Source organism: Mesoplodon bidens (assembly GCF_964165515.1).
Source record: "Mesoplodon bidens genome assembly, chromosome: 4".
Taxonomy (NCBI): Eukaryota; Metazoa; Chordata; class Mammalia; order Artiodactyla; family Ziphiidae; genus Mesoplodon; species Mesoplodon bidens.
Window position 1 is genome coordinate 1,728,651 of NC_138160.1, and position 70,275 is coordinate 1,798,925.

Sequence of the window (70,275 nt, forward strand, 5' to 3'; positions counted from 1 at the left end):
CGCTCGCTTGCCGCGCTCGAGGGGCGTTTGCGGGGGCTGGGGGGGGAGGGGCTGGAGGGAGCAGAAGCCTGTGGGGGTCGGGGAACTGCGCAGAATCCACCGAGGGGAGGAAGCCAGCGATTTTCCTCCAGATCCGAGCTTCTGGCTGCCAGCGAGCTGGGCTCTGCCGGGGTTTGGGTGGGGGAACCGGGTTTCTGGGCGAAGCCAGGGGTCCGCAGGACCCTACGGGAGGCCGGGGAGGCTCACGTCCTCCCGCACCACCCCTAGGCCCTTCCTTACAGCCCCGCCTGGGGTCTTCGGCCTGCTAAGCACTTCCCTCTCACTGAGCAGCACTCGCAGGCTTTCCCAACGGTGGAGGCTGAGAGCATCCTGGCAAGTTCCCGCCCCTCCCCCCCCCCCCGGAGGCGGAGTTAGGAGTCCGCAGCGTCAAGGAGGGCACCTCACTCCCGCCCAGGAGAGGCTGAGGGCAGTGACGGCCCCGCATCCCTTCCCCACCAGGGCACAGTTCCAGGGAACTTAGAAGTTTAAAGGTTATTCGTATCTAGCCAAAGAAACTTTTACTTTCTCAGAATTCTGGGGTCTGTCAATGGGAGAGAGTTGAATAAGTTTGGGGTCTCTCATCGCCTTCTATTTGGGAATTCAACAGAATCCTGTAAGTTTACTGTGACTATCTTTTTAAAACAATGGCTTTAAGTCTTGGGCTCTGCAAGCAACTCCAGTGAGGATTCTGGGTCAGCGGCCCTCCCCACTCCTGCCCTCGGGGGTGGGCAGCTTTCCTCTTCCAAGTTTCCAATTCCCTAGGTTTCAAATGCGTTCATTTTGCAATGCAAACACCATCACTCGGTTTTATTGGTTTTGTTATATTAGCCTGTGAAGCAGGCAATTATTGGTGTGAACATACATTAAAAAAACATAATTGTATCGAGTTAAGAGTGTGCAATAGTGTAAACTCGGTGGAAGTGTCGTTGGTGAAAAGTATGTGCTGAAGATGGAATCGGAAGGCCAGCAGCTGAGGCGTCTTCACAAGCAACGGCGGCAAAGCGTCAACCCAAAGCAGACAGGTACACAGACAGGCCTCGGAACGGAAACGTCTTGTGTGTGTAAACTTCTGCACGTAAACTTTTTGCTTCAGGGTGTTTCCCCGCTGCTCTGACAACAGCTCTATCCTGCCTGGTCCCCGAGTTTGGCACGGCCGGGCGGACTCCTGTCCGGGCGCTCCGGGGGCTTGTCCATGGCCCCGGGAGCCCGAGTTCAGATCCTCCCTCCAGGGTGGGCTGGCGGCCTGAGCTTTGCCGAGCTCTTGCCTCACTTTGGAAACTCGGTAGAAAAAGAGTTGGAGCCTGCAGCCCGAGTGCCGGCTGCCTCCTCGCCCAGGCACAGGGCCAGCTAGGCGCAGAAGGGCTTGCCGCCGGCCTTGGGCGTGGCCAGCAGCTCCTTGGCTGCGCCGGAGGCGGGGGCGTCTTGGGGCACGGCGGGCGGGAAGGAGCGCGCCAAGGGCGTCGTCAGCACGTTGGCGCCCCCCACCAGCGAGCGGCCCAGCGGCCCCGGGTCCAGGAGGGCGCCCTTGGCGGTGGCCCAGGCCTGGTTCAAAGTGCTGTGTCTGAGGATGGGGTCGTGGAAGACCCCGTCCACCCAGTTTCTGAGACTGGTTACCGGGGAGTCCTGGTGCCTGTCCAGGGCACCGGCGGGAGCCGGGGCCGCAGGCGAGGAGGAGGCGGGCGCCGAGGAGGGGGCCGCAGGGCCAGCGGGGCCTTGGCGCTTGAGCATGCACGAGGGAAACTCAGTCTGGCCGAGGGCGGTGGCGGCGGCCGCGGTGGCCGTGTGTGCCAGGGACCAGATGCGCGGCTTGGCCTCGAGGCCCGCCGACGCCCCAGCTGGAGCAAAGCCCAGCTTGGGCTCGCAGGCCTGCGGGCCAACCCCCGCGCCCGCGCCCGCCTGGTGCTCCGGCCCAGCCGCCGTGCTCCGGAGGCAGCTCCGGGCCCTCTCCAGGTCCTGGTCCAGAGTGGCCCCACCCCCGGCGGCCAGGGGCATCCGGAGGGCGCCAGGAGCCTCCTTCCCTGGGGCGCTGGGGCTGTCTGGCACGGTGGGGACTCGATCCAGGCCTCCATCCAGGGGTTGGAAGGGCGGCTTCAGCTCGCACTCTGGGGGCTCCCCCTCCAGGGGGTCGAAGTCCTCCAGGTCGCTGAGCTCCAGATCCTTCTCTTTGCCTATCGGCTCTGCCAGGAGATAAAGAATGACCAGTGGAGGGAGATGGGATGGCAGGTTAACGGAATCCCCTTCGTCACTCCAAGGACATGGTTACGGGCCCACCTGGGAGCTAGAAAAGCACCTGCGCCTTTATGCTACCTCCCATCTCCTCAGAGGCTCCCTGTCCCCCAAACGCCCACACGGACCCCGCTGATTTCGGCCTCCTATCGAAGGCAGTAGGGTCCGGTGTTTCGAACGTGATCGTGGATCTCTGAGCGAGCTGCCAGCTCAATGCCACAGGCCCCCCCGTGCACAGGGCCTCGCAGACTCGGGCCTGGGCATTAGTTTGCCGCCTAGGCCCAGGAGTTTGCCCCGTTCCACGTCTTTAGAAGTCCTAGAACCAGCGAGAAGTCACAGGGAGGCCACGCCCCCGCACCGCCAACCGCCCACGCACCTGCACCTTTGGTGCTCTTGAGGGGCTGCTCCCTGGCTTCCTCCTCACCCCCCTCTTCCTCCTCGCCCTCCGCGTAGGGCCGCTTCTCATCCGCACACTTGTTCCTCGGCGGCCACGTCATCTTGTTCTCCTTCTTGAGGCGCCGGCGCGCGTTGGCGAACCAGGTGGAGACCTGCGTGAGGGTCATCTTGGTGATGATGGCCAGCATGATCTTCTCGCCCTTGGTGGGGTAGGGGTTCTTGCGGTGCTCCTGCAGCCAGGCCTTGAGCGTGCTGGTGGTCTCGCGCGTGGCGTTCTTCCGCCGCGTGCCGCTGTCCATGGTCCCGTACCTGGAGACAGGCTGGGCAATGGGGCGCCGGCAGCGGCCCCGGCACCGCGGGCAGGCGGCCAGCGCCAGGCCCACGCGGCTTCAGTCCCGGTCGTGCGGGTGTGTTTATGGTGGCAAGACCTGGGTTTTACCCAGGCAGGCACTGCCTTTTAATGTTTATATTTGATTAAACTTAGATGGAGCCAGAGAGGTCTCTGTGGGTGGGGAGGAGCGCGGGCGCAAGGCCCGGCCAGGTCTCTGTCTCTCTACGTACACCTGTGTCTCCTTGAGTTCCTTTATCAGGCCCCTTTGATCCTGAAACCAGGAAAGCATGGCGCAGGGACGCACCACCCGTGGGCAGAAGTTGTCGTGAGCGCCCGTGGGGAAAAAGTGCCCAGAGGGCCTACGTGCACTTTCTGCGGTTAAGTTTTTCGGTCGCCCCACGAAAGGCATGCTGTCTGCTGGGGGGCAGGGACTCCCCTCTCTGGTTCCAGGACACACCATACAGGCTGCACTTCTTGGGGTTCGGGGAGGCGTCTCAAGGCTGGGCAGCAAGATGAGAATCCCCCGGAAACCACACTGCAGCGAGGGCTTTGGGAGTCCGGACAGACGGTGTGGGGGCGGGGAAGGGGAGATGGGATGCCTTTATACCCAGGCGGCTCGGCTTGCTAGGAGGCGGGGATGGTCCTAACCCAAGGTCAGCAGGACGTGAACCGAGGAATGCCCCTCCTTTCGCCGCCCAAACTTTCAGTGGGGGCGTGGTGCTAGTAGGGGCGGGGCTTGGTGCTCCGTGGGGGTGGGGGCAGTGAGGAGGGGTGAGATCCCTCACCTGTCGTAGGGGTACTGGCCCAACGCGGGCTCGTAGGGGTAGTAGGCTGTGGCTGCAGCCGGAGCGAGGCCCGCATGCGCAGATCCTGGTGCGTCCTTGGAGTCGAAGCTGTTCTGTAGGAGCCAGTGAGCCTGGGGTCGCAGCTTCCTGGATGTGACCCAGCTCGAGCCCCTCCCCTAGGACCACTGGCTCCTGCCTGCCTCCCACAGACCACTGGGCAGCCCCCCATCCTCCCCACCCCCATCCACATCACCCATTCCCAATCTCTGCCTCAGGCCCAGGCAGTGAAGGAGCCCCAAGACGTGGAGTGAGGAGCAGAGTTGGGGGGTGTTGGGGGAATAAGGGACAGGAGAGGGAGGATGGGGGGAGGGTGGGGGAGGGAAGGGGGAGGATGGGGGAGGATGGGGAGGATGGGGGAGGATGGGGAGGATGGGGGAGGATGGGGAGGATGGGGAGGATGGGGGAGGGAAGGGGAGGATGGGGAGGGAAGGGGGAGGATGGGGGAGGGAAGGATGGGGGAGGGAAGGATGGGGGAAGGAAGGGGGAGGGTGGAGGAGGATGGGGGAGGATGGGGGAGGGAAGGGGAGGATGGGGGAGGGAAGGGGAGGATGGGGGAGGGAAGGATGGGGAGGGAAGGGGGAGGGTGGAGGAGGATGGGGGAGGATGGGGGAGGGAAGGGGAGGATGGGGGAGGGAAGGGGAGGATGGGGGAGGGAAGGATGGGGAGGGAAGGGGGAGGGTGGAGGAGGATGGGGGAGGATGGGGGAGGGAAGGGGAGGATGGGGGAGGATGGCGGAGGGAAGGATGGGGGAGGGAAGGGGGAGAATGGGGGAGGGAAGGGGAGGATGGGGGAGGATAGGGGGAGGGAAGGATGGGGGAGGATCGGGGAGGGAAGGGGGATGGGGCAGGGAAGGGGGGATGGGGAGGGACGGGGAGGATGGGGGAGGGAAGAATGGGGGAGGATGGGGGAGGGAAGGGGAGGCAAGGAGGTAGCGGGGAGAGATGGGGGAGCAACCTGGGGACAGCAGAGGAGGAGGGTGAAGGGGGGACGGAGATGGTGACAGGAGGGTAGGAGAGAAGTGGGGGGAGGGAGGAAGAGGGCGACCGGGAGGAGTGAGGGACAGGGGACCCAGGGGACCCAGCAGGCTGGAGCGAGCTCCGACAGAACCAGACATCTGACCCCAACTTAATAGCAAGCAGAAAACAATAAATACATTAAATACAATGGCCCACCTGCCAGGACACCCCAACCCTGGGGATGATGGGGCTCCGAAGGACCAGGCTACGTGGCTCAAAGTCGAAGGTGTGCTCTCCCACCCCCCTTGCCTCCAGAGTGCGGGGAAAGTGAGTTTGGCAGATCGAGGGGTAGGGGCATGCGTGGCAGGGATTAGGTTTGACATACACACCCTCCCCTTACCAGCGAGTAAAAGGCAGACGCCTCAGAACCGTAGGTCACGTAGTTGCCGTAGCCCTGCGAGCCGCCGTAGGGGCCCCCATAGACGCCAAGCGCCGCCGCTGAGTTCAGCTCGTGGCGCGCGGTGGCCAGCAGCCGGCTCTCGTAGACCGGGCAGTAGACGGGCGCCTGGGCTGAGGCAGCCGGCCTGGAGTCGGCCAGCGTGCGGCCACCGGATTCGCAGCACGTGCTCAGGGAGTTGGTGGTCATTAGGAACTGTGGAGAGAGGGGCCGCGAGGAAGGGCGGGGCCCCCGGGCACAAGGCCGGGGCTCTGGGTCTCAGTCCGCCCCACGCGCAGCCCAGGAGCGCGCACCCCGTGTCCGCGGTGCTCCCACCACCCACACGGGGCCGCGCGTTCCTTCCCGTGGCGAGCTTGTGCTCCTGGCCTCCTCCAGCCACATGGGGCCCAGCCCCTCCAGGCCCGGAATGTTCACACCCTCCCCGGGGTGGGGGTGTGTTGGTTTCCAAGGCCGCAGGGCTCACACCCTCTTGTACACGTCTATCCCGGGTCGCTGGGCTCCCCGGGGCGTAGCCTCAGAGCCCGGCACGGGGTGGAGGACAAACGAAGCGGGATATGGGGCCCTGCCGGTCGGATTTCCTCAGTGCCTCTGCCCTCCCCCGGGTCGGGCTGCTCACTGCGAGGCGACAGCGAGTTGCTGGCCTAGCGGGGCCCCCTTACCTGGGGTGCCGAGGAGTAGGGGTACCCAAACTGCGGGTAGGACATGGCGGGCGCGGCCCGGGGTCGGCGGGCGGGGCCGGCGGGGTCCTGCGCGAGGGGGACGGCGTGGCGCGCCCACTGCTCCGGGGCCGCCGGCTTCTAGGCGCTGGGCGGGCAAAGCAGAAGAGCGGGTTAATTCAGACACGCGCTCCGCAAACTTTTCTAACTGGGTAGGAAAGTGAGCCGCGACGGCCGCGGCGATCCTTTTAGCTTCACAGTCCGGAGCCTCGAGGGGGCTCTGGGACCGACCGGCTTCGCAGCGGCGACACAAATACATATTTTGCAAAAAAGGTAAAAAAAAATGAGTCGTGCGAATCCGTCAAGTCAGCGGTGCGCGGCTTTAAGCGGCGGAGGCTCTGACGTCAGCCCCACTCCGCGCAGCCCGGCCGGGCGGCAGACGCGTGGGTCGCTCGGCCGCGCCGCCCCGGGCGGAGGGCGCACGGCTGTAACAAATGAATTTCATCCGCGGAGTCAATAGCGCCCCGACGAACCGTGTTTCTCCTTAGTCACCGAGGAGGGGAGGCACTTTTAATTAGAAATTAATTAATGAGCAGCTGCTCCTTCCCACCCCACTGTAATCATTAGTCTCAATTACAAATGAGACATATGAGGGGTCTACGGGGGAGTCTTCACCGGAGATGTAATCAACAGTTAAGATTAGCCGCGCTGGCGCAGCCGGCCGTTCGGCCGGGCCTCCGCTCTCCGCGCGCCCCTCCAAGCGGAAGGAAGGCAGCTCCGCGGGCCGGCGCGCGGCGGAGGAAGGCGGCGCGGGCCCCACTATTGTTTACCCGGGACTCAGCAAAGCCTCCCATCAGTTCGAACCCTGCACCGGGCCGCAATTCCAGAACCAGCGCGTCTGCATCTGGAGGTCAGAATGCCCTCAGTGTGTGGGTCTGGGCCTTCCCCAGAGCCCGCCGCCCCAGGGCTCGGTGGGCCAAGAGGGCTTGCCACTCTCGGCCGCCGTGTCCCCGGGGAACAACCCCCTCCTCATCCAGCAAGTTCCAGCTCGGCGCACGGGCCCTCCCTTTGCTCCCCCACCCGCTCCCGCGGGCCGCCCTCCCTCAGCCTCCCCCTGCCCCGCGCGGCTCAACCCGGGACTGCCAGACAGCCCAGCGCGGTCGGACGAGCAGCTTTCCCGACGCGGCTCCGGGGCCCCTCCTGCTGCGCTCCCTCCTCCCGGCGACCTTCGGGCCTAGGTACAGGGGAGGGGGCGCCCTTCCCTGCCCAGGGCACAGGGAGCGGTGAGGGGAGCAGTCGAGCGCCCACCCCAGCACTTCCCCAGCCAGACCCGGCCCTGGGCCCTTGCCCGAGTCCAGAGTGGCGGCCAGCGCACAGGCGGTAAGGGGACGCCCGGGCCACCCGGAACCCCGGCCCGCCTCTTGCGCCGCCACCCTCCGGGGGCCGGGCTCGCCCCTGCCGCTCCCGCCCGGCCTGGCCTCCCGCGGTCGCCGGGAGGGAGCCGTGCACGGCTGCGCTGTGCAGACTTGCTGGGAAAGATTCCTGGGTTCAGACCTGTGAATCGCCCCGGGGTCACCCTCTAATTAATGACGACGTTCTCGCCCTCTCCCCAGCTGCAAGCCTGCCTCCCAGAAACGAAATCTGCCCACTCTGACAGCTCGGTTGAAGGTGATTGATGAGTATCTGGAGACCACAGTGCGCATCATATAATATCTGCTGCGTAATTGCTTTAATTTACAGATGAAAGTGCGAGTTCTCCGATCCTGTTGGACCGCAGCCGGCCACGTCCGAGCTGCTTGCAAGGAAAAGCATCGGAAATAATGAATAGACGCTCCATGCAAATTATTCAGACAGCTTAGCGTCTGTAGCCGGGAGAGATATATAAAGAACACGAGTCAAATGACATTAATAATTGTTTTGGAGTTCCGTATTGATTTCGTGGCGGCGGTGTTTCTTTCTTTCTCACCTGAATTGCTAATATCACCTTCCTGTAAATAATAAGAAACTAGCCACCGGGGCTTCTGGGCAGAAACGAATCTCTCAGTCTCTCTCCCTCTTCCGCCTCTGCTCCTCCCTCCCCCACTCTCCCTCCTCCCATCTCCTTCCAGTTTTCTGGCTTCTGCTGAGGCTTTTACGGAACATCCTCCTACTTTCCATTATTTGTTTACAAACAACTCACTCTCCTCCAGTGATGAGGCCGGGGGCAGGAAGGCGCAGGAGCCCAGGGTGGCTGTGGGGCTCAGGGAGCAGCAATCGCCATAGGAGGACAGCATTCAGCATCCTTTCCTCACTCCATTCCCGTGGCCGTGGCCCCGACCCCGGCGATTGTGAGCGCTCAGCGCCGGGGAGGAAGCCACCGCCCAGGTCCCAGCGGCCAGCGCCTCGGGGCTACCGCTCGCCGCGCGGGCCTCGCCCAGGCCTGCATTCCCTTCCGTTTCCTTCCCCGGAGACTCGGGCCGCAGCTCGCGGGGAACAGCACCCCCTGAACACGCCACCATTCACCTGAGTAGACGTGCTCACCCTCAGAGCCGGGTGGGCACAGCCGGTCCGTGGGGACCTCTGGGGGAGAGGTTTCAGGGGCTGCCTTGACCATCGCTGCTACGTTCTCTGGTTTTCCTTTCCAGCCTGAGTGCGTAAATAGACACTCCCAGTTCCCGCCCGCCCGGTTCTCCCGGGCCACCTTCTTTCCCTGATCTTGAAATCCTGCGCACCGGCGGCACTTTCTCAGGCCCCTGCGCCCTGATCCTCCGCTTCCTGCCCCAGGCCCAGCCCAGGCTGCTGCGCGAGGGGCCGCCCCGCCCCCGTTTGGGGTAGCTTGGGGCTGCCGGAGGAATCTCGCGACCTTGCGGGCCGCTCACGCAGTCCCATGGAGGCCACGTTAAGCCGTCTGTCTCCAGCTGCGGGCACACCCCTGACACCCCGTTGACAACCTGTCTGCCGGAACCCGGGTACTTTCTGGGCCATCTTTGTGCCCTAGGCAATACAGGAATAAGGATCCCGTGCTCTTTCCAAAAAGGCCCAGCCTTGAGCTGAGGAACCCCGTTTCCTTCCCAGAGCAGACAGACTGGAGTGTCAGAATCTCAGGCACCAGCAGCTCCACGTACCTGCATAGACGCGGCTTACTGAGCCCACGTCCCTCGAGGGACCCCCGGCTCTAAATACACCCGTGGGCAGGACCTGCCAGAAACCACGAGGTTCCCCACGGGCAGGGCGGCGGCTAGGATTTAGTCAGGTGCCCCCACTGTCTGCTGAGCTCGAGAGGAGCCCAGGGCGAAGGGGTCTGAGGACGATTAGCCCCAAATGTTAGGGGTCCGCAGGTCCCCCTTTTTGCCCGGGGATGATGTCGGCCGTCGGAACCACGGAGAGGCTCTGGGGACAGAGGCCGCGTCCAGACCTTCCTCCGCTCCCGGCGGGGCTTCACCCCTGAGACCAGCTGAGCCCCCGCGGTTTGGCCGGTTCCCAGAGTCGGCCCCGGGGGCCACCGCGGTCCCCCGCATCGAGAACCGCGGGGGGTGGGGAGAGGGTCTCTCTCCAGCCCAGAGAAGTTGACCCGAGCCAGAGGGCAGGGGCGGGAGCTCACAGCCCCGGGCAGGGGCCTTCTTATCTCAGGCGCAGGGCCGAGCCCTGGAGGCGCGCGGGCCGCCCACTGCTCGTGGGCACCCGTGCGGGGTGTGGGGCTCAGGGCGTTCCAGGTGTCCGTGCGCCGCACACGCGAACCCCGAGGGTGGCAGGTCGCTCCTTCGAAGCCTCTCCTCTGGGGTCCACCGCGAAGCCAGGGGCCGAGCTGCAGGCGCGCGGGGTGAATCCTCCTCCCGAAACGCCCCGCATTCCGGCCCGCTCCCTCCGGCTCTCCCACCGCGGCCCCGCCGCTGGCTCGCAGGGCGCCGCCCGAGCCGGGAAGGCGGGCAGCCGGGTGTCCCAGCGCAGGCGCCCGGCTCGGCGCGGCCTCCGCGTCCCGCGCCGCCCCCCGCCCCCCGCTTTCCGCCACTTGCGGCCGACGCGCTGGCCTCCAGAGACCCCACCAGCGGGCAGCAAACTTTGCGCCCCCAGCGCAGGAGCGATCCTAGCAAAGTTTGCGCGGCTGAGCCCACTCCCTACCTGCGCCGGGGACGCGCCCGCCCGCGCCGCTCGGGCGCCGGGGCCGCGGGGACCAGCGCGCAGCCCGGGACTCACCGGGGAGTCGCCGCTGTCGCCGCCGCCCGCGCCCCTCGGCGGCCGCGCGGAGCCTCCGCCTCCCCCGCAGAGGGGAGGGGTCTCGGAACCCCGGGGCGGGGGCGGCGCGGGGACCTCGCCTACCTGCGGTGGCGCTGGGCCGCTGACGGCCGCCCGCGAGGGCTCTGCGCGGCCGCTCGGCGCGCGCGCTCCGGCGGGGAGCGGGCGACAACTAATGGAGACATCTCCAGACGGAGCACCTGGCGAGCGAGCGGAGCGCGCCGGCGTCCCCAGGCGCCGCGGTCGTCAGCCGAGCCCGCACCGGCGTGACGTGGGCGAGCGAGCGCGCGGCTCCCACCCGGCCGCCCATTAACGCTTTCCCCCGCGGACGCCGCGCGCTCGCCAACTTTCCCCTCCGCCCGGCCGGCGCGGGGTGCGCGGGGCGCGGGAGCCCGGATGAGGGGCGCCGGGGGGCGGAGGCGAGGTGGGGGCGGGGACGCCTGGGTCGAGAGGACACCCCAGCCGGAGCAGGGTAGCCTCGATTTGGCCAAACGCTCGAGGTGGCCTGGGGCTCCTCAGGAGCCCTCGGGGGCCCTCCCCGTGCCCCGGCTGCGCTGCCTGGGGCCTCCAGAACCCGGAGCCGCGCCCGGAGACAGCGCCCCCTAGTCCCGCCTCCTCCCGCCTCCTCCCTCCCCATTCCCTCTTGGCCGTAGTCTCCCGGCGCTGGGGATCCACCTGAGAGCCTGGCCGCTGAAGGCCTTCGAGCTACCCCTCCGAGTAGGCTGGGATCCTGGCTCCCGGGCCTACCCTACATGTGCCCCTTCACCCCAGTGGAGCCCACTTTTCCCACTGGGTCCACACTGATTCCCACCTGGTCAGGCTCTCAGGGCACTGCTGCCCTGGGCGGGGCGGGAGTCTTGGTATGGGCACGAGGCTTGGGCAGGTGGAGGTGAGTGTATCAAGGTGACAGAAACTGCTTGGGGACCAGCAAGCTTGTGACCTGCGCAGGACCGGACCACCTGCCAGGGGAGCTTTTTCAGGCCTGTCCAGAGCCCTACTGGGCTGGGCCTCTGGCCTGGGAGCACATGTCCACGTGGACAGCCTGAGTGCTTCTGCAGCCTGAGGCTGGTGGGGAAGGCCCCGTGGTGGGCCCAGGTCTGGGCCTCCCTGACCCCTGACCCTCACTCAGTCAGCTTGGAACCCCTCGCCCTGGTGTCCTCCCCTACCCTCATCATTTCCACTTCAAAGAACCACGAACTTGTTTGTCCTGTGATTCGTGGCCAGGCAATGATGTTTAAGGTTTGTCGACTTGGGTGATGTCTGAAAAAGTTACTTGCTGTCCCCCTCACCGCCCACGCCTTGTTTTCCAAAGCTCTGCAGGGGCGGGAAAGGCGGTGCTTTCTGCTTGCTTCACCGCTGGTGTGCAGGGCTGGTGCTGGCTTTGTCTCCAGGCATTGCCATCTTTTCGTTTTCCCCATGGAACAGGGCTTCCACTGAGAAAGAAGGGGGGCACCAGCCCCTGGCTTCCTGCCCTGGTGCTGGGTCCAGAGCTTCCAGTGGCTTCTGTGGGAAGGACCCAGCTTTGGCCTCTGGGCCTGCTCTGTAACAGGAGGGTGGGCCCTGTTCAGGCTGCAGACCTGTAGGCATCCGCCCAGAGGTGCGTGTCACTGTAGCCCACTCCCTGGGCTGAGGAAGGGTGGTTGGGGGGGGTGTCCTCTTGGTAAGGATGGGGTGGGGGGAGCCATTTGATTCCAGCAGAAAGGGAGGGAAGGCGCATTGCACCCTGGGGAGGGGAGGGGCTTGCCTGGGTCTCAGTCTGTGGTCCGGTGGTCGGCTCTCTTCCCTCCATCTCATCCCTCCTGCTGTGCCTGATGCTCTGAGCAGTTCCCTGGGGCCAACAGGGACAGGCACGTCACCATCCCCTCAGAGGTTACCTGAACTAAGATTCCTTTCATAGCTAAGGATGAGCAAGGCAGGTTTTGTGTTTATGACCTTGATTGGGTGATAAACTCATTTCACATTCACCGAGGCCTTTTCAACAACAGCCACGGAGTTAGGGAGCTCTGGCAGCCTGAAAGGCTCCCGTCCTGCTGGGTTTCTGTAACCCCAACCACACCAGGCGCGTCTGGAGACCGCACCAGCCTGGGAGTGTGGCTCCATTGTCCTTTCCTGGGGGACAGGGCCTCCCTTCCCTGGACTCCCCCGAAGTCCATAATTGGATGCTGTCAGGCCTGACCTTGCTCTGGACCCCTGACCCAGTGACCAAGAGCATCAGTGACCGTCCTCTGCCTCTCAGCCCTTGACCTCGAGGGCAGGGAGCTGCCCCAGCCCTCCTGCCACGTTGCCAGGCCCTCCTGGCTCTGAGGAAATGATGGAAATACCCCTGGCAGGCAAGGTCTCTCTTTGGCATAGGCGGAGTGGCCCGTCCGAAAGCGAGTCTGCGGCCTTGGCCTCTCTGAAGGGCCGCACACCCCACACTGTGACGCCCACTTCTGGTCGGTCCTGGCTCCCCAAGGGAGCACGTTTCAACCCCTCTTTTGTTCTTCCTGTTGGCAGAGCCACTCTGAAGCAAAAGTCTCCGCGCCCCCAGGGCTTGGCTGGGCCTGCATGCTCCCCCTCGCCTGAACCTTGCTGCGACTTGCAGAGGCATCTGGGGGTTGAGAGCCTGTGCTGGTGCTGACTGGGCCGGCTCCAACACTGCCCCTGGTGGCGCCATTGCCCAGGGGTCCGGGGGTCCACGGCCTCATTCTCCCCTGCTCCCTGGGGACCCAGGGAGGGCAAGAGGCTCTCACCCAGGCCGAGGAGGAGGCCGCAAGAACTGGTCCTAGGGAGGACAGCCTCCAAAAGACCACTGTGTGTCCCAAAGATACTGCTGTCCTTGGAAGGGCCCAGGCCTCGGTAAGGCTCCTTGGCCCGGCTCAGCAGCAGAGCCGCACGATGAGGTCCGGATCCCAGGGTTGCAGAGTGGAGAGCGGCACCTTTCATCTTTGCAAAGGGTCCCCTGGGACCCTGTTCCCACCAGCCTCGGGGCTGCAGGGGAAGTCTTTCTCCCTTCCTTTCCCCCCTTTGAAGTGCAGCACCCGACTCGGAATTACTTCAAGCAGAATGTCAGCGTGCTTCCTTTTTCAGAGCAGCGTGGTGTCCGGGTTAGAGCCGGTGACCTGTGGCCTGGCCACTGCACAGAGTGACCTTGAGGGGACGGGTGGGCAGTGAGCGTCGTGCCTCCCTGTCTCACCTCCCTTCCTCGTGAGGTTGGAAGGAGGCCAAGGCAGCAAAGGTTGGAAAGTTTTTTTTCTTTTCCCCTCACTTCAGGAATATGTGTGTCTGTGATGTTGAAATGTGTCAGCAGATTTTAGGGAGATTTCTACTATTAAAAAGTGAAACGCTGTTAATCCAAACAATGTCTGTGGTCTGTATGTTTAAACTTAAAACATACCATGCACGGCCTCAAGAATCACCAGTGTCCCCAAAAAAGACATCCAAAGGAGAGGATGTTATTTTAAATTGTAGGGAAAGGTAACAGTACATACCATTGTCCTGGAATTTGAATATTGTTTTGAATTCCTTGACATAGTGTTACAAAAGAAAATCTTTAGCAGGGAGAAGAGGAATGTAAACGTGTATACTCAGTGCATGAGCTGGTATTAGCTAGTATCGTGTAAGGGACCTCCCCAAACAGTGCACATCCGATGGGGGATGGGGGAGGGACCCTCCAAGGAGGAGCCTCACTGGGCCTCTGCCAGGAATTTGCACAAAGAAAAAATATATTCCCCACGGCGGAGAGAAGAGGCATGGCTGCTTCCCCGGTGCACTCACTTACGTGGGCCGCTCTCTTGTAACTGTGTGCAGAAGATACTTTCACAGATAGACGGCGACAAGATACCGAGTGGCACTGGCACAGGTCACTCAGTAAATAAGGGAGAGGGCACAGTGGAGGCGTGGCGCACTCTGGTCCCTCGGAGGAAAAGCGCATCGTGACGCCCACCTGCTCCCCCAGGTGCCCTCTGCGACTGGGCATTTCAACCTCTCCTCCACCCTCCCAGTGGGGGTTGGGGTTCGGTGGTCTGTGGGAGGCTCCAGCCCATGCCCCCAGCAGTGCACTGCCCTTAGGAGGTTTGCAGGGTCTTGGTGGGGAGGAGCGCCTTGCCCCCGCCCCGCCGAGTTTGCATTTAGCCGTCCTGGGAGAGCTGGTGTGTCCACCTCCAGGGGTGACTCGTGGGGTGTGCTGACGTCCAAAGCCATCTGAAGGTGGTATCCCCGTCCCCCGGTGTCCAGGGAACACTACAAATCCCGTTAGACCCCAGCGTAGCCGGTGACACCCCAGCAGTGACCAGTGTAACACACCGGCTTTTCATTACTGTGGCAGTAAATCATGTGGGAATGTTCTCCAGGACTTAGCTGATTCTTATATGAAAAAAAAAAACATTTCAGAGTATTTTTGAAATTCAATTAATTGAAGGCCCCAGATAAAAGGAACATATTCTTAATGGCTACAAAATAACCCGCAGGGAGGCAAGGATCCTGGCCGACTTCAAAGTGCAGCAAAAATACTTAACTGTTTTACTTTAAAAGTGTCCAGATCAATGACTCAGTGAACATTTCTTATACATTTAGCAACCTTTTCATTTTCTGTTTGAACAGTGACAGAGAGATGACACAGAAGCTCCTGAAGAGGACCACGGCCAGCGCCCTGGGACAGAAGTGGGTTGGCGCTCTGCTCGGGACCTGCCACTGCATGGGGTTCAGGGCAGCCCCCCAGGCGGGGTGTGAGCGGCCTGGGGCTGCATAACCGGGTGGCTTAGCTCACGGTCATTTATGATCTCTCAGTTCCGGAGGCGAGACGTCCAGGACCAAGGTGAGGGCAGGGCTGCTATCTCCAGCCGTGCAGGCCCCTCTCCTGGACCCTGTGGCCCGGGCTGTCCCCGCTGTCCTGGGAGACACAGCCCCTGACCTCTGCCACCACCGTCACAAAACAGTCTCCTCACATGTGTCCGGGTGTCCGTGTCCAACCGTCCCCTTTTATAAGGACGCCAGTCGTACTGGATTAGGGGCCACCCTAACGACCTCATCTTGACTAATTACATGTGTGATGACCGTTTCCAAATAAGAGTGACAACATGTGAATTTGGGGGGACACAATCCAGCCCATGACACAGGGGTGTCCTAAAGTGCCACGTCGTGGCCTTGGTTTATTTCTTGAGCTTGACCCTCCTTCCCTGCCGCCAGGAGGGAGATCTGCGCTGGTTACTGTCCCCATGTCACCATGTGACCGCAGACTCAGCCGGGTCGGCTGCAGCTTCCCAAGGGAGCTACGCATCTCTGAGGCCCAGCCACCTGCCTTCCTTTGTGCTCTTTCTGTCTCTCCTGGTCGGAGCCGGCAGCGCTTCTGCTGGCGTAGCTTTGTCAGGAGCTTTGGGGGCGTCTGTGGATTTCACTGGGGCTCTGACCATCAGACTAGCTCTTCCCCAGGTAATCCCTCCTCTGACTTGGCCTCCTGATGAGATGTCTGAGAAATAGAAGGTTCTCTCACCTTTGCTCGTTCTGAGGACGTAGTGAAACTTGTGCAGGCGGGACTGGACCGCGGTCACGACCTCGCTGGAGTTTTCTGGTCCCCAGCTGGCTCCACCTCTGGCCAGGGAACTGCGGTGAGTAGGTGCTGAGCTGCAGGGGTGGGGTCAGCGCTTCCTGCCCAGTTTGGGGGCCACTTGTGGCTGCCCACAGGGTGGATTGCACTCTCCGGCCGCCTTGGGTCAGGTGTGACCCTGTGACTGCCTGTGGCCAGCGAAACATAAGCAGAAGTGACCCGTGTCACTGCCACGTGGAAGCTGGGGAGAGAGGCACCCATGGGAACAGCAGCATCTCAGAGGCAGAGGCTCCCCGGGCCTGGCTCGTGAATGAGCCCCGCTGGCTGGGTGCACAGGCCACAGGAGCAGGAATCCACCACCGTTTTCAGCCACTGACCTGCTGGTGTTGTTTGTTATAGCAACACCATCTACCCCATCTACCGGACGCACTTATTCTTTTGCAAGTCAGATTAATAATGTTATAATATAATTGTATATTATTATGTGATCATACTATAACTGTAAGATATAATTACAAAATGGTAATTGTATATTATTATGTAATTATATATTATAATTTTCAGTACAGAGAAAGCAACTAGGCAGCAACGTTATCTTAAAGGGAAGGTATAAGGCAAGGGCAAAATATACGATGCCTTTAAAGACGAAGTAAAAATTAAGCATTCTTTCCTTACTTTCATAGTCACGGAAAAACAGATGTTTTCAAGGAAGTTGCTAAACTTGGAAATAAACAGCTTCTATTTGTGTGTCTTTATTCCTGTCTTACCCCTAGGTTCTTCATGATCCCCCTTTTTTTTTCTTAAATTCCATATATATGTGTTAGCATACGATATTTGTTTTTCTCTTTCTGACTTACTTCACTCTGTATGACAGACTCTAGGTCCATCCACCTCATTACAAATAGCTCAATTTTGTTTCTTTTTGTGGCTGAGTAATAGACACAGACCTACTACAGAATGGACTTGAGGATATGGGGAGGGGGAAGGGTAAGCTGGGACGAAGTGAGAGAATGGCTTGGACATATACCCACTACCAAATGTAAAATAGACAGCTAGTGGGAAGCAGCCGCATAGCACAGGGAGATCAGCTCAGTGCTCTGTGACCACCTAGAGGGGTGGGATAGGGAGGGTGGGAGGGAGATGCAAGAGGGAAGAGATATGGGAACATGTGTATGTGTGTAACTGATTCACTTTGTTATAAAGCAGAAACTAACACACCATTGTAAAGCAGTTAGACTCCAATAAAGATGTAAAAAAAAAAAGAAAGAAAAAAAGAAATAAACAGCTTCTATTTGTGACCATTTCTGGCCCCCCTGACCTCCCACCAGGAGATGGACCGTTTGGCCGCGACTCCACAGCTGTATGGACCTCTCTCCGTAGGGCTGCCGGAGTGTCCGTACTGCCTGGGAGCTGCCTGCATAGAGCTCTGGGGGCAGGACTCTGGGTGACGCCCCGCTACTGCGCTGACTGCTAGTTACAAGGATTTCAGGACTGGGGGAGAGAGGACTGTTCTGCAAGCTCTGAATTCTTATGGAAAAACGATGATGAAACTCAGCATTTTAAGCCAGGCTTCCCAAAGCACAAAGGACAGAGAAAGTCTAGGGTGGCCTGAAAAAGCCAAAGTATTTTTTCTTGTAGTTTAAGGGATGTAAGAATATATAATCTTACAAAATTAATAGTAAATAATAATATTAAATACTACGTACTTTATATATTTTATCTAGTATTCAATGTTCAATACTTTAAATAACAATATTAAATACTAGTTAATATTATCTATTGTCTTTTGTCTAACAGAAATATTCTATTTTTTTTTTTGTGGTACACGGGCCTCTCACTGTTGTGGCCTCTCCCGTTGCGGAGCACAGGCTCCGGACGCGCAGGCTCAGCGGCCATGGCTCACGGGCCCAGCCACTCCACGGCATGTGGGATCTTCCTGGACCGGGGCACGAACCCGTGTCCCCTGCATCGGCAGGCGGACTGTCAACCACCGTGCCACCAGGGAAGCCCGAAACATTCTATTTTGACACAGTCAAATCTATCATTACCCTTTATTTATTTACTTATGTTTTATAGTCATGTTCCCCATTGGCCTTCATCTATTTTTATAATTTCAGTACTCACATGTAGGCCTCTGATCCATCTGACATGTACATCTTTTGTGATATGTGTGAGGCAGGGGTCTCTAATGGGAGCCACTCTCCCTATTATCACTCACAAGGTTTGCCAGGCCTGGGGAGGCCCGCTGCTTCCTCCTGAGATGTCAGAGCTCCTGTTACCTGGACGTTATCTCAGAGTTTGCACACTCTTTCAACTGCACCTTCCAGAAGGTGCAGCCACCACATTTAAACATCCCACTTTCATCGCATGTGAAACAGGCTTCTGTGTACACAGGGGTCATCTTCAGAATTTCCCCTGGAGCCTGCGCAGCCTGAGGCCATCACAGAGCCCAGCCTCGGGCCAGGCTCTCTGCTCCGCGTGACTCTCAGGCCGACGCAGCGTCCATGGCCTGGGACTCCGCGTCTTGGCCGAAACCTGCAGCTCAAGCTGTCCCCCTCCCAGATAGGGCTTTCTTGTTGTCCTGTGTCCTGTCTGTAGGATGGTCTATTGCTAGGAGAATAGCAAAAATGAAGTCATCAGAGATGTTGCTTTCCAGGCCACCTAACGTCTTGTGACAAGCTGCAGGGTCTCTGAATTTTGAAATATGGACTGGGGTCCTGGCCCCAGAGCATCAGGCTCACAACCTGGCTGGACTCCTGCCCTGGCCTTGGGTGTCGTGTGGAGGAGGATGTCTGTGCTGTGTCCACAGTCCCTGGAGGGGCTTGGTGGACCTTCGCCAGATCTTAGACTCCCAGACCCCCACCCTCCTCCACCCTCGTTGAGATAACACTGGCTCTTGGTGCCCAGGTCATGCCTCTCTTTGGGGTTGGGGAGTGGTCGTCATTTTGGTCAGAATGGACAGCCTTGAAACAAACACCAGGCATCCGTGACCACTGGCGTCGGTCACCAGTTGGAAGAGGAGGCATCTGATTTTGGGTCCTCTGGTCTTCACAGTCAAGGCAAGCATCCTCACAGCACTGGGAAAAGGTTGCTGGTTTTCCCTTTAATTCTATTCCACCCCCCGCCCAGATTTCTTTCTTTCTTTCTTTACTTACTTGATTGAAGTATAGTTGAATTACAATGTTGTATTAATGTCTGCTGTCCAAAAATGTGTTCAGTTATACATATGTATCTATTCTTTTCCATTTTCTTTTCCATTCTGGTTTATCACAGGGTATTTAATATAGTTCCCTGTGCTCTACAGTAGGACCTTGTTGTTTATCCATGGAGTTTGGGATTCTCTTTAATTCTTAAGGGTTTCTTCCCAGACCAGACGCTGGGCCAAGTGGTCTGAAAGATCATGAGTTCTGAGAAATTTGCTATGGACTAAAAATTTCAAAAACCATTGACCCAGTAGTTTGCAAACTTACATTTTACACAAATCTGTCTTTGCAGCTGCCACGGCACAGAGGAGCTCGCTGAGGAGGTGGAAGCATCCACATTTATCACAGCCAAATGCGCCACGAAGATAGGGGGCGGATTATACGGGAGGGGATGCTTTCGTGGGAAGCCCAGAAATAGAACGTTGTGTCCAACTTGATGGTGGTTTTAAGTGTTTTCCTGCGACTCTGGGAAACACGGCTCGTAGCTGAGTCTTGGACGGTGAGGCGGGCGAAGCGTTACCGTCAGACGGCAGGGCTGAGTCTCCTACTGGCTGAGGCCCCTGCAAGCCTGTGCGCGACAGGAAATCAATGCATATCTGCCTGGCCTCGCTGCCTCGCCTACGGGATGTGTGTGTTCGCCTCTGATTTGCTTTCTAGGTCTGATATTGCCATGTTACAGTGGGCCTCCGACCGTGGCTTACAAGTTTGTTAAATCCCCCCAAATCACAGGCTTCTTGGGTGATCCTGGCACTGACAACATGCCATGATGGTGTGCCCTTGGCTGCTCCACCCCACCAGCTGTGGTGGGCTTTAATCTCGATGCTCACCTGTGATCTCAGTTTTGTCTCGTGCCTCTCCTCATATCTGGCCTCTAGTTGACAGCAGGCTGACATCACAGAAGCCTCTTGTCAGTGGCCAGCGGAGCCTCAGTGGGTCAGGGGCCGGGAAACATGGCCCGCAGGCTTGCAAAGCCACAATGGTGGCCTGGAGTCACGCCCTGCTCCCTGAGGTGTGAAGATGGAGCCACACTGAGACACACCTGTTCCTGCTTCCACGGGGCTGCAGGGACCCTGTTACTGAGTGCAGGGGGCTCTCCAGCAGCCCACCCGGGAGAGAGGGCCAAGCCGCTCAAAGGGGACATGGCTGGACCTGCCTGCACCACAGGCAGGGGAACTGCGTGGCCCCATGGTGTGCAGGGCTATCCGCTTGGCCTATCCTATCAAGCAAAGTAGAAGACACACGTCGGGATCATGAAGGCGCTAGCTCTCCCTGGAAAGTTGCTTATGGAAAGCTCCAAACATTTACAAAGATAAAGAGAATCATAGACTGGAGAGGAGAAGCAGGTGGATCAAACAGTTTTTACATAATTCATGGAGAATCTGACCCATTGTCCCCAACCTGTTTTCTTTGAAGCAAATTCAGGGCATCATATCTGTAAATATTTCAGTATCTCTAAAAGATATGAAAAATCCCCAGGACAAATATCACACCTAAAAATGCGATAATTCTTTGATATCCTCAAATATGCAATCAGGGTTGCACTTCCTTGTTTTTCCCAGTTTGTTTCAACCCCAGGATTCCATGAGGGTCAGACCTGTGCTCCACTGACAGCTCTCCTAAATTCCTCTGAGCGCTTAGACTTTCCGTCTGTCTTTCACTTTTCTGCAGCCGTTTTGTTTTGTTGCTGTTGAAGAAGAAGCGGGGGTTTTTGTCCTGTCGAAGTTCCTCTGTTCCTGCTTTGGCCAACCCTGTCCTTATGGACTTAATCAACATTCTCCTTTGTCTGCTGTACTTCCTGTGCATCGGCGGTTAGATTTGGAAACCTGATCAGCTTTGGGTCCAGCGTGGGCAAGGCTACTTTGAACGCGGAGTTCCATTCAAAGGGGTATTGTTTTTCCTGTGATGTTGGTAACCACTGCCGAAGACAGCAAGGATCTGGAAAACGGTGCCGTCGGAACTTTCCCAATCTTTCTGCCCCTGTGAGCTGGAACACTTCTGTCAGAAGCAGCCTGCCCAGATCCACCACTTGTTACAGCACGGGAGAGACAGGCAAACAGTGAGCTAATGTCTCAGAATCCGCCAAAGGCGAGAAACAAGGGATTGTTTTGGAGAGTCAGTGTCACCTCCTGGATGTGAACCTGGTTCATGTATTTTGATCCGTTGCAGCTATTGTCCTTATTGGGGCTTAAAGTGTCCCATTGTGGCTTCAGGATCCTCTTCCTGGTGAAGCGGTCTTGGAGGGCGCCCTCATTTCTGGCACGGCAGCAGGTTCTGGGCTCATCTTGCATATTTCCTGTCCCAGTCCCGGGATTAGCAATTTTTCCCTCAAGTCCTGGCTACTTTTACAGACAAGTGCTCTTCCTAGGCCACAGCCTGGGCACCATGTCGCTGCATTTAAGACGTGGAGGATGGGCTGCAGGTTTGTTCACAGGTGCAGCGGGCCCTGGGCTGTCCTGTCAGCTTCCCCGGGGGCATGGGGTCCACGCGGGGGCGTTGAGCTCTCACGTGGGGCTGGAGTCTAGCCTGAGAGTCTAATCGTCACCATGGAAAGGGTGCACTTTTGTTTTCCATCCACATTTCATATTTTCCACATATTTATTCTTGGAATAATGTTTTGATCCATAAAAGGGAATCCTGCTTTATATTACGGGATAACATTTTGTGGTAGCTATTGAGAAAACATGTTTCTCTTTCTCAAAATGAATTTTGCTGCCATCGTCTGAGAGAGGCTGGTCGATCTTTGTCCTCACCACCCCTCTGCAAAAAAGGTGTGGTTTTCGTTAAAGCGACACAATACCTGGACATCCTGGCGAGAGTGTGAGAAGTACCGTGGTTTGTGTCAAGGACTCTATCAATCAGGCATCTTGCTGGGGTAGACATGGAAGCAGACGGTGTAGGTGGTCTGGGGCTCGTATCCCGCCTGAAGTGGCACGAAGGGGAAGGATTGTGAGAAACGTGGACGTTAAAACCCTTTTTCTGTTAGAACCCAAAATCCCCTAACCGGAAACCCATCAGGAGCAGCTGCTGGGTCCCTGGGGTGGGGGTCAGAGCAGGTCAGAGCTGGCTGCCCCAGCCAAGCCCTTCCTCCTGGACCCCAGGGTCATCCTGGCTTGGTCCTCCAGGCCCGTGCTTCCCAGATAACCCTCCCAGGAGGTCTGCGATGACAAGCACATTTCCAACAAGGAAACCCTGAGCATGTCTGGATGGTCACAGTCAAGGTGGCTGTCAGCCTGGAAGCTCTAGGGAGAGGGACGTGAGGGGTGAATCTTCCTCTTGACTTAACTTTTCTGAAAGCTGGAGACCCCACTCATTTTTGTCACCCGTTTCATGTTTCACCTGACATAGCCATTTGGTTAAAGAGGAAGGCTGGTTGGTATGTGTTGTTGGAACTTCCCGACACACACGTGTATAGCCAAGCAGCCCCCCGCTCCCCGCCCCCTCGGCCTGGGCTGGGGCTGGTGATCCTGGATGCTGGGCTGAAGAGTCCTTTGTTGGTTTGCCTTCCTTCTCCTTCTTTTGCTTATTCCTTGCGTCCCTTTACTCTGAATTTCTAGCAAAGTTTCCTGGAACAAGAGCTTTCTCTTCTACACTCAATTGATTTTATGGTCCTCAGAAATGTTTCTCATAAGCACCTCATTGGAAAAATATTCTTCAGTAGTGTCTGCCAGCAAGTTGACAGAGAAAAGGAACCAAATTCACTCGACCACTTTTCCATGGTTTAATCCGTTGCCACATTTCTGAGACTTCAGGAAGATCCAGCCAATAACAGGAATCGTAGTGTATCGTGGAAGAGGCTCTCATCACAGCACATCATCGCCAGCAGTGCATCAACTCACAGCTCACCCCAATGCCAGGCATGAGATAAATAACTCTCCTGCTTGCTGGGAAGCAATGCCCACCATCATCTGTCAGGGCCCAGGCTCACAAAATTCCACAGGGCGCTGTTAACACTTACTTAAGATGTAGCTTATTTCCGGAGGAGAAGTGTGCTCTCAGAAGATGGGCCTGAATGAAGGAATGAATGAATTCAGACGTTCACAGTCACTCCCCCAAGCAGTGTGCAACTCCCAGTTGCCTAATCTTTTCCCTCGTGGGAAACGCTGGCTTGGGCAGGTGCTCACACTTCCCCCAGGGTGACCGTGACCTCAGCTCCAAGGATCAATACTGATTCCCTGCCCCGGTGACTGGCCAAGCATTGGCTTAGTGATTTATCACCCTGACAGATTGTTCCTAAGGTGTGTGCAGCCTGACCTCAGATGTGATGGACATCACCTCTGAGTCACCAGTGCAGCCCACACCCACAGGGAGGACCTGAAGCCAGGGGGCGGGGCCTCTGGAAGCCACTTCAGAAGCTGCCAGCCATCAGCACGAGCGTGTGACAAGTGCTGGCCACCGAGGGATAAAGGGAAGTCTGCTCAGGGTTCTGGATAAGATTTCTTGGGGATACAAAGAGAAAGAGAGGACCTCTTTTTTCTGCTGGACGTGGTCCCTGCGGCCCAAGGATGGAGAAGGGCCCAGAGGGGGTCAGAGCGGGTCCCGTGCTGCCCACGACCCCCCACTGTGGGTGACGAGTCCACTGTGGGTGAAGCCAGCCTGCGGCTAGGCTCCCTGATGCTCGTGGCCAAGAAAATCCTAAATTCTGTCTCTCGTGACTGTGTTCTTGAACTTTCTCTCCGAGTGTACAGTTTTGCTGGGTTACTGGATCCCCTTAACCAAGTAAACCTCCCAACCTCACACGGATCAGAGCTTCTGATGGTCTCTGGGGCGCCACTAACTCAACCCAGCGGAGAAGAGGTTAAACTCGTTTCCATTACAAGTAAATAGGAAGAGTGAAATTGAGTTCTTAGACCTGATTTTGTTTCTTGGTTTAGCTGATTGCCTTCTGATCACCGGCTCCAGGTAGATTAAGTAGGTAGCGAGTAGTTTTGTGTAAGAAGAAGGATAGTACCCACCTGCACCAGCCGTGGAGTTAGGCTTTGTAACCTGACGAGCCGCACGGCAGGGACGGCTGCGAGCCACTGGGGGTGAGCCAGGCGTGGGACAGACACATGCTTCTCTCCATTAAAGGAGAAGATGCATGCGCCGGCTTGTTTGATCTGAGTTACCTGCTGGGAGGCTGTGGGGTTGGAGCGGAGAGGCAGAGTGGGAACCCAGCGTCCACCAGGGAGACAAACGTGTGTCCACAGACGCGGCCTTCTGATGAGCCGGAACCCGCAGAGGCGGACTTGGCGGTCCCCGAAGCCCCTTGGTTCTCTGTCCCTCCTTCTCGGTCACTCTCTGCCCTGCTGGCTGCCCCTTGCCACGCCTCTTTTCTCCCAAATGATAAATGAGCCTAAACGCTAAAGGTGGAAACTGGTCAGCGAATCTGGTCATCTAGTTGTTGGAAGTACTTTCCAGACGCTGTGTTCCCGACTCTGGCACTGGTGACAGCTGTCACTCACCGCTCACCGTACCCCCTGCCTGTCTCTTCACTCACCTTCCCATGTGCACGCAGACCCTTGCCTCAGGCTCTGCTCTTTTGGAGGAGAGGGACCAAGGGTAAGATAACGTCTTATCTCATCCAGTCCCAGAAACCACACTTTCAGGATATTTATACAGTTTGCATATGAGTTAGTAGATGTAGGGAAGTGAGGTAACCTACCAGTCTCTCACACAGAGAGAGAGCAAGACAGAAGAGGATTAGAACACAGTGGGTCTGGTGTTAAAGCCTGTGCCTTGGGCCACATTCTGTTCCACTTCCATTCTATTCAATTAGGAGGTGGGAACTGGGGGTGCGGTGCACAAGCAAACAGTGAGGCCCCCAAGTATCCATGGCCCTGCAGTGAGAAACACCGGACAGAGGGTAAGGGAACCCGTCGTCTTGCCTTGCTTGACTGGGAGACGCGTCCTTTTCCCAGGTGACTGCTCTGTGTCCCTATGGGTGGTTGAAATCCTGATTTGCATAAAACTGCATCCTTGTACGTGGAGAAACCCACCTCTGCACTGAGCAGCACAGAGTTTTGACTCTTGCTCATCAGCAAGATGTGACCGCTGTCCCTCAAGGAGCCCGGGCCACGGTGTTTCTGAAAAACACTCTTGGACGTTGGAAGTCAGTTCATTTCATCGTCTGAGCGGGACCAGGGCTTGGTTCAAGGCCAAGCCCAGCGTCAGAGCTGATAAATTACAAAGGAAACGGGTGGTACTTAGAACATTTTTTCCCATCATGGGGGTTTGAAGAAGATGAAAATGCCACAGTGCCAGCAAGTCAGGCTTTGAGTAGGATTTTTATTTTGTTGGTGCTCACATATGAGCCCGATGCATACATACACGCACAGGTACAAGCATATGCATGTGTATACTCTACGCATAGGTACGTGCGTGCTTGTGTGTAGCATGAGGAACAAGGTGCGTGAGGTCGGCAGCATCTTTCTTTTCTGCATCTGTTTCATGTATGAACGAGTGAGTTTGCCAAGCCAGGAAGGCCTGTCCACGTGGAGCCTATGTCCCGGTGGGAGGTGACGGCGGTGGTCCAGGGTCCAGCCTGGAGGTTCCAGGGACACAAGCAGGGGTGGGGAGCAGTGGAGGTGGGGCGTCTGAGACAGGAGGTCGGAGAACTTCTTGGAGGAGGTTATATTTGAGCTGAAACCTCAAGGACAAGAGTGAGTCAGAGGGTGATTAAAAGGGAAGGAGCTGCCTGGGTTTCCCAGAAGTTCAAGGAATGGTGGCGCGGGGAGGTGGGCGAGAGGGCAGGGGGAGGGAGGAGAGAGAGACTTGGGGACCCGGCGAGGAGCTGGATTTTACTGCAAGAGCTAATATGGGGAGATGCCAAGGGGTTTAAAGATAGTGATGTTTGCATTTTATAAAAAAGATCATTCTCGCTACTTTGAGATATAAAGATGGTGATAAGTCAGAACAGCAGAAAGGAGAAAATTCAGGCAACGGTCGCTTTCATCCGGCGTAATGCTGGCTTGGACCTGGGGATTGGCGGAGAACCAGAATGCTCAGCTGGTTGCTTCTACCATCAAGCAGCCAAAATTTCCACGATTTTCTTGCACATAGAGCGTTGGAAGAACAAGCCACAAACTGTCATTCTCGTAAGTGAGCATCCTGACTGGCAAGGGGAGAGCTGCTGTGTCCCAAGCAGGCCTCCGTGCAGCCAACACCTGGAGGACACGCAGGCCAGAGGCTGGTGCTGCTGGGGATCCAAAGGCCAAGGAGACGGCCGTCTGCTGATACGTAAGGTGTGTGACGGATGCTGGGCCGGCATCTCTGCAGGGGTTGGACGAGGGGCAGTGGAAACAACCCACCTGTCCGTGGTCAGTCTGCTCGTCCTCAGCCCCAAGCCTGACCTGAAGCAGGCCAGGGAGTCAGTACGCACAGTGGCACTGATGACAGTTTGCAACCTCAGGACCAGCGACTGTCCTCCTCCCAGACGTGGGTGGTGGGGGGCATGCTGAAGCCTCTTGCAGCACCCGGGTCTCGCCAAGTCAGGCGCCGGCAGCCCCTCTCCCCCAGCCTATTCCAAGGCCAGTCTCAGCCCTTGCAGCTCTCAGAGCCTCAGCGTCCTTCGTGGGGAAAGCGTCCTGTGTCCCTTCTCTGTCTGTGTGGCCTTGCCCCATGGCACCTCTGGGTCCCCGTGGGGGAACATAAGTCCCCTCAGACCAGGCTGGCAGGGGCGATGACCTAAGAGCCACACGGGGGCCCATCTCCGGGCCATGCCCTGTGCATGCCTGGTGGGGTACCCCCTGCACGCCTGTCCCTTGGGTCCCTGAGTGCCGTCTGGTGGCGGGAAATCAGGAGGCAAGAGCGTGGAGCTGTGAGCAGAGCCAGGTGGTCGGCGCGGCCGTGGGTCGGAGGGCCCTGCCCTATGGTCTACACCCTCAACCTCTGCGTCCCGTCAGCGGGTACCAGGGCTCCATCAGACGGGGATTCCTCGGCTGAGGTGTACGTAAAGCCACGTGCTCAAAGCGATGGCTGGGGGCCCAGCCCGAAGCCAGGCTGTATGGCAGCTGTGGGCAGGGTCCACCCTGGGGCTCCCTGACCCCAGATCGGCTGCCAGGGGTGGGGGAAGCCCCTACCTCTCTGCTTCCCCACAGGAGCCACCTCCACTGTCCACAGAGAACAATCTCTGCCCCATCTGGAGACTCCTCTGGGGAGGGGGGTGGCCCCTCCCCCGGCTCAGGGGTGACCCACTGGCTCAGCGCTGCCCGCCACGTCCTCGCCTTCGGCCCTGCGCATGGGGTCTCCCAGGTCCTAGAGGACGTCTCTCCTGTCTGCTGTTTCTCATTTTTTAAAATCTTATATTTCAGTCGACCCATCAGAGCAGGGCCTGGAGACATGTTATTAAATTGTTAGTTTCCTTCAAGTAAAGGGATTTATAGTAAACAGGAGATATGTGATTTTGAAAGGGCGCTTGCTGTAATCTGAGTATTTCAACTACGCCACAGATTATCCAGTTTTGGCTTGAGCACGTAGGATACAATGTATGTTACCTGAATTTTGGGTTATCGGGGGGGTGAGGGGGACAAAAAAAGCCACCCTGGTGTGCAGAGGGGTTTCCACGGAAGCCGTGCTGGGCTTATTTTGCCTCTGTGTTGATCACGGGCATGTTTTAAAACTGCAATTTCTCCGCATTTCCCTCAGAACATAAAGATGATATACACACAGCATAAACCGTTTTCATTAAGTATGCGCTTATTTTACAAAAAAGAAAATCAGACAAATTAGGTTTCGTTCTCTTCAAGTCTCCTTTCCGAGGAAGATTATTTACAGTCGATTTTTTATTCCTCTCCCTTCTATTCCTCCAAAGGCAATAAAAAGCAATTCTGAGAGCACGGCAGAAAATCAGTTTTTAATCAAGAAAAAACAATCTGTGGGAAATAGGGCTGTGCCGCTCCACCTCAGAGGAAGCTCCACGGCTGGGGGACGTCTAGCTGTCCCTCTGCCAGAACGGCCTGCAGCCAGGTGGGTGTTGCAGGGCCGCGTCTGTCTGTCCACAGCGAGTCCTCCTTCGCACAAGCGGCGGGAGGTTTGCATCACGCCTGTGCCAGGACATGGTGACCAGGAAGCCTCTCAGACCTGCTCTTTGGACGCGGCTCCCGCTGCCTCCCCCTTTGTACATATTTCCAGAGAATTCAGAGAACGGCCCTGCTGGGACCTCCCAGACTGGCCCGAAGGGGCCTGGCCTCCAGGAGGCCAGCACGGTGTAACAGGTCTGGACCCCCGCCGGCCCCATGCCGGCCAAGGGGCACCAAATTCAGGGTGTTTGGTTACAGAGAAGCAGATAAGGGAAACCGCACCCAAACGGCGAACCCTTCCCAAAGCTCTGGAGGTCAGCGATTGGCAGTTACGGCCACGTCCTCACCCATGGGTCTGCTTCCGTGTCGGCGTGTCCTGGAGGGACCCCCGTGTGGTGGGAGTGACCCCTGTACACACCTCTGTTCTGTCCTCCCGATGCCCAGACCCGCCCTCAGAAGGACCTGCAGTGTCCACTGCCCCTCTGTTCAGTCCGGTGGGGGGGGGCGAAGGGCCAGGAGGGGGCTGGGGCTTGCCGCGGAACGAGGCCTCAGCTGTGCCCGCCCTGCCCTTGGGATCCTAGGGTTCACTCCCTCCTGGGAATACGGAACGCGGGATCCCTCCCCCACTGCCAGCTTCCCTGACTGTCCCGGCCGACTCTGCCCCTTGCCCGCCGTGAGTCCGCCCGGCACCCCTGGTGCCCCCGGGCCGTCGTCTCCCCCTCTTCCTCTCCAGGAGGGTCTTTCTTATCTTTCACTCTCCGCTTGACCCTGGCTGAGCCCTAACCCGGCCACCCCACGTAAGGTCCTGTCTTCTGGGGAAAACACAGCAGTGTGGGCTGGGGCTACTTGATGACAACTTTTATAAAACCATTTTTTGGGATAAGTTGTAATGCTCATCATAGAACATTTGGGAAACTTAGAAAGGATTAGAGAAACAAAGATTGCTCACCATCACACCACCCAGAGATAACCAGAGACGAGGACTTTGGGTATTTGCTTTCATTTCGTTTCGGCGACTGTGATAAAATGTGACACGACACACGTGTCAGCAGACGGCCCTTCCCGCAGACGCCTGTTGTCCTTGTGTCAGGCAGACGCAGCAGGCTGTCCCGTAAAGAGCCGGAGAGGAAACATTTTGGTCTTTGCGAGCCCCGTGGTCTCTGTCGCGGGGACTCTGCGTTGTGGTGACAGCGGCCCAGGCCACGCTGTGCCCGGCTGTGGCCGTGGCTTCGAGGACTCCATCCACGACACAGGTGGCAGCCAGTGTACCCGTCCAATTAGAAAAGCACCACGTAAAGGGAGTATTCTCTCCTTCCCCAAATTCTGTGCGTGCGTTTCAGGAAAATATCCGAATGCCACTTTCCTCCCTCAGGACCTCTTCCCAGTTACGGGCACGCGACCTTTTCAAAGATCTCTGTGCAGCGCGGGTGCAGGGTCAGGTAGAGTTAATGTGCTCCCCACCAGACCTTCATCTCTGGAAGGTGAACGGGTTTAACACTGATTACTTTTCATGAGAAAAATAATGAACCACGGAAACAAGCCTCGCAGGCATCTGTGTTTGGGGAGAGGACATCAAATGGCCACTTAGGGGACGCGGCTCAGGAGCACAGGAGCTGGGGGTGTGTGGAGGGCGCTGAGTACTTTGCTGGAATTCCACGAAGTGGGGCTACCCTGCCTGCAGCCCCGCTGTGGAGAGTCTCTGCTCCTTGTCCCCTGGAGGGGCCGGTCCCTGGCTGGGGGCCGCCCATCCCACCCAGGTCTCTGGGGCACAGACTTGGCAAACCTGAAACCCCCAGGTCAGGAGCGAGGAGGCAGCATGGAGAAGCGTGGGGGGGACCCGGGGCCTGGCAGCTTGGGGGGTCCTGCACATGCCACAGGGCAGGGGGCGTGAGAAGGGAGCGCTGGTGTCCTGTGGCCACAACAAACACCCCAGGCTCTGGGGCTGAAATCAAGGAAGCTGTTGTCTCCCAGCTCTGGAGCCAGGAGTCCAAGATCGAGGTGCCCCGGGGCTGCACTCCCTCCAGAGGCTCCAGGGGAGGGTCCGCCGGCCTCTCCTGGCTGCTGCGGCCCCAGGTGTCCCTGGGCTCATGGCCGCGTCTTCTCAGTCTCTGCCCCCGTCTTCACGTGGCTTCTGCTCTGGTGTCTGTGGTTGGACTTGGGGCCCACCCAGGTAATCTGGATGAGCTCTTCACCTCAAAATCCTTGCGTTACTTACACCTCCAAAGCCTCTTTTTCCAAATAAGGTTCCATTCGCAGGTCTGGGGATGAAGGTGTGGGTGTGTTTTCTGGGGGGCCACCATCCAACCCACGGTTGTGCCCACCAACTTGGTGCAGGCCCCAGTGAGCTGTCACCTTAGCAGAGGAGCAAGTGGCCTGACGGATCAGGGCTGTGGCCAGAGGATCTTTAGGTGTGATTTCGCCTTCTGGGAACTCCTTCCACCCCCAGGAAATCCCCTCCAACATTCGCATCTCATTGGTGGAGGCAGAAACCACCGGAGATGTTTAGCTCAGTAACTGTCTGGGAAGAGGAATTCGATTGGGTACCTTTGGCCTAAGGACAGGAGTAGGATGGTGGGTGTGAACTGCTGAAAAGGTGTTTGCTGATCAATATTCAGAGAAGCTTTTTAACGAGGGGGATCTGAAATACGAACAGGTTACTGTATAGAAAGTCATGAATTCCAGCTCTGAGCTCCTTGCCAGGCTCCCATGGATATAATCTTCGCTGACGAAATAGACTAAGTTTTGGAGTGTTCAGAGGGAAAGTTAGATGTCCACGAAGCGAGAATAGAAAGAGGGTTCTGCAAAGCTATATCTACAAGGAACTGAGCTAGGTGGCTAGTAAAAACACTGGTAGCTTAAATAAAAAACAACAACAACAACATACCTTTCTCCCACGTCCAAGGGGGCTGGAGGTGAGCAGGGCATGGCTGTCATGGGAGCTCTGGCCTCCTCAGGTGTCAGGGCTCCTGTTACCCTTCTGCTCCACCTTGTTTGGCTTCCCTCCTCAGCTTGCTTCGTAGTCCTATTGTGGCTGCTGATGCTTCAGCCATCACATATGCATTCCAGGCAAGAGGCAGAAAAAGAGGGAGAAAGGCAAAGAGGGCCTTTCCTGAAAGCCTTACCCAACAATGTCTTCCTTCATCTGATTGGCCACTTTCCTTGGTGCTGATGGTTCTGATTCCAGAACATGAGGAAATTTTCATTTATCTGCAGCAAAATGATACAAATAAGAAAAAAATATGAGTGAATCTTTCTTTGAACTAAATTAATTTTTGTCCTTTCAACATTTTGGAGTTAAAATATACTTTTGAAAAGATGGCAAAAGTAGATTGTAATGACGTTTTGTTTGATGCTCTTGCTTTTCAGAATAGTTTTATTTCAAAAATAACCCAAACATAGTTTAAAAATCAAACAATACTATGTGGAACACAATACTGTTCCAGATCCCAGCTTCACCATCTTCTAGTTTTTCTCCCCAGAAACGCCTCTCTTTCTGTTACCTATTTCTACGACTATTGTTCTCTATATTTATAAATAATACTGTTATCCTACTATGTATTGGTTTCTCATTTTAGACCATATCTATCGACTTCCTCCTGGTACTTGCAGTTTAACCCTCTCATGTCCTAACCTGTATCTTTTCTAACATGACTTCCCCTGTCTTTTCAACATACTTTTATCACTAGTTTTGGTTAAATCATTTTTATTTACTGTCGGGCCAAGCGATGCACTGTGATCATTTTTCTTTTGTTGTGTAACTTTGCACTTTTCCTTTAATATTTGCCTAATTGTTTTCACTGCTTAATTTTCTAGGAAACTAGTGTGACGTTTCCCACACACTCTCATCCATCTGTCAAATGCCTGATAATGTTTCAAATGTCCAAACACATCAAACAGTGTGACAGTGCCCCAATGTCCACTCTCACCACCACTGCCTCCATAGTTTCCTATCTGTACAGCTTTTCCTTTTCTAGAAATTTTATGTAAATGGAATAATTCAATATATGTTCTGTGTCAGCATAAATTTTTTTAGCACCTTTTTTAGGCTCATCCACATGGAACGTGCATCAGGAGTTTGTTCCTTTTTACTGAGGGTTGGACTCTATCTGTGGATGTGCTATATTGCATCTACCAATTCACTACTAGGTGGGCATGTGGTTTGTTTCCAGTTTTTGTCTATTACAACTCATGCTGCATGAATATTCACACACATGTTTCCTTGGCTCTTGTGTCCTGACAGGACTCAAGGAGTATGTGTGTAATCACTTTAAGAAACCTTGAAGGGACTTCCCTTGTGGTCCAGTGGTTAAGACTTCGCCTTCCAATGCAGGGGGTGTAGGTTCGATCTCTGGGCAGGGACCTAAGATCCCACATGCCTTGGGGCCAAAAAGAACCAAAACATAAAGCAGAAGCAATATTATAACAAATTCAATAAAGACTTTAAAAATGGTCCACATCGGGCTTCCCTGGTGGTACAGTGGTTGAGAGTCCGCCTGCCGATGCAGGGGACACGGGTTCGTGCCCCGGTCCGGGAAGATCCTACATGCCGCGGAGCGGCTGGGCCCGTGAGCCATGGCCGCTGAGCCTGTGCGTCCGGAGCCTGTGCTCCGCAACGGGAGAGGCCACAGCAGTGAGAGGCCCGTGTACCGCAAAAAAAAAAAAAAGGTCCACATTCAAAAAAAAAAATCTTAAAAAAAAAAGAAACCTTGAAATTTGTGAAAAGAAGATAAACCCCTCAGAGGGCCTTCAGAGCCTCTCCACTTGTCTCCTAGTGGTTTTGAGTGTTTATTTTATAGGAGTGTGGTGAGTCGGTGTTCCTGAGCTACCTTATGCAGCCTGAGCCGAGGCTCCAAGGCAGGTAAGAACTTCTGATGGCTTGGAAATCAAATGAGAATCAGTCGGAAAATGTGCTTAGACTTACACTTATAATTTTTAAAAAGATTTTTTTTTTAAAGAAAAGCCCAAAGTTGTATCCAAAAAAAGAGCATTTTTCCTAAGAAAGTGGAATAATAAAGGCATTGGAGAAGTTTCTGACTTGAGGGACCTGCCACGTGGTCTTGCTCCCATACACCTGGATCCCGAGGTCGAGGTGATGAGATGCGCATTACTTCCGTCTGAGCGGGTGCCCGGCCAGGGCCCTCTTGAGGGGCTCGCTGCCACTGCTCAGGGACCCCCTTCCCTTTCTGGAAGCAGTTAGCGAATCTCAGCAGACCCGGGGCAATTACTGTGGCCTCTAGTTTCCAGCCACTGCATTTCCAGACTTTCTCTCTGGAGCCAGTGGGAATTGAGCAAGCAGCTTGGAGGTGGCCTGACCATCCAGGCATCAGAACGTCCATCTCCTTCCACTCGGAGGCACAGGGGCTCCGGGGGCAGCATCCACTGCTTGTCCTGGGCCCTCTGCCCTCGGGTCCAGTCCCAGGCCGGCCGCCAGGGCCTTGTAGGATCTGCCCGCCTCCCCTTCCTCTTGGCCTTTCCCCGTGGCCCACGCAGAGGGGCGGCAGAAATGAGAGCTTCATCATAGTGAACACAGTGAGTTGAAGGTTTCCTCTGGGCTGGAGCTGAGGCGAGGGCTTCCGTACAGTGCGCCCGAGCCTTGCCTCTCTGGCTGTCTGCTGGCACGCGGGGGAAGCCACCCTGGCCACACGGCCACACGTCCGTTGGAGCAGACGATGCCTTGCCTCTCTTTATCCTGCCTCTTTCCCCAGGTATTAGTGGCTTCATCCTCGTCCTAAGAACCAGGAGAGGCAAGCTGTTCTAGGGACTCCATGGCATTCACCCCAGCAGACCTGGTGCCACGGGGCAGGACTGCGTCCCCCCGCTGACCCTCTGCCCAGGGCCCTGCTTGGTGTCTGGCACGTGGCAGGTGTGCAGTCAATAGGCTCCGATTGATTGATTGGCTACATCTGTGATTAAGATTAATCAATGTGTGAGAGGTGTGAGGACAGCCGCTTTGCCCGATGTGACTGTGGCCGGGTCCTGCTCCTTTGTGGGGATGTTCGCGCTCAGGCCAGGATTCTGTGTGCAACCTCGGACACGGAGAGAGAGACCAGGGCCTCGCTTTGCCCTCTGACCGTGCTTCCCGCCCATGCCCGGGGGACCCTCCAGGTGGGTGACGCCTGAGATACGCTCGCAGCCCCGTCCTCCTCCCAGGTTCCGGGGAGAACATGACCCCGCGGGACAGTAATGTCCAGGTGGTCCTGGTCAGACGGGACGCGAGCGCAGGAGCCTGGAGCGCGAAGCGCAGTCGTGACAACCAACAGCCTCCACGCGTTCCTTGACAGCAAGTGGATTTCTGTGCCCAGGCCGAAGGGACGGCGTCTTTGGAAGGCAGGTGGGGCCGGGAGGCCTGCGTGCAATCTGGGCCGGCGTGGCTCCCACGCGCCACGGACGCTGCCTGGCTGTGACAGCGTCCTGCCGAGCGGCTGTGGCTGCTCCCTCTGCCCTGGCGTCAGGTTAGGATCCTCCCCGCTGAGACCCCAGCCGGCCGCTCTCAGGGGCCGTCCTGTCCCTGCAAAGCCCTGCTTGCCCCGTCGCATTCGGAGCTGGGTTTAGGCTCCATCCTACTGCAGGGCCTTGGACTGAGTCTTGTTTTAACAAGTGTCTGGTGTAGCTGTCTTGCACGGGGGACCCCCGAGTACAGGACGGGCTGCGCCGGGAGCCGGGGCCCGTCTCTGGGGAGCCTCCGCCGGTTGGGCCGGAGCTGACTCTGCCCTGCTGAACGGAGGGTCCTGGCTTGCCGAGGAAGCAGCGGTGGCAGCGGAGGTCTGGGGGATGCCCCCCACCCCACTACAGATGGGACGGACGGCAGGCTTCTTGGACCTTTTCATCAAACATTCCAGAGCGTACGCTTTCTAAAGTGCCAATGATAAGAAGAGCACGTTTGCATCAATGTCTAGCATGAAAGTGATAGTAGGCTCTTTGTCCAAAAAGTGTTTAATGACGTGTTTTTTTTTTTTTTTTGCGGTACGCGGGCCTCTCACTGTTGTGGCCTCTCCCGTTGCGGAGCACAGGTTCAGGACGCGCAGGCTCAGCGGCCATGGCTCACGAGCCCAGCCGCTCCGTGGCACGTGGGATCCTCCCGGACCGGGGCACGAACCCGTGTCCCCTGCATCAGCAGGCAGACTCTCAACCACTGTGCCACCAGGGAAGCCCTAATGACATTTTTACCTTTGCAAATGTTACATAAATGGCAACTGTACATCAGAGAAGCAAATGATAGTAGTAGTAGTAGTAATAATAATAATAATGTATAATAATAATCCCGATACCTAGAGATTACCACTGTTACAGCTTGGCAAATATGTGTTTGGGCTTCTCCACCTTTAGAGCCGAATTATTTGAACAAAATGCATTCATACTGAGCAGCTGTTCTGAACCTGATGTTTTCCTTATCATTTTAGTTTTGACATACTTCTCTGGCCTTAAATATACTTCTACAACTGAAAAGTCTTTTTTATTTTCTTGATAAATGTATCAGGATGTTTGGTGCTTGTCTGCTGTTGTAGCTTGCAGCCTGCCCTCAGAAGCCTGCTATTAATGAAGAAGAATGTCGTAAAAGTAGTTTCTCTCTGAACTTTTGAGTTTCTTTATCACTTCTGGATTTTTGTCACAGTTTACAGGACCTGAAAGTTGGAAAACACCTCATTCCCCGTTCTTTCTTTCTAAGACTTTATGACGAAGATGCTCTCCGTGAAGATGGGGTTCGGTGCTCTTCTGGGGTAACTCTCCCTCCTCTGCCCTCGTCAGGGGAATGCTGCTGCGGGCTCTGGGGGGTGGAGGCTCAGCACGTTGGCCGATCGCAGGTGTCCGCCCTCTCTCTGCCGAAGTCCGGGGTTCCCACCTGGACCACATCTGCACAGACCCGGACCTGCGATGCTTCAGAGCAAAGGCGTGGTGCAGGTGCCTGGACCTTCAGGTGGCTCAGGGAGAAGAAAGGAGGCGCCGTCAGGCCTGCCCGCGAGTTAACAGTGCACCGGGTGCCATTTACATAGGACTCACCCTCCCTCCTCTCACCCTCGCGCGGCCTCTTCCTGCTGAGGTCTCCGCCCTTGGCCTGTGGCTGGGGCCACCTGGATGCTGGAGGAGCCGGGGACCCTCAGTGAAGACCAGGCTTGGAGAGGCCCTGGCTGCTTGAGGGTTTTACGGTGTAATTTACAGGTTTAGAAGAAGTTGCTGCTTTCAAGGTCCTTTTTGTGTAAAAGGAAGCACTGTGTGTCAGGCGTGCAGTTCCTGGTCTCTGAGGACTGTGTCTAAACAGTTTATGGAGTGAACAGTGGGTTTAAGCCACGTGGTGCAGCCAGTGAGTCCGAGCTTTCTTCTAAGCCTCTTGCAATATTTTTAAATAGCATTAATTTCCCTCAAACATAAGCTCACTGAATACAAAAAGGGATTTAATTTCCAGTGTTCAAGTGTTTTTTTTCACTGAGTCACATACCTTCCATCCAGAGGGATGTCTGGGTAGGAAAGGTCAAGTCTAGTCAAATGTCGACGGCTGTGGTTTACTCACCTGTAGAATCACAACATACCTGGGAGAAAGAGTGAAGCGTGCAGAAGGTCACCACCAGGTGAGCACCGGCAAAGATTCAGACTTCTTCATCTGTATAAAAAAATAATACCAGAGCCTTACGTTTTGATTTATGGCCAATCAGCCATTTTGAAACTTGTGATTGCGAAGCACAGAAGAATCAGCAAAATAATGACTTGATTTAAATAGAGAGTGTTTTAAAATTTTAATCACTATCCAGTGAATTCAATTGTAATGCCACTTATCTTTTAGAAAATGTGACTGGGAAATGATTTGCGTGTCCCCGGAGGCTGCGGGTACAATGACCTCACCCCTTAGGGTGAGTGCTATGAGCAGACAGTGGGCTTCCTTCTAACTAAATGTCAGTTTTCACTTTTCTGCTGAGGCTGATAAATAATTGGAAGATCAGGCTTGGTGGCGTCAGGTTCTTGAGCTGAAGAAAGAAACCCCAGGACCGAGTCACTGGTTAAACCCATTCACCAAATAATGTCCCCATATGGGAATCTACGGGCTCCCGTGGTCATGCTAGAAGCTTAGAATAAGGAGGGGAGAAACGGGTCTGGAAATAGTCATCCCAAACTCAGCCGCCTGGGACAGCTTTGCCCGTTGTGACTGCACAGCGAGGCATGTTCTCCACGGCGAGGCTGGGGCCGAATCGTGGGGCTGGGCCGTGGGCTCTGTTTGTCGGTGGCCTTAGAGGGACCTTCCTCTGGATGACCTGGAGCCTCTTCAGAGCCTCCCAGGATGGGCTGGTTGGGGGCTGCGTTTCTGCATTTCATGGGGCTTTGCTGATACAACATATACGACCACAAGACCGAGCGTGTGCTGGTCCCCTTAGCTGGGACCCTCTCAGTGTCAGCAGGGAGTGGGTCTCGCCATTGAGTGGTGGTACTTCCCAGAAAGTCAGCCCCCACTCCTGCAGGTGAGACACGTGTCGCTGTCTTTCAGAAATAGAGGGGTTTGCCCTCGGGGCCAGCCTGTCCTGCCGAGTTCCTGGTTAGGTGAGCATCAGGGAGTCTGCCCGTCTGCGGGCACCACTAGCCAAGCGGGCTTCTCCTCTCCCATCGTTCTCGAGACCTCGGTCCTGAGACCTGGAACAGGAGGTCAGCAGAGGCCACGCAGTTGCTCAGAGCTGCAGGAGGGGGTACGATGCGGGGCGGGGGGATGCCTGCACTGTCCCGGATGAGGGCCCGATAGCAGCCCCTCCCTGTCTCCTGCCCGGAAAGCCCGCTGGACACCCGCAGCCCTGTGGGGAGGGCAGTGGACGGGGACAGGGCAGCAGCGGGGTCGCCTATGGGCCCACAGCAGCCTCTGGTCCTGTTGAGCGTGGCTTGGGCAGAGGGGCCCATGGTGACCTCAGCCCAGCGACAGGCCCAGAGCTCGGGGGGACCTGGCTAGGGGTCAGTGTCTCTTCCACCTCCCACCCAGTCCCCTCCTCTTGGTAAAACATCCCGGGGGTTTCCTGTCGATCCCCCCCTCCCCTCACGCCCGCCCCCAATCAACCAACAGCAAGTCCGCCAACTGGGCTCCAAGGGGGACCTGCCCGCTCTCCAGGCCCTCTCCTGCTGGGGTTCCAGGGCTCGGTCACTTCTTGCCTTGAGTCCTGCCCTCCCTGCGTCCACTCTGGTCTGCCTCCTGCCTGACTGCTGTCAGAGAGACCCCGAAAAATATAACTCACAGCATGCTGCTTCCCAGCTTGGGACCCTCAGCTGGCATTTCATTGATGGATCAGACTCACCTTCGCTTGCCCACGTGCCATCCCCGTGGGACTGCGTGTGGCCTCTGCAGTCTGCTGGGAGTTGGGCTGGCACCTGCCTTCAGGTCGTCCACCAGCTCCTCACGGGATGCTCATCCCTTTGTTCGGATCTGAGACCTTTCCCCCGCACGTTACCCCTTCCCTCTGGCCACCCCCTCAGCTCAGCCCCCCTCTCCCATCCACACCACACACCATGCTTCCTCTGCATTTCAGGTCGTTGTTTTTGGTCTGTTTTTGACGGTGTCTTTGCTCCCTCCTTCCTGGCCTTGATGCCCCTCTGGGAGGGTGAAGAGGTCTTCTGGTTGGCCCATCCCTCAACGTGCCACAGTGTTGAGCACAGAGGCTGGAGGCTCAGGGTGGGGTTGCCGAGGTCCCAGATGGACCACGGGCCCATCACCAGCTGGGGGATTAAACCACCGATGTGGGAGCTGTGGTCGCCAGAGAGGAACTAGGGTGCCCAGCGGGTTGACCAGGAGCCCAGCATCAGCCTTGGCCCCTTCAGAGGCCTTGAGAGTGGAGGGTGCAGGGGGCAGCCGTGGGGCAGGAGGCGGGGAGTCTGGGGGCTCACAGGGCTGACTAGAGGAGCGATGCTCCCACGATGCGGTTCCCATCCTTGCCTCAGACCAGCCTTCCCGATGGACCGAGGCCACCAACTGAGGGGCTGGCTGCTTGGCCATGGAGTCTGGAAGGGAGCCTGAGAAGCCGGGAATGGGGGCTCGGCAGGCACCTTGCCTACCAGCCGGGGTTGTCAGCAGTGGAAATGACAGAGTCTGTACTGTGAGAATCAATTGCCAGGGGGAGAAAGCAGGAAAGTTTCTTTTAAATGCCTCAAATCTCCTGGGTTGTGTTGTACAATGAAATGAATACATGAACTGCACAGAAAATATATCTTTCAATTTCTCAGAATTGTTGTTTACTAAGAATAAAGCTCTAATCAACTGGGATTTTAGAACTTTGGCAGTTCAGATGAACCAAGGCTGAACGTATTTTTCAAGTCTTGCAGCTAAAAGTCAAAGAAATAAAAATCTGAATATTATTTTCTAAATAATTTTATTGTTGTGGGTTCCATATTTATAGCATAAGCCACATTGGAAATAATATTGCTTTATTCCAAAATGTTTGTTATTCAACACATACATCTGTCTTTTTTGTTTGTTTTTTTTTGGCTGTGTTGGGTCGTCGTTGCTGCATGCAGGCTTTCTCTAGTTGCGGCGAGCGGGAGCTACTCTTTGTTGCGGTGCGCGGGCTTCTCATTGCGGTGGCTTCTCTTATTAGGGAGAATGGGGTCTAGGCGTGCGGGCTTCAGTAGCTGTGGCACGCGGGCTCAGTAGTTGTGGCTCGCGGGCTCTAGAGCGCAGGCTCAGTAGTTGTGGCGCACGGGCTTAGTTGCTCCATGGCAAGTGGGATCTTCCCGGACCAGGGATCGAACCCGTGAACCCTGCATTGGCAGGTGGATTCTTAACCACGGCACCACCAGGGAAGTCCCCATCTGTCTTTTATATGGAATGCTTTTCTGATTTTTAAATGATAATTTACTGAAGACAATGACCAATCTATGGAAAGGGGCGTAATTTACACATAGTTTCCCACTAGCATGAAAAGCTTACAAATAACTAATTTTAGGTTCTGTACCTCTCCTTTGGGCTTGGGAGTGACATAACAGCATTATGAGAAAGTGTGTATCTTCATAAAAACACCCCACAGGTCCCATCACAGATCTATTCCATGGAACACTTGCTGATTTGGGGATGACAGGTTTTGCATAAAGAAGCAAACCAACAGATACTTTTCTGCTCTTCTGGTCAGTTCCAGAGCAAACTGAGGGTGTGGGTAGCTCATGGGATCGTTCACATGTAAGACTCTGAGCTCTGATAAGAAAGTTCAAATATTCGTTTTCTCAACTTTTGAAATAATACTTTTTATAGCTCCTCTTTGTTATAAGACTTTGATAAAAATGTAGAGGGGCTTTCAAAACTTCATGAGAAACAAATTTTTCAGTTTTGGTTAATCACTGGATGGTCAAATTGCAGAAAGCTGATGGGCCGAGTAAATAAAAGCTTCAATAGGTGTTAAATGTCTGTAGTCTAAGGACATAAAGATCTGACACTCGTACATAAATATTTTATCATTTCTAGTATAACTAATGTTAGGAAAAGCAATCACGACCTGAGACAGCTCAGAAATGACTGCTCTTAAAGGGTCTGCCAGCTCTGAGTCTGGAAATTGGCTTTCTTGCACCTTCTACTGCAAGTCTAATCTAATCGGGGAAAAGGACATTCACTTACAAGGTAAGTTACAGTCTAAGTAGGCTCCGGAGATGCCAAGTTTCATGAAAACTCAGGGCTTAGAGGAGGGGGTGAGCAATACAGCTGCTGTCCTCGTGCAAGGCTGTTGCTGTCTAATTTTAGATGAATCACGCGAGTCTTGGTTGCCCTGGTAACTTGGTAGCCATTCTGCTTGTCTGGAGGCTGAGGCAGGGAGTATTAACTCTCTTTAAAGTTTCTTAGAGACGTGAAGCCAACAAGTTATAAGGAGGATATTCCGGCTACTTCCAAGGCCACAAACACGGTGTAACAGTGGCTTAAGGCCACCAGCTTGTTTTGCCCCAGATTTTGTGGCCAGAAGCTGAGGCAGGGTTCAGCCGGATGGCTTGTCCCTGGTCTTTGAGGTGCTGGCTGGGGGTCCACTTCCGAGATGGTCCCTTCACTCACACATCTGGTGCCTGATGGGCAGCTACGTCCCTCCCCACTCCACGTGGTCTCAGGGCCTCATCTTCTGGCCCTCAGCAGGGTAGCTGGACTGCTGACATGGTGACCCAGCGGGTCTTCCAAAAGAGAGAGAGTGGAGGCCTCCCTCACCTCTTACGTCTGCATCTGGCAACGGGGGCCATATGTGCCACATTCTGTCACGTGAAGCAGTCACAAGCCTTGTCCAGATTTCAGGAGAGGTGACAGATGTCCCACACCCCAAAGCAGGGAGAGTGAGTGCCTTTATATCCATCTTGAAACGGCCTCAGTGGCCTCTCTGGCCAGCAACTGTTTGCATTTCCCCTACATGTGAAATAGACTCATCTTCCCTCCCAAGATCCCTGCAAGTTTAATCTCATTACAACACCAGGTTCAGGCTCAAAGTCCAGGATTTCCTAAACTAAATCAGACCAATGGATAAGGATCCTTGGGCAGGATTCCATTAAAAGGGTTCCTTTCGATCTTAAAAGCTCTGAGCTAAGAAGACAAATTATCTTTCCCTCTCGCGTCCAGTGTAAAATGGTGAGATGTGCACAGGAGAAAGTAGACATGCCTGCTCAAAAAATGGGACAGCGGAGAGCATGTGAAGTCACTGGTCCCCAGCAACCCTGACGTCCAACCAGGCACATGTTGCCAGTTACTTGATTGGGACCTTCCTGCACTTGGTTCTGTCCTCTGAGACATCCTTCCTTTTCCATAAGAAATGGCAGGATGTTTCTAGATCAGAAGACTTCTCTGCCTGCTTCCTGTGTGTGAAAATTGGGGGAAAGTCAAAGTCCTGTATTTGTCCTGTCTCTGCCTCTTTCAGTCTTAGGGGATATATTTTCTTTAAAAACCTTGTGGGATTCCTGTGTATCAGATTATAATATATTCTTTTTATACCACATCTCTTTCTGGAACCGGCCCTTCCAGGACTGCACGTCAGGAGCTACGGGGCCAGGGTCATAAGATCCTCAGCAACATTCTAGTCAAGTTGAAAGGATTCTTAAGATTCTTAGAGATCTTAATGTACATGTCTTGACATTCTTCTAAGGTCTCAACAAAGGGTCTTACAACTACCCCCGGAGATCTTCATACTAAGGCCACCATTTAACTGTGCTCACCCTGGTTTGATGTTTTCCCTGAGGTCATTTCTTATTTTGAGAGTCTTTTGCAGACTGAAGAGGCTCCAGTCAAGAGGCAGTTTTATTTTTTGACTCAGCAGGTCCCAGCTTATGTTTCCTCTAATTCTGTCTGAAAACTAAATATTTCTTATTTATTTATTTATATTTTTATACCCTCATCGCTCTGTCTGTATCCTATCATATGTGTCTAGGAAATTTGTTGGTACTTTCAGCTTTCTGCCAGGAAATATCTGTCACCAAATCCACCAGCTCAGTAAGTATATTTTCTCCTCTCTGTGCTGCCATGGGATGCATTGCAGCTGGATTTTCTGCTGCGGTGTAGTACGGGCTGCCTTCTCTCTAGCCCCCAAATGACGATCTCCTTACTGTCCTTCAAACCCTCATCCACCATCAGCTCAAGGCCCTTCCAGCCACTTGTCTGAAGTTTTTGGTATGGTGGGTCCCCATTCCCTGGACCAAATTCAGTTCCTGGAAGATATTACTGTGAAATAAATTATCTCCAAACTTCATACTTTGAAACAAACCATTTATTTGCTCAAGGTTTGTAGGTTCAGGAGTGCAGGAAGGGATTTTCTGAGTAGGTTTCACTGATCCATGCCAGGCTAGGTGGCTGCAGCAGGAGGGTCCACTTTTCACGTGGATTTCTCTCTCACTTCTCAGGTACCTTGAAGGGGATGGCTGGAAGGCAGACCCATCTGGGCCTCTCATCCCCTCCGTTTGTCTAAAGGTCTGTCTAGATGATCTTTCCAGCAAGAGAGTCACATTTCTTCCACGGTTACCCTGGGCTCCAAGAGTGAGTTTTCCAAGAGACCAGAAGAGGAAGTTGCCATTCTTTTAAGACCTGGATTTGGAAAGTCACATCATTTCTCTGCGTTCTGTTAGTCAGCAGTCACAGAGCTGGCCCAGGTCCAAGGGGAGGGGACATAGACCCCATTTCTCCATGGAAGGCATGTCAAGGAAGGTGACCCCCATCTTTCATCTGCCAGAGCTAGTGACCATCAGTCCTGAATTCAAAAACAGGATGCATAATTTGACAATACCTTTTCTGACTTGTGAATTTGTTCATACTGGATTTTTAGAAAGCTTCTAAGGTAAATATACAGTTAGTATTATAATCAACAATCCCAGGACTGTAGAGAAATTGTGAAGAGAACATCGTGAGTGTCCCAGCAACTCTGGAGTGTGTGGTTGGGTGTCGAGTGCACTTTACAACTAGACAGTTTACATGGGGTTGGAGGTCTCTAAGAAACAAAGTGAAGACACCTCTTTGAGAATGGGAAGAGTATGTGCTTTTTACAAATTTTTCTTTTCCAGAGATGGTGAGTTTTATTTTTTCTTATCTGGATAGAGGTTTGATTTGCTCTCGAATGTTCCAGCAGGGAGAGAGTCTAGGAGAAAGCACAGAATGCAGAGGTCTATTTGGTGTAATCTTCTCCCTCATTTTCATCTTCACCATCAATGGTGAGAGCAGCATACTTCCTTGCAGACCTGAACTTCGAGGCTGGATCTTCTTCAGTTTTCTTTGGCTCAGGTGCAGATCTGGCATCTTGATCCTTTTTGCCAGCTTTCCTATCTGACCCCTTCCAGTGGTCTTTGTTCCCTCCATTTCCTGGACCACGGCTGGAGTTAACAGTCTGGCCTTTTGGGACACTCACTCCATCTACTCTGTTTTCATCTTTCCTTGCTGGTCCTTCCTCAGATGGTTGAGCTGTAACTACTTTCCCTCCACCACTTGTAGGGGACTGCTGCTCTACGTCTGAGCTCTGAGATTGAGCAGCAGGGTTAGAACTTTGCTTCACCCAAGCATTCTCCTTTTGTGGAGGGGCTGGCATTACCTTTAGAGGCTGTTCAGGTTTGGGAGGCTTAGAAGTTAGAGACGGACAGTTTTCCTCTTTATTGGGTGTTTCATTTTCTAGAGACTTCTCACTCTTTCTCCTTCGTGCGTTTCTGCCAGGTGTGGCTGAGGTCCTAGTCCATGATGACTCACCTCCTGTCCTTGACCATTCCCGTTCCTGAGTTTCTTCACTTTGCCAGCTTGGGTATCTCTCCAGAGGCCGTTGTTCTAGCTTTGGCTCATCCAGCTGATGCTGCAGTTTCTCCTGTTCCTTCTATGGTGGCTCTTCTACTTGTTCTCTAGCAGTTGTGCCCACAGGCTTTCCTCCTCCAAACAGAGAGGCTGCTCGACTGGACTGGGACGTGGTAGCAGAGGAATCGTCTTCTTTAGGAGTACTCCGAGGCGTTAGGTTCAGTTTGAGTGTCTGGGGGGCCATCTATCATCATGCCTACAGTCATCCCAAGAGTATGCATCTCTAGAGCTCCGTGACTGGTCATCCTGTCTGTCTTATCTGTCTTTATAGCCGTCTTCACCTCCTCTGTAGACGTCACCCTGTGGCACTCACTATCAAACGCTCTTCTTCCACTGCCCATCCTGGCATAGCAGCCATTACTGTAATCTCTGCTGCCTCCGTGATCATAGCAATCTTGGCTCCATATCGATCCATGTCCTGGCGTGGACCATCACGGTAACTGTCCCTATACCCATCACGATATCGGTCTGAATAATAATGATCTCTATATTTGTCTCTAAGCCTTCATCACCTCTTCTGGGTGTGTAGCCATCAAAGCTGCAGCACGACGGGCCTCCAATCTGTATCTGTTTCTTCAGAATCCCGATTTCTATCTCAGCCGAAAGAACAATCATCCCTGGCTTTACCCTGTGCTTGATCAGCAACGTCCACTCGAATTCTCCTGTTACCTAGAGACGCTTCACTGAGGCTCAGGGCACTGAGCAAGGAATCCAGGTCCTCAAACTCAGCATAACCAAAACCTTTCAACCTCTCAGGATGGCTGGGTTCACGTGGTAAACGCACTGCACTGATGTTTAATCGTCCAAAGAATCCCTTAATGGAGCCTTCTGTCACATCTAGGGCAGGTCCCCTCGGAAAGCAGTGTAGGGTGGCGATTGGGGAAGATGGCTCCAGTCAATGGCTCGGGTTCCCAAGCAGCCCGTGGAGCAGTGGGCAGGATGGAACGGTCAGCTGGAGGTGCCCTATACACGTCATCATCATTACTATGCCAGTAGTTGAAACATGTCCTTCTAGGTCGTCTGTTTCATCAGCTCAGCCGTCTGGTTTGGGGACATAGGTGCTTCCTCCACCATTCCCTCCATCCTCAGCCAGAAAGTCTGTCAGGGAGACAGACTTCCCCTTCTTATTCTTCTTTTTTGCTGAGGCCGCCATTTGGGAGAGGGCGAGAGAATGCAAAGACACACATATTTTTATTGGAAACTCAGGTTTTAATTTATGCCAGAGATGAGCTTAGTGGTTTGGGTGGATGGGTGATGGTCCACCCATCACCTGGTTCAAATAACATCCATCTCCATTGATTGGCATTCTCAGCATTTGTGTCTACCCAGCAGAATATTTCCTAGTTTCATTTGCATGTGGTCTCTGAGCAGGAAATTCCTTGGTTGCAGTTTCCTTATAGCATCAATACCTTCCTCAGTTTTCTTTACAACAAAAGAGCTAGAACAGCTCCCTGAGAACTCGCCCAGAAATGCCTCTCTGAGGGTTGATTCTCTTCTGAAGCCCCTTCTGGCTGGAGTTTTCTCTTTGACACCATGGATCACGTCAACCCCAGGATGGTTTTGTTGCAGATGAGATCACATGACATATTTTAAAGCCTAGATGCGTGACTCAGATTTTCCCTTTTAGCTCTCATCCTTTCCTTGGGCAGGTTTGTGCTTTGTTAGAGATCAGACTCCTCCCTACTAGACATCACATGAATTACTACAGCTGCACCTATAGCTCAAGAGAAAAATGAGCTCTTAAATACTCAAAACATTGTTAATGCAAAAGTAGTTTGGGTTTTAAAAGAACCTTGTCAGGGTTGGGATTTCATACATGGCAAAGCAGCTTCCTCGCTACCATCTATTGAAAGTCAGCCCTCGACACAAGGGTTTGTTAAAAAAAAAAAAAAAAGTTCTTGTCCCCGCTAAGAGTGCAGGTTTTATCTGTAGACATGGGCACTTGCTGGACCCTGTCTGAGCAGCGGGGGGATGGAGGCCATGGCCTCCCTTGTCTGTTAAGCTGACCAACTGAGGACAAGAATGAAGGTCATCTGCTCATCATGTGGGAAACTGTGGCTTTATTTAAAAGTGTGCACAGATATACATGTCATCAGAGCAGAAAGACCTGGAGTCGTCACCCAAACGCTTCCAGTGGATGCTTCCAGGGAAGGCAGGGCGTGGAGGAGAGGTTAGGACAAACACGTGGTCATAGGCTGTGAGTATCACTCAGATGAGAACTAGGAGACATTTGAGGAAGACAGGAACCAGAGCAGAGGGGATGGTGCTGAGGGGTCTTCTAAGATGCCCCTGGAGATGCTGAGGTCCCAGCCCTGGCGTGACCCCTTCCCCTGAGCATGACCCATAACTGGTTCCTAGCGAACAGAAAGGATGCCATGAGGGGTGGCCTGTGTCTGTGCATCTAATGCAGGGAACTAATCAGTCTCCTTTAGTTTGATGGGTAGCATACTTGGTCTTAATCTTACCATTTAATTTATTTTTTTCACATTAACTTTGTCCACATTTTAATGAAAAATTTTAAATACACGGCAAAATAGCAAACACTTGTTCACCCACCACCTCGGTTCTCTCATACTCTTCCCTGTGCTTCTTCATGACACACCCTCGCGTCTACCCTGTTTCCGACGCATATCGAAGCCAGCAGAGACCTCCATACACTTCCTCCTAAATTTTCAGCACCCACATTATTATCTAAAGTTCAGTATTTGTTTATAGTTTTTTTTAAAATTTGGAGATAAATATTATAAATATTTGTAAATTATAAAGAAAATGTCCTCATCTTAATGAACCTTCCCTGGGTTTTGACAAACGTATCCACCTATGAAATCTGACCCTCTAAAAAGACAGGCATTTCTCCAGGCCATGAAGTTCCCTCGGGCCCTTCCCGGTCCCTCTGTGCCCCCAGCCCCCCAGAGGCAACCACTGGCTTTTCCAGCTGCCTTGTTTTTCCATCCTAATTGGTCTCGCCTCCTCTAGGTCTTGGTGTGGAGTGGAATCGGTGTCTCCTGTGTGAGACCTCGTTCCCTCAGGGACTGTTCCTGACACTGACCCAGGTCCTGTGACAGTAGGAGCGGCTCCTGTGGTCTGAACACACTCCGCTGTCTGTTGTCTGCTCTCCCGTTGGTGGGTAGCGGGCCGCTTGGGTTTTGGGTGTCAGGAAAAAAACTACAGTGAGCATTTGTGTACATGATGTCTTGTGGACACACTCATTTCTCTTGGGGGAATAGCCAGGAGAGGCTGTGCTGGTGAGTAGGTGAGTGTGTGTTTCACATTTAAAGGGCTGTCCTAAATGCGGGATGTCCCATTTCAGTGATGTCATAGTGCGGATTTAATCTGTATTTTCCTGATGATTAATGATGCCGAATACGTTTTATTGTGCTTATTGGCTATTCTCACATCTTCTTTTATGAAGTGAATCTTCAATTACTTCTGTATTAAGTTGTTTGTCTTATCATAGAGTTGTATGATTTCTCTGTGCGTCCTCCAAACTGGTCCTTTCTTAGGTATGTGCTTTTCAGATATTTTCTCTCCGTCTATGTTTTACCTATTCATATTCTTAATGGTGTGTCTTAACAAACACAAGTTTTACACTTTAATTATGTCCAATTTATCAATTTTTCTTTACAGTTATTACCATATGTGTCCCAAGAAACCTTTGCCAAACCCTAAGTCACAAAATCTCATCTTATTTTACTGTCTATTTGCTGTGGCTTTTGCTGCTTCCCACCCCCATTTTTCCCATCTTCTATTACATTAATACAATTTACTTCCTTCTTTTCCCGCTGTTGGTTTTAAATTCAGATCTAACTATAAATTGGATAAGGCTAATCAATATCTCTATTAATCATCTGATTGTCCAGGGACCCTAGAAATCCTTAATTCCAGTCTCCCTTTCCCACCAGGCTATCTAAGAAACTAGTCATCTAGCACTTCTGTGTCTCCTTGTTATGAAACTCTCACTGAAGTTATCTAAGTTTATCAATTTCCTTGTTTACCATCTCTCTCGGCCTCTTAGCTCTTGCTCATGGGTTCAGTTTTTTCTTACTGACCATGCCCTTTTCTCCATCTGGCAGGGGGGCTTCCTGAGTCTTACTGTCCTGTCTTTGAATGTGCCTTTATTTTCCCTTCAATCTGGAGGGATGATTTGGCCGCTCACTGATTTCCGAGTGGACAGTCGTCAATTTCCCCCTTAGCTCTAGGAGAGCGCCCGGTGGTCTTCTGGTGTCCCTGGGGGGGCGTTTGTGGCAGGTGGGTCCACTGCTGTGTGGGTGAAGCGCCTCTTCTCACTGCTGCCTTTGAGGAAACACCAGCAGGCTCCCCTGGGCCATTCCCTCTCACTTTTTCTAGTGTATTTGACACAATTTTTATTAAAAACTCTGTTTTTCTTTTATATTCACGTTTTAATGGTTTTGATATTTAAATAATATACTTAAATAACAAATATAATTGCCCTAAACAACTTTGGAAACACACACAACTGACATGATTCATGAACACACGACTGGAGGGGCAGATGAAGAGGGAATAAGGAGAAGTGGGAACTGGATGTGCTCTGGATGTTGGTCAACGTGCCTCGGGGCCAGAATGGGGCGTGTCTCAATCTGGTGAATTGATTCAAGGGTTCAGGTGGGGTTGCTTGAGAGACCTGCAAAGCTCTTGTGTTTTTTTTTTTTTTTTTTTTTTTTTCAGTACGCGGGCCTCTCACTGTTGTGGCCTCTCCCGTTGCGGAGCACAGGCTCCGGACGCACAGGCTCAGCGGTCATGGCTCACGGGACCAGCCGCTCCGCGGCATGTGGGATCTTCCCAGGCCGGGGCACGAACCCGTGTCTCCTGCATCGGCAGGCGGACTCTCAACCACTGCGCCACCAGGGAAGCCCCAAAGCTCTTGTTTTATAGTCTTTGTCAGATGGCTTAATTATAACCACTTTGGAGGGCATTCTTACTCTCTCACTCGCTATTTCTCTGTTTCTCTCTCTCAACAGTATAATATGTATTTTTTTAAGCGCTGGGGCAGTGCCCATGGTGTTTACTCTCTTATAGTGGTTGGATTTTAAAGAATGGAAGCGTATCCTTTTCTTGATTTGTTAAGTATCACTGAGTGTTTACCACGTGGCAGAGGCTATACTGAACATTTGAGTAATAGTATCTCATTTTTCTGTTATGATAATTTTACATGTTGGGTTATGATTCCTATTTTTGATGACAAAATGTAAAGCTTAGCCTAATTTAGGTTAATTTACCAAAGACTGCATAGCCCTAAACTCCTATGCAATCATGCAGGTTCAAATTAGACCTTAGAAAATGCTGAAGGGGGCACAAGTGTAATCACCCATTTACCTGTCCTGCACAGCCCCTGGTGTCCAGCCCTCACGGTGGAGCCACGTGCCTGTGGGGAAGGAGGGACGGAGCGATGCACATTTCCTGCTTGCAGATGCTGGGGTGGAAACCAAGTGAGAGATAATAAAACGACAACCAAGTTTAACGTGAGGACTCTGGTGGTTTTGAAATAAACCGGTCACCAGCTCACCTGCAGGTCTTCGCAAGGTGGGAACAGGTCCCGCGGGCCCGCTGCCTTCACTACTCAGAAGTAGTGTCTTGTCCTTCTGGTGCAGGATGCCGACTATTGGAGAAAGAAGTGTCTGCAGTGCACGCAGGAGAAGTGGGTGACCTTTCCACTCACTGTTTGAGATGCCCAATACGCACATGACCTTGCGTCCAGCTGTGACCTCCTTTGCACATCCCTGGTTAGAATGTGCAAAGGAGGCCCTTGTGTTCCAGCAGGACTCGGGCCATCACGTCTCATGCACCACATCACAGTCATAAAGCTGATGTTACAAGTGCCAGACAAGAGCCTAGCACACGTGTTCCTGGTACCTGGATTTACCTGTCCCAGGTATTGGCAGGGAGAGCCCAGGTCAGCCCTGACTCTGCAGTGCACCTAAGGAGGGTCTGGTTGGAGCAGCCTTTCTCCTGGGCACAGGTCCTTCCGCAGCCCCGGGGAGAGGAGACCCTTCCACCTGCCCCAGCACAGATTCTAGAGTGGAGTGGGGGTCTTCACGCAAGGGTCTGAGGAGGGGTGGGTGTCCCAAGTCCATGAAGACTAGTTTGTGGCCCATCAGTGTTCAGCCTCAGTTTCTATGCCATCTGACATCAAATAAACAGACGCAAACATTAACAGCATGTCCTACCTACCACATGTGAAGAGGTGTGTTTTCAGAGCCTTGAACTTCGCGGTTTCCTCCTTTGCCTCTGACACCATGCGAGGGCTCCCTCAGGAGTTTGTGAGCCAGAGCCTGAGAGTCCGGCCCTGCGTCTGGAGCTGCGTGGACCTCAGGCTGACCGTTACCTCCCTCATCTGGTGACCTCACCCCTCACCTCAGGGCTCAGAGGATGCCTCCTGCCACCGTGTGGTTTGATTTCTTCAGCTTCTGGTCATCCTTGTTGGGTTGTTTATTCCCACGTATCAGACAGGATGGGGACCTTTTGTTCACTCCATGCACACTTGCATTTCTGGATCAAAGTGCTGCAGCTGACAGGGCTGGGGCAGCCGGGGGGTGCGTGGACCTGCCTGCCAGGGCAGAGATGCTGTCGGACCTACCTCTATACTGGGGAGGATGCCGGGGACAAAGAGGGGTGGTCCTTCAGCCCAAGAGGGCTTGGGGTTCGTGTCCATGCGATTTTCAAAAGCAGCCATGAAACCAACAGCCTCTTAAATGCACGTGTGCACACCCAACGCCCCGCAGAGCTCATGTCCTGGGTCCTTCCTTAGAGCATTTGCAGTAAATGTTTGTATTTCTTTATCTGTGTCGCTGTGTCTGAGTGGGACCACTTTCTTCTGCCTGAAGACGGCGTCCCATGTTCTCCTGGAGATGTGATGCTTTGATGCCTTTTTTTTTCCTTTCTTTTTTTGGCCATGCCATGCGGCATGCTGGATGTTAATTCCCTGACTAGGGATTTAACCAGTGCCCCCAGAAGTGGAAGCGCTGAGTCCTAACCACTGGATCACCAGGGAAGTCCCTTTGATGCCCTTTTTCTAGACACTTCTCTAGGGTCTCTTTATTTTTCTTTCACTTTTGAAGGGTATTTTTTTTTTTTCTGGGAGTAGAATTTTAGGTAGTCCTTTTCTTCCTCTAAACACATGAAAGACGTCATTTTATTGTCTTACAGTTTTGTTTTCCTCTCCAGTTTCTTTCCCTCCTGGGTTTTAGACACTCAAGTCCTTTGGCCTGAGATTTTTCTCTGATGCCCTCAAACACCTTATTTTTTCCGACAGCCCTTCTGGTTGATCTTGGCGTGAACACCGGTCTCCTGGGAGCTGCCCGCCCATGGGGGCCCCGTCGAGGCGTCTGCCCCATTCAACACCTGAGTAGCACACATGAGGCCGACGTGAGCGGGGCTGGCAGATTCCTTGTACCTGCTCCACAGACACATTTCCCGGCCTCCGTGGACCAGGTGCCAGGTGGGACTAGAGCCGGAGTCAGGGTGGAGGGTGAGGGGAGGGAGTGAAGTCTATTTTTCCTTGAAACCAGCTTCTTGCCATGAATTTATCCTATTCTTTTCTTCATCTTGATGTAAAAAAAATGAAGTTTATTGAATCTTGTTCTTTCAAGCAGCCCTGAATGACCCACAGGACCAAGTGGTTTCATTCTCATTTTGTAGACAGGGAAACTGGGGCAGAAAACTACAGTGACTTGCCCTGACCTCACAATGCGTGACCTTCCAGGGCTGGACTCTTAGTCTCCTGAATTCCACACAAAGTTTGCTTCGAAGGAGCCCTGAATGCCGCTGGGCTGCCAACCTGGCGTCTAAATCTCTCAGACACACACCCTGACTCCCAGAGTCTCGGTTCCAGCTTCCGTCCCATCTCTGGAAAATGAAGCTCAAGCAGAGACATACGAGAGGCTGGAAAGATGTATAGGTTTTGTTCCTATATTGACGAGGGGGTGGGAAGCTTTCCTGGTCCCGAATCCCCTGCTCTTCACCCACAGATTCAGATAGTGGGGCCGCCTGCCAGCAAGACAGAGCAATGTCAGGTTTGTGGGTAACTCGGCCGCAGCACTGTTATTTATCAAATACTCATCTGGGTCTCGCTGCCAGGGAGTTCTGCAGACCTGAGTGAAGCCCGTAACCAAGGAACTTTAAAGAAAGGAAATTATTCTGGATCACGTGGGTGGGCCTGATCAAATGGGTTGAAAGACCTCAAGAACAGAGCTGAGGCTGCCCTGAAGGAGAAATCTCACGTGTGGATGGCAGCATATGGGCTGGTGCCCAGGGGCCCAGCCTGGCCTGCCCTGTGGGCTTCAGACCTGCCTCGCCAGACCCCACAGGCTGGGAGGTGATGCCTTGCGGTAAGTCCTGCAAAATACTAATATGCTTCTCCTGCCGACTGAGCCTGGTGGACCCAGATGGACAGAGAGCTGATCCTGCCGTAAACACGAGAGGCTGTGCCTGCATCTGTGAGGACACAGGATGAAGACTGTGGGGACAGTGGTCGTGGGGGCTGAGGCCCGAGCCAGGCCGTGAGCGCTCCCTGAGTGTCTGGGGGCCTCCCTCTGGTGTCGGACGCACTGGACATCTTGGCCGATGTGTCCAAGGGCGGCCACTGCACTCCCACCACCAAGGTGGTCTTGGGTTCCTGCCCACCCTCAGGACACATGGCAGAAATGGGTCAGCGGCTGGGACCCGCCTGCTCTAACGGTTCCTACAGGTTTTCATCAGTTGTTTCCCAGCAGAAGTTTCAACTTTCCAACCAACAAATTCCTGTCATCTTAGATTCGCTTTAAAAAGAGCGGGCACCAAGAAGGCGAGGCTTGGGCTAGTTCCCAGGGCGGCTTCGGTGGGGCTGTGGCCTCGACGGGGTGGGTGGCCAGGCCCTTTGGGGAGAGGACATGCAGGAGGGTGCATCACCCCAGGTCGGCGCTGAGAGAGAATGAGAGTGCGGTGCCCATCTCTCAGATGCGGGAGACGCCATGGTGGCCTCCTGCTCACGGGCGGCATCTTCCTCGCTCTCCAAGAGCTGGACCCCAGCGGCGGGGTCGGGAGCCGGGCACCTGTCAGGCACAGCACCCATCCTCCATTCCTTCATCCTCCCAACTTTCCCGTTGGTCAAATCTGGGGTCCGCCAACTGCGACTGTGGGAGACGTCTTAACAAACAGACCCCTCCCCCCACCGTCCAGAGCCCTCGGGACGCGGCTGCAGAGGAAGGAGGGTGATGGTTTCCAGGACACCCAGCAGCACTTTCCCTGCCGCGAGCCTCATCGGAGGAGGAGAGAACACGCTCCTTCTGTTGTCACAACACGGGACTTAAGGGCTGAGGACTCCTAAGAATCACAGCTAATTACTCTGGGTACTTGCTGTCAAGTTAAGTGCTGGGGTTTCTCCACAGTGTAATTCCCTCTTAGCTCAGTGCCGCGGTTCAGGCGAAGCCCCCTGAAAATCTGTGCCGTCTCCCTTATCATCACGGTTCTCTCTCAAGTCGGGGAAGAGCCCCATCCGGCCCTGGAGCTGGGGTGAAGGCGTGGCGTGGGCACTCTGCTGAGCCAGCTGGAGCTTCTGGTTCCTGCTCAGCAAACCAGCCCGGCCACCAGGACTGTGTTTCTGGGCATCTTCATGGGCCGCTCCCGGGGCCTTTGCACGCCCTGACTTGCGCATCTCAGTACCTGGCGTTGCCCGAGGCTCGGGGCCACCCTCTCATCGCCTGTGCCCACCTCACTGCTTTACGGCCAAACAGACTTGCTCTAGTCTCCCCTCCCCTGCTGTCCTCTCCCCCCACCCTCTCCCCTCCCTCTCTCAACACTGGATGGAGCACTGGATGCTCTCACAGATTCCAGGAGGCTCCTTGGTACAGTTCATGGTCCAGACAAGAAACAAAACTAAAAAGAACTAGAGATTTCTTAATCAGCCTGCGCCCTCCCTGAATGGCCAGTGGTCCCCACTCCGCCAGACCATTCATCACCCATCATTGCCTTGGGGTTAGACGGGATTCCTTTTTAAACCCTGGGCAATTAGATGATCAGGATGGTGGAGCAAAAGGCATTCTCAGGCGTTTTTCCTTAGGGGGATGGTCTGTCCTCAGCCCGTGGTCATTTAGGAGACCCTTCTGTCCTTACACACAGAGGAAGCTCTTCACTCCAGCCCCCTGAGGGCGTTTTCAGCAAAGATTCTCTTATGTGCAGCAATAACAGTGGTCGGAAATGTAAGTGTTCAGATCACATTTTTTATAACACAGTTTTTATTTTGCTGGGAAATTTGAGGTTTCCGAGTGCCCTTACTTTGGATCAGATTCTGCTATGGCGGTGTTTTTCTTGGTACAAGACTTGACCTGGATCATCACTTCACTGCAGTTTGCAACTCCCCAAACCTCTCTCTAATCAGGAACCTAAACATTTCCCCTGTAGTCTCCTCTAGTTCAAGCTTAAACTGCCCTTGGTAAAACTTTTTGTTGCTGCAACGCTAAAACACGCTCTGGATGGGAAACCCCAGTTTTTGCACAATATTCAGTTGGTTAAGTTTGGGGGATAATTCCCCCCACATGACCCCTTTCTCCAGGGTCCATACGGATCATGGATCAATTTTCCTGGGTTCCGTGTTATGAATGGGAATTAGGCTTCCAGAGTTCCTCAGACCTGCACCTGCATTTCCCTCAATAAATCACGGGTGTTTCAATATAATGACCTCAGCATGCTCTTGGAAGAAACAGCATGCTATTAGATTTAATTATCCCATCACAGATCATTTAAAGATCATCAGTCACTTATTATAAAAATGAGTCCAGAATATTATTCTTTATAAGATGCTTAGACACAGTAGCTCAGTTTAGGAGTAAGGTGTTACGCTTTTGAAGACATTTCTTGATTTCTCATCCTCAGCTTCTGACTCTAAACATCAGAATTAATTATGGGTCACATTATATTAATACAAAATCTCTACCATTCTTTCAGAAATGTTACTGCAACACCCCTGCAAGAATTACACTAGTCATGCATAGCTTTCTAACAGGAAAAATATTACCATTTTTATGGGTGCAAAAAAAATTGCGTGCAGGTTCGTTGAGTGAGTTCAGAGTTCATTTGCTCTAAGGGATAGAGCAGTGTTAAAATGCAGATTCACAGGTGAGTTTAGATAGACCCAGGCAGTACTTTACGGAGAAACCCCAGCACCTAACTCAGGCCTGGTGCACGTTTGCTCAGTGGGTGAGTGACAAGCCTCACGGCGGGACCTGCCGGCCCTGACCACATGCTTTGATGTCAGTTGAACAGATTATGCCATGTTGCTCCCCGCTGCATGCTTCCCCTCTGAAATCACTCCTGCAGGCCCCTCCCCAGGTTTTGCCAACACGGGGAGAGAGGAGGGCGGTGGGGCAAGTCAATGTCAGCTCCCAAAGGACCAGAGCTGGACGCCAGCCCCATCACACCTGGTCGGGTGACAGTGGGCAGAAGTCTGCAGCGCTCTGTGTCCGGGCTTCCTCTCTGGGCCTGGTGATGCCCTCTGGCTGCGAGCGTTCCCTGAGCCTGGGTTTGTAGGGCCCTTCCCCCAGGGTTCAGCACGGCTAAGCTCTCACCAAGGGTGGCTGTGTCTATGGGAACGACTTTGGTTTGTCTGTGTCGTCTCCTCTTCGGTTAGGGACATCTGTGTTTCCATGCTGACTTCTAAGGCCCTGATTTTGGGGAGAATTTGGTGCCCTTGAGGCCTTGAACTCACACAGGACTGGGATGCTACCAACTGCCCTGTTGGACAATGGCTGAAAGGCCTCCTGCAGTTCTGAAGAGCGACTTCGTGGGGTGCAGTGTTCCTGGGGCCCGGCGATCAGCCAGGCTGGATTAGAACATCAGTTCCGTCACTTGCTGCTGTCGACCACGAGGCTCAGCTGCCTCATCCATGGGTGGAGCTGACAAAACCCATGTCCTGGAACGTGGAGCCCACAGAGTGCAGCCCACATGGTCCCCCAGCCCTCAGGGCGGCCCCATACCATGAAGTCAGCTGTCCGTTTCCCAGGTGCACAGTTGTGCACAAAAGACAAGAATTTGTTCTTCAGACACCTTCCGACCGGGGATTGGAGCAGACATGTCTCCTTGGACCCGGGGGCCCCAGGGCAGGTTGCATGTCCTGTGCATCCTTGTGCTTCTAGTAGGAAATGTTATTTAAACAGAGCTGCTGGTGTAGCAGCACAGGGCCTGGGAGACGGGATGATGCACTGATGATTTTTGCTGGTTTTGTACCGTGTGCCTTTGAAAAATGTTTGGGGGAGAACCTGACTTAAAATTCTCCATGTGGGGCTTCCCTGAGCTCTCCCTGTCAGTGAGAAGCAACTTCCTGCTCCCCCAAAGATCCTCATGTCCTCTTCAATCACAGGATCAAAAACTATTGATTAAACATGTCAAGCATATTTTGTGTTGTCCATTTTCAGGGTGATAGTCAGGCTTGTTCACCTAAAACTTTACATGTGAATCTTTAAAAGTGCTAGGAATTGTGAGGGGTTCTAGAAACAGAGTGCCCACGTGGTTCACATTTGAGCATCCACACTTGTTTTAACCACACATTCACGTGATGAACAGGCTCTGCTGGGAGCTGGTCAAGACAGGTCCTTTTTTTTAAAAAAATTATTTATTTATTTATTTATTATTATTATTTTTTTTTAATTAGTTTCTGCTTTATAACAAAGGACAGGTCTTTGTTAGGCTCTGGGGAGGCAGAGGATGAGGCTGCACAGAGAACCGAGGGGAGATCAACCAGTAACAAGGTGACCTCAGAGCAGAAGCGGGGGGTGGGTGGCATCAGCCAGTGGGGTCCAGGAGTGTAGACAAGGCCCCAGCCCAGCCTGGAGGGGGGCTAGCGGGTGGAGAGAGGGATTTGGGGTGGGAAGGGCTGCCATGTGGGCCCCATATCCTCAGAAACAGCAGCAATCGAGCTTGGAGGAGGAAGCCTGCTTGAGGGTGTTAGGGCCACTGCTCTGTGCACACATGCCCCGACCCTGTGTGGCCCGGGGGCCCCAGCCTCTCCCCAGACTTGGCCCCAAGGCTCACTGAAGCTCAGATGTGGGCAGAGTGTATAACGCGGGTCCACGGAGAACCCCGGTTTCCTGTTGCCTTCCTACTGGTTAAAGTTGCAACATGGTTTTCCTTAATTAAACACACTAGCATAGGAAGGTTAAACAGCTTCTCAATGGCTCGGAAAGCTGCAGATGGCTGCAAGTTCCATCCCAGGAGGTAACCATTGAAGGAGCCTGATAGGGTCATGCCAACGGGCCTCTCCCAGCTGTGGGATCCGCTCTGCTGCTGGCTGGGACTGACGGCCTTCATGGCAGGAGGTATCGAACACTGGCCAGTTCCCTGTGATGTTCATCTTTCTTTTCCTTTTCTTTTTTTCTTAAATTAAAGTATAGTTGATATACAAGGTTGTGTTAGCACAGTGATTCAGTTATACATACATATGTATATATTCTTTTTCAGATTCTTTTCCCCTACAGGTTATTATAGAATATTGAGTGTAGCTCCCTGTGCTATTCAGTAGGTCCTTGTTGATATCTGTTTTATATATACTAGTGAGTATATGTTAATCCCAAGCTTTTAATTTATTCCCCCCCCCTTTCCCCTTTGGCAACCAAAGTTTGGTAATGTTTGTTTTCTATGTCTGTGGGTCTATTTCTGTTTTGTAGATAAGTTCATTTGTATCTTTTTATTATTCAGCCATGAAAAAGAATGAAATAATGCCATTTGCAGCAACATGGATGGACAAGAAATTGTCATAGTAAGTGAAGTAAGTCAGACAAAGGCAAATATCATACGATATTGCTTATATGTGGAATCTGAAAAAAAAGGTGCAATGTCCATCTTAAGGAGAAGATATTTAAGTTAAATTGTGAAATAACACAAACACAACTGTGTCAGACATTAGAGAAGGTGACACTGCATAGGTCCGTTTGACATGCAAATGGTAAAATTCCCACAGGTGTTGACAAAGGGGCTGTTTCCCAAAGGTGGCCCGAGCCACTTCCGCAGGGCACTAGGGAGCTTTCCTGAAGGTGCTTTTTAGTCCTGGGGTTGCAGTGGGGAGGGTCGGGGAAGGAGACAGCCCTTCTGGGACGCAAAAGAGCTTCCACATGAAGCTGCTCAGGTCAAGAACCAGGTGCCATCCTGGGTCCTTCTTGGGCCCTTGCACCCATGTCTGGCTGTCACCACAGGATGGGCCCACCTGCCGCTCCCCCTTCACGTCAGAGGCGCTGGCCCGGCTCCGTTTCCCCTGCCCGGACCGCTGCAGACTGCAGGTCTCCTCTGAATACACACTGACCCCTCGGAGTCTGTTCTTAGCACAGCAGCTAACGTCACCCGCTGAAAACACAGATCAGCACCCTTGACCCAGATACAACCCCCAGTGCTCAACCCCTGGATCTTACTGGGGCCCCCCAGTCTCCCACAGTCGAGCCCTGGCTGCTTCTCCAGCCAAGACAGCCTTCTTGCTCTGCTGCAGAAGCTCCAATCTTGTTTCCCCCAGTTGTTAAAATAACAAGATATTGTTAGGATGAGACACGTGTGTGGCTGAAACAGACACGTGCCACCGTCCCAAAGGTTCATCAGGTAGCCCTTCAGTTGTACATTGGGTAAAAAGCCTTTTCACACTGCAGTTCTGGGAGCTGCGTTCCATCCCCTGGACCCTCCCCTGGGCCCTGCCCTGGGATGAAGGAGGAGGGGACTTGCAGGGACAGGTGCCCATCATGTGGTCTGCCCTCGCTCCATCGAGGCATGGCTGCAGCTACCTCTCACCAGGTGGGTCTCAGAGTGAAGGCACCAGCCCCTCCAGTCCCGACAGCACACCCAGGAGGGAGGTGCGTGGAGAGGGAACCCGGGCAGGTTCAGGGCCCGTCCCGGGACTTGAGTCCAGGAAGAGTGGCTGCAGGCTTCCTGCCCTCCACGCTGTCCTTTTCTGCCCCCGCTGACCTTCTCACGGCGGCCCTCTACCGAGGGCAGCTGTCCCGTCTTCATGCTCCATCATTTCACTGACATCCATGTCCCCCAGGCAGTCACCTCACCCTAAAAACCTCCCACCCCCCCTGCGTTTTCTTACCCCACCATGTGCTCTCTGCAGCATCAATCACCAGCTAAGAGGACCGTTTGTCTAAATGTCCGTGCACTTGTCCGTATGTCCCACCAAACACAAGCTCCATCAGGGCAGGGACTCAGGGTGGACGTCAGCTGGACAGGGCAGTGGAGGACAGGGCTTCACAATCAGGTCCTCAGGGGCTCTGCCCTCGTGAAGACACATAGCCCCGTGGACAGTGTTCTAGGAGTTTAACCCCTCATCCAGCCCAGTTACTAACTGGTGACACAGGAAAACCCATGCTACGTTTCGGCAATTTGCTCAGACATGCATGGGAATTAAAATCATTTCTCTGCTGCCTGTAAACGACTTCGTACTGTCCCCAGTCCATGTTGACCTGGGCAGGGCACTCAGCCAGCCACGGAAACACACTCCCAACAATTGCCTTTCCCACTAGGAGATCTGTTTCTTTTCTTTTACTTTTTAAAGTAAATCATATTTAAGTTTTTAGGAATCTTGCCTGGGAAACTTGGGAAATATTTTGGTTCTTAGCAAATAAATTTTTGTAATGGGGGAATAGGCTTATGGATAGAGATTTTTTTCCCAGTATTTTCTAAGTGGTGTGTTTTAAACTTTTTTTTTCTAGAGTGCAGATTTTGTCCTAGGAAAATATAGGACATCTGGTCCAATATGAAGGTGCTATAGATGAGCCTTGTCTCATAGAAATATAATTCAAGCCATATGGGTAATTTAAAATTGTGTAATAGCCACATTGAAAAAAGTAAAAAGAAACAGAGGAAACAGATTTTAATATATAATTTATTTCACCCAGTACATCCAAAATGTTATTAATTTAACATGTTCCTAATATAAAAAATGTAGTAAGATCTTTTACATTCCTTTTTGTACTAATTCTTTGAACAGTGTGTGTTTCACACATGCAGCCCCTCTCAGTCTGGACCAGCCACGTTCCAGCACTCCATGGCCACTCGGGGTGGCGTTCACAGCAGTGGACGACACAGCTCCAGAGCAAGGGTGGGGCAGTCAGCCTGCCAGCCTGCTGGGTGTGGCCCTCGAGCTAAGAATGGAGTTTACTGTTTTGAATGGTGGGACAAAGAAACACAGAAGATGCAGTAGGGACCACAGGTCATGATGTTTGGGTTTTCACTTTTAAATTGAGTTAATCAATAAATATTTAATTTTTCTCAGTTTTAACTTTAGTAGAAAATACAGACAGATATAACTCACATAAACAAAAAGCTCTATGGAGGGTTGAGAATCATGTCTGGTCTGATCCCAGGTAAGATGACGTCGTGCTCAGAGAGGCCCCAGCAGTTAAGGCAGTACTGCCTGGTGCCACGTCCGTCACCTGGTATCATGTCACCTGGGGTCCCTCTCAGTCCCCACTGGCCTTCTCCAAGCTCCTCTTGCCCACAGCACTTCTCATTTGCAAGGGTTAAAAGTTGGAAGCTTACTTCCTATTCACTGAAAGTCATTATGAAGAATATTTTCTGTTTAGTCACGTTTTATTGCTGTTCTCAGTCTCTGTAACAGGCTTTGGTGTAACCCGAGGAAGCTTGCTGGGGTAAAGTGTGCCAATGGTGCCCACTGAGAGATTCCCCACTGGTCTGAAAGGAGGCATCGTCTACATCTTTATTTTACAAGATGACTGGTTGTTATCGCTTATGTCTTAGGTGACCAAACTTGCTGATGTATTATTAATTTTCTCTTAAAATCATCCTGGCAAAACATGAGAATATGTCCAGCCCGGACCAGGGGGTGGATGGGGGCTCTTGGCTGCGTCGGGCAGGTTTCTCAGCACTTTCCTTCCAGTCAGCTCACCTGGAAAAGTCCCTGGTCTTGGTGTCCTGTGAGATGGCTCTGCCTTTTGTGTGGACTGACCCACAGTGGGAAACTCAGCCTGTTCTCAGGACGTCCACGGGCACCAGGCAGCCCTCTCTCAGCTACCCTGGACCTGGGAACCCCTGGTTTCTCCGATCCTATTTGGGGACTAGAGCCCTGAATGTTCTCCCCAGCATCCCGGCATCCCTGGAGGGACTTTCTGCTGAGACCGTGGGGAGCTTCAGGGAGCCTGTGAAGACCCTGGACCCGACCCTGTTTGCCTGGTGGGTGAGCTTCATAGCACTTCTCACCTCCAGGTGTTAACAAATGAGAACTTCCAACCACTGGCCAACAGGGCATTTTGCTTCAGCGATGCTCTCCCTGCTTGGGTGCAGGTACTTGAGTGAAGAAGATGCTGCTCGTGAAGCTGCTTCCTCAGCTACATCTGCCTGTGCTGATTGACCCTTTAGCCACCTCCATCCATGGAGCCGGCCGGGTGGTGGAGGACGGGTCGGTGTCCCACGCAGGCCCTTTCTTCTGGCTGATGTGTCCACTTCCCTAGGGCGGGGAACACATTGCTGACTGCGCAGCTGTCTGCTTCCAACGGTCCTTACAAATTCCACTGGGCCAACAAGAGTCACCTTGACCAGGAGGTCATGCCCCCCCGTGCCCAGTGACTGGTTGGCACAGACCTGGCCCCTGGAATCCTGTGCTGTCCATGCTGTAGACTAAAGCCGTTCTCAAGGTGAATCCAGCCTGCAGTGTCAGCACCACCTGGGGACTTGCTGGAGACGCAGACCCTCAGGCCCACTCAGACGCTGTAGGGTAGGGCCCAGCAATCTGTGCCTAACCAGCCCCCAGGGCTTTCCGATGCTGAGGAACCTCCCATAGGACCAGGGTGGGTCTCTTTGGCAGCTGAGACCACCTCCCCGCCCCTTCCTGCTTCCCTCACCCCTGTCCTGAAGCATCCCCGCAGGACATCTCCTGCATGAGCATCCTCGTCCCGGGGTCAGCTCCTAGGAACCGAGGTGGCTTTCTTCTCACTGCTTCAGGTAATCTCCAAACTAGAGCAAGAGTTAAGTCCCATCTTTCCCTACCTTTTAAGTCCTATGTCTCTTCTACACACAAGAGCCCAATAACAATGTATGGAAATTCAGGGCAAAGTGGTTCATGGGAATTATTTAATGCATCTAAAATTGGACTTTTTAGTTTTTAGGGTAGACCCAATGCCCAGTCGTGGCTACCACTGTGTTATTTCCTAACTTCTCCTTTAAAAATTCAGTGCAGTCAAAGGAAAACACCCAGAAGGAAATAAATCCATGAATTGGGTTATTTTTCAGGCCTAGTACACGTAAATATCAATTTTATACTTGAAATAAGATCGCACAGAGGCATTTCACCTTGTCTAGGACTCGGCTGTCCAATACGGCAACTACTGGCCACACATGGCTGTCTGGCGCCGGCTATGTTGCTGCCCTGAGCTGGGATGTGCCCTGCCTGTGAGCTATACACCGGGTATCAGAGGCTCAGAGAAGAAAAGAAGGCAAACTGTCTCATTAATAACAATTGTAATGAATAGATTACATGCTGAAATGATAATACCTTGGATATGTGGGGTTAAATAAAATATATTATTAAAATCGCTTTCACCTGTTTCTGTTTCTGTTTGTAATGTGTCTGTGGGAAATTTAATAATACACATGTGGTTCACACTCTGTTTCTTTTGGACAGCGTTGGCCTAGAGGATACCGAGAGCGCCAGCTCGACAGTGAAGGACTTGCCAGGCTGCCCTTCCACAGGCCAAAGAGGCTGGGCAAACGGGGACTGGAAAACCCAACCCAACTCAACCCACATGGGCTTGGCTCTGCCGGGCATTGGCTCCTTAGGTGGGAACGAAGGTTCTGGAACAGTGTGTCCAAGTTCATCTCATCAAGTCTCCCTTTCGTTGTTTTTGGCTGCTGGATGCCATTCCACTGGCAATGATGCCGTTTGTCAGCCGGGGCGATTTTTAAACCCACAGGAAGTACATCTGGAAGACACGACCTAAGAACCATATAGTCTGCCTGGGGAGGTGGGAGATCTTTGCAGGAGGAAATTCCACAGTTTCCCGTGGGTGGGTCATGGGAACACTCAACAACCTCCACTGGCAGGAAACTTGTCTTCACATTTGCAGTTAAACTGTTTCCTCCTGATCGTTCCAAAAAATAGAGGGAGAACGGCTGGTCGCCAAACTCAGTGTAAAGTCCTTTGGTTAAATCAAAGGAAAATTTTATTTTATCCCTTAAATTTCTGTTCCACAAGCTAGATGAACTTGGTTCCTTGAATAAAGACAACCGGGATGTTTTTTTCCTATAAGAAACAAAAGAAAGTCAATCTGTCAAACTGTCCATTTGTCTGTAGGCAAGTCATGGGATTTGGGCATCAACATGTATCTGAAACCACAAGGTAATACTACCGTGCTATTCATAAGTTCAAAACCTCAGTGCAACAACATCTTGAAGAGTTCTCTAGTTTTGTTGCTCATAAAGTCCTTATGTTTACCCCAAAATACTCTCCGTGGCAACATGCCTAAAACTGAAGGGAGAGTTCAGGCTACCTTCAGGTAATTCAGGATCCTCTGGACAACGATGGCATCCTTGGGGTCATCATGCTGGACTTGCCGACGTCACGAGACTGCGCGCCAGGGCAGGCCGCCGTCTCGGTCCTGCTGCTCAGGGAGCTCCAGTGGCTGTGCAGGCACAGTGCAGGTGACACTGCTGCAAATAAGCATACAGGTGTTTTCTGGGCTTGAGACGCAGTCAGATACAGGACCAGCTGTGGCATTTGTAGGGTCTAGTGAAAAATAAAGCAAGGGACCCTTGTTTAAAAATTGTTAAGAATTTCAATGCGGCTATGGCAAAGCATTAAACTAAGTGGGAAGCCTTGCTATGCATGGGCCTTGGGTGACTAACAGGCCACATGGCCATGGGTCTGGCCCTGGCCTTAGAGCGCAGCACCGTGGGGACAGCGCTCAGGTGCTCCCCTTTGGTCAAGCATGACACTGAGACCAAGGGGCCAGGGAAAGGCTTGATGATGCCTGGGTGGTAACCTGGGAAGGAGAGGTGGTGGCTGAACGATGTGGATCATGCGTGCCTGCCGAGAGCTCGGACAACCCCTCTCTAGGCTCCTGACCAAGGAGGGAGGAAACCATTCTCATCGTCAGAGAGGACAAAACGTATCCGGGAAAACAAATATTTCTGTGGTTGTACTTTTATCCCCTCCCTCCCTCCCTCCCTCCCTTCCTCTCTCCCTCCCTCCCTCCCTTCCTCCCTCCCTTACCTTCCTCCCTCCCTCCCGTCCTCCCTCCCTTCCTCCCTCTCTCCCTCCCTCCCTCCCGTCCTCCCTCCCTTCCTCCCTCTCTCCCTCCCTCCCTCCCTTCCTCCCTCCCTCCCTCCCGTCCTCCCTCCCTTCCTCCCTCTTTCTCTCCCTCCCTCCCTTCCTCCCTCCCTCCCTCCCTCCCTTCCCCCCTCCCTCCCTCCCTCCCTTCCCTTCCTCCCTTCCTCCCTCCCTTCCCTCCCTTCCTCCTTCCCTCCCTTCCTCTCTCCCTCCCTCCCTCCCTTCCTCCCTCCCTCCCTCCCTTCCTCCCTCCCTCCTTCCCTCCCTCCCTTCCTCCCTCCCTTCCCTTCCTCCCCTCCCTTCCTCCCTCCCTCCCTTCTCTTCCTCCCTCCCTCCCTCCCTCCCTCTCTTCCTCACTCCCTTCCTCTCTCCCTCCCTCCCTCCCTTCCTCCCTCCCTCCCTCCCTTCCTCCCTCCCTCCTTCCCTCCCTTCCTTCCTCCCTCCCTCCCTTCCTCCCTCCCTCTCTTCCCCCCTCCCTCCCTCCCTTCCTCTCTCTCTTCCTCCCTCCCTCCCTCCCTCCCTCTCTTCCTCCCTCCCTCCCTTCCTCCCTTCCTCCCTCCCTCCTTCCCTCCCTTCCTTCCTCCCTCCCTCCCTTCCTCCCTCCCTCTCTTCCCCCCTCCCTCCCTCCCTTCCTCTCTCTCTTCCTCCCTCCCTCCCTCCCTCCCTCTCTTCCTCTCTCCCTCCCTTCCTCCCTCTCTTCCTCCCTCCCTTCCTCTTCCTCCCTCCCTCTCTTCCTCCCTCCCTCCCTTCCTCCCTCTCTTCCTCCCTCCCTTCCTCTCTTCCTCCCTCCCTCTCTTCCTCCCTCCCTTCTTCCCTCCTTCCTCCCTTCCTTCCTTCCATTTCCTTTCGTTGCTCTTGCCTTTATTATTATTATTTTTAGCACAGGTTAGAAGTTTCATGCAGAGGCACTGAGGCTCACTAGCCTCAAAGAACTATATCAAAAGCCCCACCTTTGGTCCCATTGAAATGGCAAAGCATTAAGCACACAGGTATACTCTGTACCTCATGCTGAACAGCTGTCTTGAATTTTTTTCCCTCAAAGCCACGTGCTTTCAGGGAGGTTGGTGGCTCTGTGTTTCCTGTTGAGTTGGTCTCCCCTCCTGCCACCTCTGTTCTCACACAAGCTGGCTCATGAGTGAGACACCCAGTGCCTCAATTCAACCAGACAGACTGCTGGTTTTACACCAGGCCAGGTGCTCATCCTTGGAAAGAAGCACAGACTGGTCCACACATGCAGACATGACCAGTACCTTCCGGGACCATCCTGGTCTTTCCTCGCTGGCTCGGTGCAGGTGGGTGTTTTCTGATTCCATTGCAGGGTCCTCAGGGTTGAGCTCTGCCAACTACGGGTGGTGAGGGGGCTCCTGTTTCCGTCTGCCGCAATCCTTGCTTGCGAGCGCGTATTCCTTTCCCTTGGTTCCTCTCTGGCATCTGAAAGCAACTGGGAACAATTATCTGAGCAGCAGCCTCTGTGCCCAGGTGCTGGGTGACTCACCCAAGCCTCCTGCCATCCAACTCATTAACTGTGCTTCGCTCGGGACATGCTGAGGGTGCGGGTGTCTTTCCAGAATGGCTTGGCAGGAGCCGGGTGGTTTTACGACAAGGAGGGGAGGGAGGAAGAGGGGGTGGAGGAGACCCGATTCAGTTGTGACTTGAACACCTGTCCACGCAAGCCACGGAAAGCCTCTCCGCGCCAGCGCGCAGCCCGAGCGCCGGATTCTCCAAACCAGGGTTGTAATGAACGTCACCACATCTCCAGGGGATTCTGGAAAGAGAGGAAGAAAAAGCCTCATCTCATCCTGTCAGGCACCACGAGGCCCCTAGTGAGGTGTCCCGCGGATGTTAAAACGGGAAAGTCTCCCTAAAAGAAAATGAGAACTTGCTTGTGTTCTTGGGGTGCTGGCTGGGTGTGTGGTTCCCGTTGCCTGCGAGGCTCTTCACACACAGTCTTAACTGTTTATTCAAGCTCTGGGTGTGGCCCATCCCCTGATGCTGTCTTTGTCAAAAGACCCTCTTCATGAACGTTAAAGTCCGTGAGGATATTTTAGGAAAAGTTAATCTATCAATAAAATATCCTGTGAGAATCACCTGAAGGTCAGAAAACAGTGTGAGCTCCCTCCTTATAACTTGTTTTACGGAGCCTTTCTTCTTAGAAATAGGTTTTTATGTTTGAATTGGATAGCCACACAGACAATACACTGAAATGGAAAGCAGTGTTCCATGTCAGATACCCTAGACTGTGCTATGAATTTAACCTTGTCTGAGTTTGACTATTGCACCATTGGAGGTAGTAATGGGGCAAGTTGGGTGAAAGTGAACAATGGCAGACTCGACTATCGAACGACTTCACGGCCCCTGAAACACACTGAGGAATTTGGACCAGATGGATGAGACCTGACACATCCAAGCAGCGGCAGAGGAGAAAAGCCACTTAGTGGATCCCCCAGGATCGCCCTGGAAGGATGTGCCATCTTCGCCCATTAAATATTAACTGGCTCTGGGATGCTTCCTGGGCTTCACAGGCCCTGCGCCAGGGGAGCACACGTGGGGTGAGGCCCTGCTCTCCGACAGCTTACACTCAGTGAGACCTGGGGAGGCATCCAGCCACCGTTTTACAAGGGGGAGGGTGGAGACTCCCCAGCGGCATGGTCCGTGGCTGCATCTTGTCCCAAAGGGCAGCAGAAGCCACAGCTGCCGAGACCTGCATTTGGAACCCGCCCTTGGTGATTTGCATTGTGGACCCAAATCTCACAGAGTCTCCTGGGAAGGACACGGCAACCTGCACACAGTGAAGGACGGGAGAGTCAGGGGAGGGATGGGGCCGTGAGTCTGTGACCGGAGGCCCCGGGAAGGTGTGTTTCCACCTCCAGACCCGTGTCTCCTGCAGCCTCTCAGTAGAGGGAGGGAGGGGTGGCTGGGAGGACGGGGCTGGGCAGTTCCTGAGGTTTTGCCATGAGCATCCACAACGTGACCACCTAAAAGGAGGCGTGGCACCTGCTTCCTCGAGTTTCGGAACAGAACGTGGTGGCAGAGAAGGCTGTGACACCCATGGTGTGTCTGCCTTCCCTGGGCACATGGCTAAGTCCCAGCTCATGGTACCCGGGCACTGTTTGCATCTCACCACTGGTTTGTGGCTGGAGGGATGGACGCTATGTCTGGTCTCGGCCCATAACAGAGCCGTCCTCTATCTCCTTTCCCAGCCCAGGGTGAACTCAAGGCCCCATGCTGGGCTGGCCAGGACACAGCTTAAGTCCCTGAGTGTTTGTGTGGAGCAGGGGTCCCTGCCCCATCAGCTCTGCCCTGTGGTTTGGGAGGGAGGTAACATTTTGTGGGGTTTTATGCCCGTTTGTTAGAGCAGTTAGCCCGCCCTTGCCAATCCCAAGCACAGGAGAGAAACATGGTACGTGAAACACTTCACTGGCAAAGACTGAATGAGTGCATCAGGCGGTTTATTAGGATCTGAGTCACACAGTGACATGCCAGGGAGTGAAGATTAAGGAAAAGTCTTCATAGAAACAACGTGCTTGCTGTGATAATCTCTTCTTTTCTAGGGTTTTTTGAACCTGAGTGAAGGTTCTGAAGGCTTGGTTTTACTCCACGCCCAGACATGGGTCCTGCCCACACGTGTCTGTGGATTCTAGTCACTGACAGCAGGGGAGCTCTTCACGTTCACGTCTGCTCTTCTTACTAAACTCCAGGAACACAGAAGAAGGGAAACAAGAATTTCAGTTCGTCAATCAATGCGTAAATACCTCCTGTCTTTGGAAAGAGATTAGCTCAGATCAGGGTCTACAGGAAATAAAGTGATGCTAAAATAATCACAGGGTTGAAATGCAGCTTCTGAAAACTAAAGGGAACGAAGAGGTGTTCATAGAGCCCACCTGTGCCTCAGGGCAGGATCCGGCCCTCTGCCCACCTGTGCTTCAGGGGAGGACCTGGCCCTGTGCCTGGGACAAATCAGGGCCCCACCGATGATGTCAGGAGGTGGGGTTCTGGTTTCTTGAATCTCATTCATGCACCTAAAGTTTTCAGGCTGAAGCCGGTGCCTCATCATCCTCACCCCAGGTGCAGTCTTGGCTGCTGGAATCATGAGGTACCCGGGGGAAAATGCAGAGAAGTACTTAGAGAAAACTGGAAAACTTGATTAAGGTATGTAAACATTATTTGAATACATGAAGAGTGACATAATTTTTCAGCTTTCCCTCTTTCCTAATACATGAGCTCAAGGCTGTAAATATCTCCTTGTGCACAAGTTAACTGTATGGACACATTTTAATATGTAAAATGTTTGTTACCTTCCGTTTGATCTATGGCTGGATTTCTGTCATGATTTCTTCTTTGACCCATTGACTACTTAGAACTCTACTTCTTAATTTCCAAGCATGGGGATTTGTTGAGTCATCTTACTGTTGTTGTTTGCTAGGATGACCATGTTGTGACCAGACAGCGCTCTTTGGATAGTTTCAGTCCTTTAGGACTTGCTGTGGCCTAGCTTGGGGCCTGGTGTGGGAAGAACGGCTGGAGGTGTTTGTGGGGAATACACGTCACTGCTCCTGGGAGACGACTTCTCCACATGCCAATTCCACGGTAATTTCTACATTGCTCTAGTTTCTATATCCATATCCCTGTTTGTCTATTTCTTTTAGAGTCACTGAGAGTGTTGGGTTAAAATCTCTTCCTAAAATTGGGGATTTAATTATTTGTGCTTTAAAAATTTTCCAGCTCTTGCTTTATATGTGCAGGAATGAGACTCAGTTATTGAAATAACAATGAGGAATAAAACACCAACATTTCAGAGGCCTGGCAGGACAGCCATGCTCCTTTTGCTATAGCCACGTCACCACTCAGCTTTTGCAGATTGAAATTTCTTTCTGTTTTATCTGCTGCTTGGTTTATCTGGTCAGGATTATTTCCAGGGACTATGTTAGGCAGAATAAGGTTTATTAGGGTTTGGATTGGCCTTCAGAGCTGTTGGGAAGGCTAAAGAAGCAGCTGTGCACGATCAGAGGTGCCCACAAACAGGGGACAGTGTACAAATGTCAGCCTGACACACAGGGCTGCCACGGGAGGTGTCAGGAGCAGGACCCTCTCTCACCACCACCCCTGGGTCTCTGGCCGGTGCACCCGACTGCTGGCTGCGAGGGACCAGAGGGATGTGGAATTGCAACACTGCTCCTTGGTAATGATGTCAGAAAACAGTTCTGGCCTCTGGACGTGAACACTTCTCATGACGCAGGTGGCTGTGCCTGTCCCATGGGGTCCACGCCTACCCCCAGCCCCAGTGGAGGACATACCTCCTACAGTGGAGACCTGGCCAGTCCAAAGCAGCACCGCACCTCACCTCTGTGCAATTCAGAGACAGAAAGCAGTGTTCCCATGGACCCTGGCGCTGGCGCCTCTGGGGGCCAGGCTGCCCTGCGGGGGGCTTTCTCTATTCCTCGGCCACTCCAGGACGCATGCCAGGTGCCACGGTAGCCTGTCAGGGATCCAGGTATCCCTGTCCAAACAGCACGCTGGGGACATTAGCCAGTGACCCTGTGGAATCAACAGTCTTGCCCTTTTTAAGCTTCTGGGTCACCCGAACCTCACAGCTGCAGTGTGGGTGAGAGGGGGGCCACTGAGGTGGCAGGTGACCGAGGAACAGCCCGCCTCTCCCACCTCAAGTACCCTGTCCCCTGACTCCCTGGGGGGCTTGGCCACACTTGGACACCTGCTCAGAGGGAAGCTCTGAGAAGAGGACTGAGTTAATACCATTTTTCATCCCTTTCTCCCTGCTTCCCATCTAATAAAAGCCCTATTAACCCACCCACAATGCAATATATCATATTAATAGAATGAAGGGAGCCAAAAGGATAATCTCAACTGATTCAGAAAAGGCATTTGAAAAAGCCAACGCATTTTCATGATAAAAAGACTCAATAAACTAGGAATAGAAGGCAATTTTCT

General features: G+C 53.6%; 1 protein-coding gene and 1 pseudogene across 3 annotated transcripts; both read right to left on the reverse strand.

Annotated features, from left to right (window-relative positions):
- Positions 1-1,137: 1,137 nt before the first annotated feature.
- Positions 1,138-5,954, reverse strand: IRX4 (iroquois homeobox 4; the record flags this gene model as incomplete). 2 transcript variants are annotated; one of them, XM_081231771.1, is made up of 5 exons in its annotated part: positions 1,138-2,216; positions 2,642-2,970; positions 3,778-3,890; positions 5,194-5,445; positions 5,910-5,954. In XM_081231771.1, the coding sequence occupies 5 exons, from the start codon at positions 5,952-5,954 to the stop codon at positions 1,387-1,389; spliced, it is 1,569 nt and encodes a 522-aa protein (XP_081087897.1). In that variant the 3' UTR covers positions 1,138-1,386. The 2 variants fall into 2 exon arrangements, with proteins under 2 accessions (XP_081087897.1, XP_081087896.1); XM_081231770.1 differs by having other exon boundaries at positions 1,138-2,207; positions 2,624-2,970.
- Positions 5,955-43,407: 37,453 nt separating this feature from the next.
- Positions 43,408-45,231, reverse strand: LOC308615664 (eukaryotic translation initiation factor 4B-like; annotated as a pseudogene). The gene has a single exon. The product of its transcript is annotated as a eukaryotic translation initiation factor 4B-like (transcript).
- Between the last annotated feature and the right edge of the window lie 25,044 nt (positions 45,232-70,275).